At 44.7% G+C, this 72,089-nt stretch overlaps 1 protein-coding gene across 1 annotated transcript; it reads right to left on the bottom strand.

Annotated features, from left to right (window-relative positions):
• Positions 1-12,030: 12,030 nt before the first annotated feature.
• LOC139583865 (uncharacterized) lies at positions 12,031-70,213 on the bottom strand. The gene is made up of 3 exons (XM_071415412.1): positions 70,202-70,213; positions 68,760-68,850; positions 12,031-12,596 (listed from the first exon to the last, which is right to left on the bottom strand). Exons 1-3 carry the CDS (start codon positions 70,211-70,213, stop codon positions 12,031-12,033), a joined length of 669 nt encoding a protein of 222 aa, XP_071271513.1.
• Between the last annotated feature and the right edge of the window lie 1,876 nt (positions 70,214-72,089).

Below are 72,089 nucleotides of genomic sequence, written 5' to 3'. Positions count from 1 at the left end.
GATGTTGAGAACCATGACTTTTAACTGGTACCTACCGATGAGATGCTGAGTGATGTTGAGAACCATGACTTTTAACTGGTACCTACCGATGAGATGCTGAGTAATGTTGAGAACCATGACTTTAACTGGTACCTACCGATGAGATGCTGAGTAATGTTGAGAACCATGACTTTTAACTGGTACCTCCCGATGACATGCTGAGTGGTGTTGAGAACCATGACTTTAACTGGTACCTACCGATGAGATGCTGAGTGATGTTGAGAACCATGACTTTTAACTGGTACCTACCGATGAGATGCTGAGTGGTGTTGAGAACCATGCCTTTTAAATGGTACCTACCGATGAGATGCTGAGTGATGTTGAGAACCATGACTTTTAACTGGTACCTACCGATGAGATGCTGAGTGATGTTGAGAACCATGACTTTTAACTGGTACCTACCGATGAGATGCTGAGTGGTGTTGAGAACCATGCCTTTTAAATGGTACCTACCGATGAGATGCTGAGTGATGTTGAGAACCATGACTTTTAACTGGTACCTACCGATGAGATGCTGAGTGATGTTGAGAACCATGACTTTTAACTGGTACCTACCGATGAGATGCTGAGTGATGTTGAGAACCATGACTTTAACTGGTACCTACCGATGAGATGCTGAGTGATGTTGAGAACCATGACTTTTAACTGGTACCTACCGATGAGATGCTGAGTGGTGTTGAGAACCATGACTTTAACTGGTACCTACCGATGACATGCTGAGTGATGTTGAGAACCATGACTTTTAACTGGTACCTACCGACGACATGCTGAGTGGTGTTGAGAACCATGACTTTAACTGGTACCTACCGATGAGATGCTGAGTGATGTTGAGAACCATGACTTTTAACTGGTACCTCCCGATGACATGCTGAGTGGTGTTGAGAACCATGACTTTAACTGGTACCTACCGATGAGATGCTGAGTGATGTTGAGAACCATGACTTTAACTGGTACCTACCGATGAGATGCTGAGTGGTGTTGAGAACCATGACTTTTAACTGGTACCTCCCGATGACATGCTGAGTGGTGTTGAGAACCCTCCAATACTTTGAGCTCTCAGTGGAGGAGTTCATTGCTGTCTGATTTTCCAAATACTGTATGTGCAGTTTGGATAAATAATTTCAAGCACCGAGGACTGACTATGCTTTCCAAATATACTTTATTAATCTCTTCGGCAAATGTATGATTTATTGTTTTTCCCATGTAGAGAACATGGCGAGAAGCCACTTTCTCTCCCGACACATCCTCAATCTCTTTCTGAGGGTATCGTACTGTATTGATTTCTGACAAGGCCCTTGTATGTCGTCTCAATAGGCTGTAGTAGGAGCCACCTGAACTCCAGAAACTCTCATGTGGCTAACATTACTGGAGCTGCTGCTGCGATTTGGACAGCTTCCCCAAAAAATAAATTAGTTTCATCCAATCTCTCACTCTCTCTCTCTCGTCTGTTTCCTCTCTCTCCCCTCCTCTCTCTCTCCCTCTCTCTTTCCCTACTTTCTCTCTCCCTCCTTCTCTCTCTCTCTCTCTCTCTCTGTCTCAGGCTACAGTAGAGTATAATGAATCTTAATGGATGCAGTGACAGAGGACCTGCACGGAAGGGAAAATCTACTCATTGCCCGACACGTGTGGAGAGAGGCTGTTCTCACGTGAGGGCAGAAGGAAGAGGAGAGCCCAGATATACAGAAGTAAACAGGAGAATTCTTCCACCCACCTCCACCCCCCCCAGACCTGGGTTCAAATAGTATTTGAAATGCCTCAAATGCGTTGAACGTTTGAGTGAGCCTGCCTGAAGTGCCAGATAGAAAGGGTTTAGCACTTCGACTGGATTCCATTGGCTCAGTTGTCCCAGGCAAGCTCAATGAAGTGAAAATAAATGAGCGAACATTTTTCAAGTACTAGTTAAACCCAGGTCTAGGAGTGAGCCCGGAGTCTCCAACCCCCCATCCATCCCTACTGAATATTCCAGGATTCCCAACACATCAGAGAGAGATTCAGGGAATCTTCCAGGGTTCCCAACATGTCGGAGAGAGATTTAGGGAATCTTCCAGGGTTTCCAACACGTCAGAGAGAGATTTAGGGAATCTTCCAGGGTTCCCAACATGTCAGAGAGAGATTTAGGGAATCTTCCAGGGTTCCCAACAGGTCATAGAGATTTAGGGAATCTTCCAGGGTTCCCAACATGTCGGAGAGAGATTTAGGGAATCTTCCAGGGTTCCCAACACGTCAGAGAGAGATTTAGGGAATCTTCCAGGGTTCCCAACAGGTCAGAGAGAGATTTAGGGAATCTTCCAGGATTCCCAACAGGTCAGAGAGATATTTAGGGAATCTTCCAGGGTTCCCAACAGGTCAGAGAGATTTAGGGAATCTTCCAGGGTTTCCAACACGTCAGAGAGAGATTTAGGGAAAAACACTTTGAGCCAATTAGAGACAGGCTATTATTGTATGTGGAAAGGCTTTCAGAAATGGCAACATATTCCCTACAAAGTGCACTAGTTTTGATCAGAACTCTATAGGCCCTGGTCAAAAGTAGTGCACTATAAAGGGAATAGGGTGCCCTTTTCGGGACACAGCCAAAGTGTGACACCTAACAGACTAACAGTTTGATGGCTAACAGATGGTTTCTCTAGGAGAGGTTTGGGAGGATCTTTGGAATTTACTCAGAGAGATACCACAGAAAGGGGCCATTGTTAACCCTAAATGGGGGGGGGGGGGGAAGTTGGATTTAATTTAATTAAATATAATTGAAGGTTAGCCGCACGCCTGCAAAGATGGACACACTTATTATGTGGTTGGTGGGGAACTTAATCCATCTCGATGACCATGACAAGGAGGGAATGGTGTTTATAGTTGAATTCAATCTTGTCTCTTTAGTCATAAGGGTCTGACCATTGCAGAGCTATGGTCAGACCCCCCCCCATACAGTCCTAGCATGTTACAGATGATCAATTAGCTGGATAAATTCCATCCATCTCGTCCTTTCCGTACTCAAACCTTTCATCAAGCCAATACGTGTGTGTGTTTGACTGTGTGTGTGTGTGTGTGTGTGTGTGTTTTAGTAGTGGTAACGACTAACAACTGAACAGCATGTTTGCTCAAACTCACACGCATGTAATTGATTCTGCATCATCTAGCCTAAATTTAAACACAGGATGTTCGAGGCTAGACTTCCCTAATGTCAGCTACTCTGGCACAAACAACCCACCGTGCATATTGACCCTGACGGGGGGGCAAATAAAGTTGTAATACATTGAATTTGAACTCACCTCTCTAACATTCTTTGACGTCTGAATTTGAAGAAATGTTTTTCAGCAGAACGACCTTCCTCTAGACAATCAGCCCTGTCTTGTTTGGGACCCTTAATGCAACGTGGTTAAATTCACTCTCACGGACTCAGCAGTTAGTTTCATGCAGGAGCACAGGCCTCTTCTCACAGCCAAGGTATTTTGCTAACCTTCTGCAACTGTTTTAAGTAAACATTTATTTCCAGCTCTGTCCATATTGCAAAGATGATTTTTTTCCCTCTCCTTTTCACTCCCACAAAGACCTTCTCTGTGCTTATCAACTGGACACTAAATAAAACAACCAAGAATGTTCCAGACTTAGTAAGAATTTCACTCAGGTGGGTTTGGAGGCAATTAAAGTATACACATTCTGTCTGGAAAGGAGGTACAGTCGGAATAATGTAAGCAAAGTGGCTCCCTCCCAAACAGCTCCCTATTTCCTATACATTGCACTACTTTTGTTCAGGGCCTTATGGGTCCTGGTCTAAAGTAGTGCACTATACAGGACATTTCGGTGCCATTTGGGATGCTGACAGTGAGTCCTCAGGTAAAAGCATGTTGTGTATTTTAGATGGAGAGGAGAAGAGGGAGAGGAGAAGAGGGGGAGGAGAGGAGAGAGGAGGAGAAGAGAGAGGAGGAGAAGAGAAAGGAGGAGAGGAGGAGAGGGAGAGAGGAGGAGAGGGAGAGAGGAGGAGCGGAGAGGAGAGAGGAGGAGAGGGAGAGAAGAGGAGAGGAGGAGGGAGAGAGGAGGAGAGGGAGAGAGGAGGAGAGGGAGAGAGGAGGAGAGGAGAGGGAGAGAGGAGGAGAGTGAGAGAGGAGGAGAGGAGGAGAGGAGGAGAGGGAGAGGAGAGGAGGAGAGGAGAGGGAGAGAGGAGGAGAGGAGGAGAGGGAGAGAGGAGGAGAGGAGAGGGAAAGATGAGGAGAGGAGGAGAGGAGGAGAGGAAAGGAGGAGAGGAGGAGAGGAGGAGAGGAGGAGAGGAGGAAAGGAGGAGAGGAGAGGAGGAGATAGGAGAAGAGTAGAGTGGAGGAGAGAGGAAGAGAGGAGGAGAGGAGAGGGAGAGAGGAGAGGAGGAGAGAGGAGGAGAGGAGAGAGGAGTAGAGTATATTGGAGAAGAGAGGAGAGGAGGAGAGAGGAGTAGAGTAGATTAGAGAAGAGAGGAGGAGAGGAGAGGAGGAGAGTGAAGGAGAGGAGAGTGGAGGAGAGCGTAGGAGAGTAGGAGAAGAGGAGAGATAAGAAGAGTAGGAGAGGATCGGAGGAAAAAGGAGGATCGTAGGACAAGAGAGGAGAAGAGTGGGAGAGGAGGAGAGTAGGAGAGGAGGAGAGTGGAGTATGTGAACTTAAGTGATTTAAAACTTCATGGTAGCCAGCTGTGAAATCACACTGCTGTTGTGCTGCCACACGCTTTTAGCCAAACAGTACAGCCGTGGACCTGAGTAGAGAATACACACTGCCAGTGGGCCACCGTGAGGTATGATTATGCCACACATTTTTTATTCAGAACCACAGATTTTAATGACACTTCCATTGATCCAGCCAAATGTTTTAGGGCATCTCAAGAGCTAATGTTTCATTCCAACCCTTGTTGCAATACAATCCCAACAACCTCAAGTCTGAGAAGGAACAGCTGCTTTTGACATAAATGGCGTTAGGATACATATCTAGCCCCTAATGTGCCACGATTGTGTTCATAACCACAAATAGTATCACTGACAGCGCATTAGTGGTGTTTACTGGGAAAGCCCTGTGATACCAGACAGACACTGAAGACAGAAGACAGCATGTTCCCGAATATGATCCTCACATAAAAGAAGACACATTATTTCATTTTTTTAAATCCAGAAATGTGATAGGTGTCCCAGAAATGTGTTGGGAAAGCTAACGGGCACACGTTCACATCTCTGCCTTCTTCTGCATCTGATAGAAGCAATGTGTTGATTTAATTTGATCCAAGCCTTTAATCTTATCCCAGACGTACAGATTGTAGTCCCATCTGGGTATCTGAAACATCTAATTAATCTGTTCCAGATACAGACAATGTGTGAATTTTCTAACGCCAAGCGGCACATTTTCTAACAATGTCATCGCAGACTATTTCTTTTGTCATCTGGAGATTTGACCAGTTTAATGATCTCTTTAATTAATCTGTTTTTTATTAAGTAAAGCTAGCTAGCTAGAACACCACAGAAGAAGGGTGCAATCCGTAATACCCATAGGGCCCTGGTCAAAAGTAGTCCACTGTAGTATAGGGAATAGGGTGCCATTTGAGTTGTACACTTAGAACGAAGAACAACAAAGAATAGTTCTTGGAAGGAAGGTATTGGTGTATAGTGATGAGAACAACAAAGAATAGTTCTTGGAAGGAAGGTATTGGTGTATAGTGATGAGAACAACAAAGAATAGTTCTTGGAAGGAAGGTATTGGTGTATAGAATAGCATAGGGATGAGAACAACAAGAGGTTGTAAAATAGCAAATCCAGCATGTGATTCCAAAGCATAGGGAGAGAGGGACGAGAGGAGAGAGGGACGAGAGGAGAGAGGGACGAGAGGAGAGGGACGAGAGGAGAGAGGGACGAGAGAGGGATGGGACCGTTTAATCCGCCATGTGGAACCCATTCATCAGTTTCTTATTGATGGTGATTATGGCTGCAGGGAGAGAGTGATACAGAGAGACAGAACAATAGGATAACATCTATCACATGCAGCCATTAGTTCAGCCCTGCAGAAACCATAAGCTCTGCCAACAGTTGTTTTTCTACTTCAAAAATGTCTTCAGAAGTGTCTTTCCAATAAGATGTTGGTATTATTTTGATAGCCATAGCAAAGTTATGGACATTGTGTCGCCCCCCCCCCCCCCCCCCCCGCCATGGGTGAGTTAGATGGTATATTTAAGCAATAAGGCACGAGGGGGTGTGGTATATGGCCGATATACCACGGCTAAGGGAGGTTCTTGTTGCATTGTTCCTGGACACAGCCCTTAGCCGTGGTATATCGGACATATACCACCAACCGCCGAGGTGCCTTACTGCTATTATAAACTGGTTACCAACGTAATTAGAGCTGTAAAAAATAAATGTTTTGTCATACCCGTGGTATGCGGTCTGATATGCCATGGCTGTCAGCCAATCAACATTCAGGGCTCGAACCACCCAGTCTATAATCTGTTATATGTGGTTTAGTACGATATTTCACCCTGCAGAGATTGAGCAACACAGACTCTGGGTGCATCTGAAACGGGCACCCTACTTCCTGTAGCGGACTACTTCTCTCTCTCTGCCATGTCACAGTCAAAGGTCAGGGGTTGACATCATGATCGGATCATACTGTTTATGCTAACACAGGCAGGAAATGATGACCAGTTAACTACCCTGTAAGTACAGCACAGTACAGTAACCCCCCCACCGTACAGAGAAGGAACACAGACACCTCGTTAACTTGTCAGATGTGATATTAGCACACTGACGGTCTGATCTATGAGATTCAATCATATACTTACTGGCACAGACGGGAAACTAACTACCTTTAGTATCGCACAATGTAACAAAATCACAGCCTGGGAGGAGTTCATGGCGATTCGTAGCAGGTAGACGTTAAACGGTAACTCTCAAACCGCTAGGTACAGAACAGTACATCGCCCCACAGAGGCCAAAAACTGTCCTCTCTCTTTATCTCTCTTTTGGTTAGAGGTTAGAGGTGACATCAACATCTATGACAGTACTTATAGGGTGTTTAAGGTGAAAGGTCAATGAGAAAGCACAGCCTGGGAGCATGGAACCATAGAGGGTATTTTTTCCATTCTTAGTCACGCAGACAGTTTATGGTAACTCTCAAACTGCTATGGTACAACACCCCACAGAGACTGAACACGGAATCGCTCGCTTTATCTCCTGGTCAGAGGTTAGAGGTGATCAAGATGTATGTTTGCAGGGGATCTGAGATTGGATAGTATACGCTCAGTACACCAAACATTAGGAACACCTTCCTAATATTGAGTTGCACCTCCCCTTCTTGCCCTCAGAACAACCTCAATTCGTCGGGAGCATGGACTCTACAAGGTGTGGAAAGTGTTCCACATGGATGCTGGCCCATGTCGACTCCAATGCTTCCCTCAGTTGTGTCAAGTTGGTTGGATGTCCTTTGGGTGGTGGACCATTCTTGATAGTTATCCACACTGTTAGGTGAAAGGTCAAGGATGAAAAACAGCAGGAGTAAGTTACAGGGTTAACAGCAGGGAGAAGTTACAGGGTTAACAGCAGGAGTAAGTTACAGGGTTAACAGCAGGGGGAAGTTACAGGGTTAACAGCCGGGAGAAGTTATGGGGTTAACAGCCGGGAGAAGTTGCAGGGTTAACAGCAGGGGAAAGTTACAGGGTTAACAGCAGGGGGAAGTTACAGGGTTAACAGCCGGGAGAAGTTATGGGGTTAACAGCCGGGAGAAGTTACAGGGTTAACAGCCGGGAGAAGTTACAGGGTTAACAGCAGGGGGGAGTTACGGGGTTAACAGCAGGGAGAAGTTACAGGGTTAACAGCCGGGAGAAGTTACAGGGTTAACAGCCGGGAGAAGTTACAGGGTTAACAGCAGGGGGAAGTTACAGGGTTACTGGCAGGGGGAAGTTGCAGGGTTAACAGCAGGGGAAAGTTACAGGGTTAACAGCAGGGGAAAGTTACAGGGTTAACAGCAGGGGGAAGTTACAGGGTTAACAGCCGGGAGAAGTTACGGGGTTAACAGCCGGGAGAAGTTACAGGGTTAACAGCCGGGAGAAGTTACAGGGTTAACAGCAGGGGGAAGTTACGGGGTTAACAGCAGGGAGAAGTTACAGGGTTAACAGCCGGGAGAAGTTACAGGGTTAACAGCCGGGAGAAGTTACAGGGTTAACAGCAGGGGGAAGTTACAGGGTTACTGGCAGGGGGAAGTTGCAGGGTTAACAGCAGGGGAACGTTACAGGGTTAACAGCAGGGGGAAGTTACGGGGTTAACAGCAGGGAGAAGTTACGGGGTTAACAGCAGGGGGGAGTTACAGGGTTAACAGCAGGAGTAAGTTACGAGGTTAAAAGCAGGGGGAAGTTACGGGGTTAACAGCCGGGAGAAGTTACGGGGTTAACAGCAGGGGGGAGTTACAGGGTTAACAGCAGGAGTAAGTTACGAGGTTAACAGCAGGGGGAAGTTACGGGGTTAACAGCAGGGGGGAGTTACGGGGTTAACAGCCGGGAGAAGTTACGGGGTTAACAGCAGGGGGGAGTTACAGGGTTAACAGCAGGAGTAAGTTACGAGGTTAACAGCAGGGGGAAGTTACGGGGTTAACAGCAGGGGGGAGTTACGGGGTTAACAGCAGGAGTAAGTTACGAGGTTAACAGCAGGGGGAAGTTACGGGGTTAACAGCAGGAGTAAGTTACGAGGTTAACAGCAGGGGGAAGTTACGGGGTTAACAGCAGGGGGAAGTTGCAGGGTTAACAGCAGGGGGAAGTTACGGGGTTAACAGCAGGGGGGAGTTACAGGGTTAACAGCCGGGAGAAGTTACAGGGTTAACAGCAGGGGGAAGTTACAGGGTTACTGGCAGGGGGAAGTTGCAGGGTTAACAGCAGGGGAAAGTTACAGGGTTAACAGCAGGGGGAAGTTACAGGGTTAACAGCCGGGAGAAGTTACAGGGTTAACAGCAGGGGGAAGTTACAGGGTTACTGGCAGGGGGAAGTTGCAGGGTTACTGGCAGGGGGAAGTTGCAGGGTTAACAGCAGGGGAAAGTTACAGGGTTAACAGCAGGGGGAAGTTACAGGGTTAACAGCCGGGAGAAGTTATGGGGTTAACAGCCGGGAGAAGTTACAGGGTTAACAGCCGGGAGAAGTTACAGGGTTAACAGCAGGGGGGAGTTACGGGGTTAACAGCAGGGAGAAGTTACAGGGTTAACAGCCGGGAGAAGTTACAGGGTTAACAGCCGGGAGAAGTTACAGGGTTAACAGCAGGGGGAAGTTACAGGGTTACTGGCAGGGGGAAGTTACAGGGTTAACAGCAGGGAGAAGTTACGGGGTTAACAGCCGGGAGAAGTTACAGGGTTAACAGCCGGGAGAAGTTACAGGGTTAACAGCAGGGGGAAGTTACGGGGTTAACAGCAGGGAGAAGTTACAGGGTTAACAGCCGGGAGAAGTTACAGGGTTAACAGCCGGGAGAAGTTACAGGGTTAACAGCAGGGGGAAGTTACAGGGTTACTGGCAGGGGGAAGTTACAGGGTTACTGGCAGGGGGAAGTTGCAGGGTTAACAGCAGGGGAACGTTACAGGGTTAACAGCAGGGGGAAGTTACGGGGTTAACAGCAGGGAGAAGTTACGGGGTTAACAGCAGGGGGGAGTTACAGGGTTAACAGCAGGAGTAAGTTACGAGGTTAAAAGCAGGGGGGAGTTACGGGGTTAACAGCAGGGGGGAGTTACAGGGTTAACAGCAGGAGTAAGTTACGAGGTTAAAAGCAGGGGGAAGTTGCAGGGTTAACAGCAGGGGAACGTTACAGGGTTAACAGCAGGGGGAAGTTACGGTAACTCTCAAAGTAACCATGACTCACTGAATCCCTGAGAATCTACAGAATATGTATATGTGTCTAGCTGTGTGAACCTTCCCTTCCCTTCTCCTCACCCCCCCCCCCCCCAAAAAATATATTCTTCTCATCCTCTCTCACATGTCATAGTTCAAATATCGTCAGTCCTAAGGATCTACATGGCATGCATACCTGGTCTCAAACCGTATTCAAACAGTGTTCTTGCCTGTCTGGAGTAACAGAAGGACAGGGTTTGACCTTTTAGGACTATTCTATTGGTTCCATTGCACCTGCCAAGCTCAATCAAGCCCATCTAAAGCCTTTTAAATTAGTTCAAGTAGTACTTGAACCCAGGTCTGATGGCATCTGGTCTTTCTCTGCTATGTCATAAATGATGGCGCCGGAGCTTCTTTTGTCTTCATCCTAAAATAATAACATGGGATATAGGACCTCATAACGTATGGCCTGATCCCCAGTTATCCACCAGTCATCTTAATGGGAACCTGATGCACGTTCAGACACAAGCCTGCAGGGCCAGCCTGATGAATCCCTTATAGGATGAGATAGGACTTTAGGAAGAGAGGAGAGAGAGGGGTGAGATGAGAGAAGAGGAGAGGAGGGGAGAGAAGAGGGGGAGAAAGGGGGGAGAGGAGAGGAGGGGAGAGGAGAGGAGAGGAGAGGCGAGGCGAGGAGAGGAGAGGAGAGGAGAGGAGAGGAGAGGAGAGGAGAGGAGAGGAGAGGGGGAGAGAGAGGGGGGAGAGGAGAGGAGGGGAGAGGGGTAGGCAGTGGAGAGGGGGGAGAAGAGGAGAGGAGAGAGAGTGGTGAGAGGAGAGGTGAGCAGAGGGGTAGGCAGTGGAGAGGGGGAGAAAGGGGGGAGAGGAGAGGAGAGGTGAGGAGAGGGGTAGGCATTGGAGAGGGGGGAGAGGAGGAGGGGAGAGAGAGGAGGGAGAGAAGAGGGGGAGAGGAGAGGAGAGGAGGGGAGAGGAGAGGAGGGAGAGAGAGGGGAGGAGAGGAGAGGAGAGGAGGGGAGAGGAGAGGAGAGGAGAGGAGAGGAGAGGAGAGGAGAGGAGAGGAGAGGAGAGGAGAGGGGTAGGCAGTGGAGAGGGGGGAGAGGAGGGGAGAAGAGGGGGAGAAAGGGGGGAGAGGAGAGGAGAGGAGGGAGAGAAGAGGGGGAGAAAGGGGGGGAGGAGAGGGAAGGAGAGGAGAGGAGGAGGGGAGAGGAGAGGAGAGGAGAGGAGAGGAGAGGAGAGGAGATGAGAGGAGAGGAGAGGAGAGGAGAGGAGAGGAGGGGGAGAAAGGGGGGGAGGAGTGGAGAGGAGAGGGGTGGAGAGGAGAGGAGAGGAGAGGAGAGGAGAGGAGAGGAAAGGAGAGGAGAGGGGTGGTTAGTGGAGAGGAGAGAGAGGGGTGGGGAGGGGAGGGGAGAGGAGAGGAGAGGGGTGGAGAGGAGAGGAGAGGAGAGGAGAGAGAGGGGTGGGTAGTGGAGAGGAGAGAGAGGGGTGGGGAGGGGAGAGGAGAGAAAGGGGTGGGTAGTGGAGAGGAGAGGAGAGAGGTGTGCAAGGAGAGGAGGAGAGGAGAGAGGGGTGGGTAGTTGAGAGGAGAGGAGGGGAGGGGATAGGCGAAAGGAAACGAGGGTGAGGCCCCCTCATTTCACTCTCCCTGTCTAACTAACTAACCCACAGAGAAAAACAGGAATCCTCTTGTGAAGACCCCTCTTGAAGACTCCTCCTTCAAAGGGTGGCAAACTCCAACTGGCCTGTAGGTGACCTCTCCATCTGAGGGTGGAATAAGGTGTAGGGAAGTGGGAGGTGGACTGAGCACGCCAATGTCTCTTTATGACCTTCAGGCTAAGCTACAGGCTCTGTAATAAAGTTGTCCTCCAAAGAGGGTGGCTGAGGTTTGGCAACAAAAAAAAGCTACAGGATGTGATTTAAAAATAAGCTGAGAGAACTGAGGAGGTGAGACAGTGTTCTCTATGGGGTCAGTGTTCTCTATGGGGTCAGTGTTCTCTATGGGGTCAGTGTTCTCTATGGGGTCTGTGTTCTCTATGGGGTCAGTGTTCTCTATGGGGTCTGTGTTCTCTATGGGGTCAGTGTTCTCTATGGGGTCAGTGTTCTCTATGGGGTCAGTGTTCTCTATGGGGTCTGTGTTCTCTGTGGGGTCAGTGTTCTCTATGGGGTCTGTGTTCTCTATGGGGTCAGTGTTCTCTATGGGGTCTGTTCTCTATGGGGTCAGTATTCTCTATGGGGTCTGTGTTCTCTATGGGGTCAGTGTTCTCTATGGGGTCTGTGTTCTCTATGGGGTCAGTGTTCTCTATGGGGACTGTGTTCTCTATGGGGTCAGTGTTCTCTATGGGGTCAGTGTTCTCTATGGGGTCTGTGTTCTCTATTGGGTCTGTGTTCTCTATGGGGTCTGTGTTCTCTATGGGGTCTGTGTTCTCTATGGGGTCAGTGTTCTCTATGGGGTCAGTGTTCTCTATGGGGTCTGTGTTCTCTATGGGGTCAGTGTTCTCTATGGGGTCTGTGTTCTCTATGGGGTCAGTGTTCTCTATGGGGTCAGTGTTCTCTATGGGGTCAGTGTTCTCTATGGGGTCTGTGTTCTCTATGGGGTCAGTGTTCTCTATGGGGTCTGTGTTCTCTATGGGGTCAGTGTTCTCTATGGGGTCTGTGTTCTCTATGGGGTCTGTGTTCTCTATGGGGTCAGTGTTCTCTATGGGGTCTGTGTTCTCTATGGGGTCTGTGTTCTCTATGGGGTCTGTGTTCTCTATGGAGACAGTGTTCTTTATGGGTCATCGACATGAGGCTGAAAATATTGATGTGATGGCATCTCCACAGGCTCACGTTCACAAGCGAGAAAGTATTCACAGGAAACCAACAAGGTAGGCCATCAAATAGACACACACACACACACACACACACACACACACACACACACACACACACACACACACACACACACACACACACACACACACACACACACACACACACACACACACACACACACACACACACACACACACACACACACACACACACACACACACAGGGCTCAATAAAAATGTAGATGCTTTCTAAAATGTGATTGAAGATCCTAAGCAGCTTAATAATGTGGACTGTGTTTTCTCTGTCTGTGGGTCTGGTGGCATCCATTAAAACAGAGGAAATACCAACTACCGCAGGGCTTCAATGGCATCCAAGGAAATGCATGGCTCTAACAAGCTCCAAACATCAGTTCTACAGCAATGCTCACAATTCAGTCAACAACGAAAGACGATTTACAGTTTACGGTCACAAGTATAATTGTATAAAGTTCTTAAAGCATGTAGGATATCAGATACTGGCAGACAGTAATCTGATATGTGCTGTAGGATATCAGATACTGGCAGACAGTAGTATGATATGTGCTGTATGATATCAGATACTGGCAGACAGTAGTATGATACGTGCTGTAGGATATCAGATACTGGCAGACAGTAGTATGATACGTGCTGTAGGATATCAGATACTGGCAGACAGTAGTATGATACGTGCTGTATGATATCAGATACTGGCAGACAGTTGGCGCCCCCCCCTTGGCTTGTGCTGTGGTGGAGACCTTTGTGGGTTATACTCGGCCTTGTCTCAGGATTGTAATGTTGGTGGTTGAGGATTTCACTCTAGTGGTGCGGGGGCTGTGCTTTGGCAAAGTGGGTGGGGTTATATCCTTCCTGTTTGGCCCTGTCCGGGGGTTTCTTCGGATGGGGCCACAGTGTCTCCTGACCGCTCCTGTCTCAGCCTCCAGTATTTATGCTGCAGTAGTTTGTGTCGGGGGGCTAGGGTCAGTTGGTTACCTGGAGTACTTCTCCTGTCTTATCCAGTGTCCTGTGTGAATTTAAGTATGCTCTCTCTAATTCTCTCGTTCTCTCTTTCTCTCTGAGAACCTGAGCCCTAGGACCATATGTCAGGACTACCGGGCATGATGACACCTTGCTGTCCCCAGTCCGCCTGGCCTTGCTGCTATTCCAGTTTCAACTGTTCTGCCTGCGGTTATGGAACCCCTACCTGTCCCAGACCTGCTGTTTTCAACTCTTAATGATCGGCTATGAAAAGCCAACAGATTTATTCCTGATTATTATTTGACCATGCTTGTCATTTATGAACATTTTGAAAATCTTGGCTCTCTCTAATTTTCTCCTTCTCTCTTTCTTTCTCTCGGAGGACCTGGGCCCTAGGACCATGCGTCGGGACTGCCGCCCGTGGTGACTCCTTGCTGTCCCCAGTCCGCCTGGCCTTGCTGCTATTCCAGTTTCAGCTGTTCTGCCTGCGGTTATGGAACCGCCACCTGTCCCAGACCTGTTGTTTTTCAACTCTTGATGATCGGCTATGAAAAGCCAACTGAAAATTATTCATGATTATTATTTGACCATGCTTGTCACTTATGAACATTTTTGAACATCTTGGCATAGTTCTGTTATAATCTCCACCCGGCACAGCCAGAAGAGGACTGGCCACCCCTCATAGCCTGGTTCCTCTCTAGGTTTCTTCCTAGGTTTTGGCCTTTCTAGGGAGTTTTTCCTAGCCACCGTGCTTCTACACCTGCATTACTAGCTGTTTGGGGTTTTAGGCTGGGTGTCTGTACAGCACTTCGAGATATTAGCTGATGTACGAAGGGCTATATAAAATAAAATTGATTGATTGATTGATATGTGCTGTATGATATCAGATACTGGCAGACAGTAGTATGATACGTGCTGTATGATATCAGATACTGGCAGACAGTAGTATGATACGTGCTGTAGGATATCAGATACTGGCAGACAGTAGTATGATACGTGCTGTATGATATCAGATACTGTCAGACAGTAGTATGATACGTGCTGTAGGATATCAGATACTGGCAGCAGTAGTATGATACGTGCTGTAGGATATCAGATACTGGCAGCAGTAGTATGATACGTGCTGTAGGATATCAGATACTGGCAGACAGTAGTCTGATACGTGCTGTAGGATATCAGATACTGGCAGCAGTAGTATGATACCTGCTGTAGGATATCAGATACTGGCAGACAGTAGTCTGATACGTGCTGTAGGATATCAGATACTGTCAGCAGTAGTATGATATGTGCTGTAGGATATCAGATACTGGCAGACAGTAATCTGATACGTGCTGTATGATATCAGATACTGGCAGCAGTAGTATGATACTTGCTGTAGGATATCAGATACTGGCAGCAGTAGTATGATACGTGCTGTAGGATATCAGATACTGGCAGCAGTAGTCTGATACGTGCTGTAGGATATCAGATACTGGCAGCAGTAGTCTGATACGTGCTGTAGGATATCAGATACTGGCAGACAGTAGTCTGATACGTGCTGTAGGATATCAGGTACTGGCAGACAGTAGTATGATACGTGCTGTAGGATATCAGATACTGGCAGACAGTAGTCTTGATACTTGCTATATGATATCAGATACTGGCAGCAGTAGTATGATACGTGCTGTAGGATATCAGGTACTGGCAGACAGTAGTCTGATACGTGCTGTAGGATATCAGATACTGGCAGACAGTAGTCTGATACGTGCTGTAGGATATCAGGTACTGGCAGACAGTAGTATGATACGTGCTGTAGGATATCAGATACTGGCAGACAGTAGTCTTGATACTTGCTATATGATATCAGATACTGGCAGCAGTAGTATGCTACTTGCTGTAGGATATCAGATACTGGCAGCAGTAGTATGATACATGCTGTAGGATATCAGATACTGGCAGCAGTAGTATGATATGTGCTGTAGGATATCAGATACTGGCAGCAGTAGTTTGATACGTGCTGTAGGATATCAGATACTGGCAGCAGTAGTATGATACTTGCTGTAGGATATCAGATACTGTCAGCAGTAATTTATGTAAATCATGAGGCAACAAAACAGAGATCAAATTAAGATCCTACATCTTTTGAAGCATGTCTCCACAGGTTAGCCACCATTTTAAATCCTGATTGAAGTCCACACTAAATCACCATTCAGTTCCAGCTATAGCAGCGGGCTCTCGGAGGGGGTGGGTGGGGGGGTTAAAGTCTTTACTGCTAATAAAAACCAACATGGAGCTCATATAGACTCTGGTTCCTGGAATGTACCTAGAGTAGAGTAGAGTTGAGGGACCTACAGGGAAGAAGCTATAGACAGGCTCAGTGATGTGATATCCACAGGGAGACTGTAAATAGCAGAGACAGACAGATGCGGTGTACGGGCAGACCAGACCGGATCCAACATCACGTGGCGCTCCAAAGGGTATAAGGATCAGGCTTAACTACTGTTACAGATGACGTATCACCTACTACTGTGTGACTGTGTGTGTGTGTCCGTTATACTGTTACAGGTGAAGCGGATCATCTACAGGACTGTACTGTCCTTCAGTATACCAGGAGAAGACTTTGACTACCGTTTCATCATTACAAAACCTACGGATCATGTCCTTTAGTACATTATAAAAGCAAACTAGGTCCAACATCACGTGGGAGTGACTACCGTAACAGTTTGTCCACAGCCTGAGGGGATAAGAGTTTGACTACCGTAACATATGGCAGTTTGACTACCATAACATATGGGAGTTTGACTACCGTAACATATGGGAGTTTGACTACTGTAACATATGGGAGTTTGACTACTGTAACATATGGGAGTTTGACTACCTTAACATATGGGAGTTTGACTACTGTAACATATGGGAGTTTGACTACCTTAACATATGGGAGTTTGACTACTGTAACATATGGGAGTTTGACTACCTTAACATATGGGAGTTTGACTACCGTAACATATGGGAGTTTGACTACCGTAACATATGGGAGTTTGACTACCTTAACTTATGGGAGTTTGACTACCTTAACTTATGGGAGTTTGACTACCGTAACATATGGCAGTTTGACTACTGTAACATATGGGAGTTTGACTACTGTAACATATGGCAGTTTGACTACCGTAACATATGGGAGTTTGACTACCTTAACATATGGCAGTTTGACTACTGTAACATATGGCAGTTTGACTACTGTAACATATGGGAGTTTGACTACCGTAACATATGGCAGTTTGACTACCGTAACATATGGGAGTTTGACTACCGTAACATATGGGAGTTTGACTACTGTAACATATGGGAGTTTGACTACCGTAACATATGGGAGTTTGACTACCGTAACATATGGGAGTTTGACTACCGTAACATATGGGAGTTTGACTACCGTAACATATGGGAGTTTGACTACTGTAACATATGGGAGTTTGACTACCGTAACATATGGGAGTTTGACTACCGTAACATATGGGAGTTTGACTACCGTAACATATGGGAGTTTGACTACTGTAACATATGGGAGTTTGACTACCGTAACATATGGGAGTTTGACTACTGTAACATATGGGAGTTTGACAACCGTAACATATGGGAGTTTGACTACCGTAACATATGGGAGTTTGACTACCGTAACATATGGGAGTTTGACTACCGTAACATATGGGAGTTTGACTACCGTAACATATCGGAGTTTGACTACCGTAACATATCGGAGTTTGACTACCTTAACATATGGGAGTTTGACTACTGTAACATATGGGAGTTTGACTACCGTAACATATGGGAGTTTGACTACTGTAACATATGGGAGTTTGACTACCGTAACATATGGGAGTTTGACTACCGTAACATATGGGAGTTTGACTACCGTAACATATGGGAGTTTGACTACCGTAACATATGGGAGTTTGACTACTGTAACATATGGGAGTTTGACTACCTTAACATATGGGAGTTTGACTACTGTAACATATGGGAGTTTGACTACCGTAACATATGGGAGTTTGACTACCGTAACATATGGGAGTTTGACTACCTTAACATATGGGAGTTTGACTACTGTAACATATGGGAGTTTGACTACCGTAACATATGGGAGTTTGACTACCGTAACATATGGGAGTTTGACTACCGTAACATATGGGAGTTTGACTACCTTAACATATGGGAGTTTGACTACTGTAACATATGGGAGTTTGACTACCATAACATATGGGAGTTTGACTACCTTAACATATGGGAGTTTGACTACTGTAACATATGGGAGTTTGACTACCGTAACATATGGGAGTTTGACTACCGTAACATATGGGAGTTTGACTACCGTAACATATGGGAGTTTGACTACCGTAACATATGGGAGTTTGACTACCTTAACATATGGGAGTTTGACTACTGTAACATATGGGAGTTTGACTACCGTAACATATGGGAGTTTGACTACCTTAACATATGGGAGTTTGACTACCGTAACATATGGGAGTTTGACTACCTTAACATATGGGAGTTTGACTACCTTAACATATGGGAGTTTGACTACCTTAACATATGGGAGTTTGACTACCTTAACTTATGGGAGTTTGACTACCTTAACTTATGGGAGTTTGACTACCTTAACTTATGGGAGTTTGACTACTGTAACATATGGGAGTTTGACTACCGTAACATATGGGAGTTTGACTACCGTAACATATGGGAGTTTGACTACCTTAACATATGGGAGTTTGACTACTGTAACATATGGGAGTTTGACTACCGTAACATATGGGAGTTTGACTACCTTAACATATGGGAGTTTGACTACCGTAACATATGGGAGTTTGACTACCTTAACATATGGGAGTTTGACTACCTTAACATATGGGAGTTTGACTACCTTAACTTATGGGAGTTTGACTACCTTAACTTATGGGAGTTTGACTACTGTAACATATGGGAGTTTGACTACCGTAACATATGGGAGTTTGACTACCTTAACTTATGGGAGTTTGACTACCTTAACATATGGGAGTTTGACTACCGTAACATATGGGAGTTTGACTACCTTAACTTATGGGAGTTTGACTGCCTTAACTTATGGGAGTTTGACAACTGTAACATATGGGAGTTTGACTACCGTAACATATGGGAGTTTGACTACCGTAACATATGGGAGTTTGACTACCGTAACATATGGGAGTTTGACTACCATAACATATGGGAGTTTGACTACCATAATACCATAACATATGGGAGTTTGACTACCTTAACATATGGGAGTTTGACTACCATAACATATGGGATTTTGACTACCTTAACATATGGCAGTTTGACTACCGTAACATATGGGAGTTTGACTACCATAACATATGGGATTTTGACTACCTTAACATATGGCAGTTTGACTACCGTAACATATGGGAGTTTGACTACCGTAACATATGGCAGTTTGACTACCGTAACATATGGGAGTTTGACTACCGTAACATATGGGAGTTTGACTACCGTAACATATGGCAGTTTGACTACCGTAACATATGGGAGTTTGACTACCTTAACATATGGCAGTTTGACTACCTTAACATATGGGAGTTTGACTACCGTAACATATGGCAGTTTGACTACCGTAACATATGGGAGTTTGACTACCGTAACATATGGCAGTTTGACTACCGTAACATATGGGAGTTTGACTACCTTAACATATGGGAGTTTGACTACCTTAACATATGGGAGTTTGACTACTGTAACATATGGGAGTTTGACTACTGTAACATATGGGAGTTTGACTACTGTAACATATGGGAGTTTGACTACTGTAACATATGGCAGTTTGACTACCGTAACATATGGGAGTTTGACTACTGTAACATATGGGAGTTTGACTACCGTAACATATGGGAGTTTGACTACCTTAACATATGGGAGTTTGACTACTGTAACATATGGGAGTTTGACTACCTTAACATATGGGAGTTTGACTACTGTAACATATGGGAGTTTGACTACTGTAACATATGGGAGTTTGACTACTGTAACATATGGGAGTTTGACTACCGTAACATATGGGAGTTTGACTACCTTAACATATGGGAGTTTGACAACCGTAACATATGGGAGTTTGACTACCGTAACATATGGGAGTTTGACAACCGTAACATATGTGAGTTTGACTACTGTAACATATGGGAGTTTGACTACCGTAACAGATGGGAGTTTGACTACCGTAACATATGGGAGTTTGACTACTGTAACATATGGGAGTTTGACTACTGTAACATATGGGAGTTTGACTACCGTAACAGATGGGAGTTTGACTACCGTAACATATGGGAGTTTGACTACCTTAACAGATGGGAGTTTGACAACCGTAACATATGGGAGTTTGACTACCGTAACATATGGGAGTTTGACTACCGTAACATATGGGAGTTTGACTACTGTAACATATGGGAGTTTGACTACCGTAACAGATGGGAGTTTGACTACCGTAACATATGGGAGTTTGACTACCGTAACATATGGGAGTTTGACTACCTTAACATATGGGAGTTTGACTACCGTAACAGATGGGAGTTTGACTACCTTAACATATGGGAGTTTGACTACCGTAACATATGGCAGTTTGACTACCGTAACATATGGGAGTTTGACTACCGTAACATATGGGAGTTTGACTACCGTAACATATGGGAGTTTGACTACTGTAACATATGGGAGTTTGACTACCGTAACATATGGGAGTTTGACTACCGTAACATATGGGAGTTTGACTACCGTAACATATGGGAGTTTGACTACCGTAACATATGGGAGTTTGACTACCGTAACATATGGGAGTTTGACTACCGTAACATATGGCAGTTTGACTACCGTAACATATGGCAGTTTGACTACCGTAACATATGGGAGTTTGACTACTGTAACATATGGCAGTTTGACTACCGTAACATATGGGAGTTTGACTACTGTAACATATGGGAGTTTGACTACCGTAACATATGGGAGTTTGACTACTGTAACATATGGGAGTTTGACTACCGTAACATATGGGAGTTTGACTACCGTAACATATGGGAGTTTGACTACTGTAACATATGGGAGTTTGACTACCGTAACATATGGGAGTTTGACTACCGTAACATATGGGAGTTTGACTACCGTAACATATGGCAGTTTGACTACCGTAACATATGTGAGTTTGACTACCGTAACATATGGGAGTTTGACTACTGTAACATATGGCAGTTTGACTACCGTAACATATGGGAGTTTGACTACCGTAACATATGGCAGTTTGACTACTGTAACATATGGCAGTTTGACTACCGTAACATATGGGAGTTTGACTACCGTAACATATGGCAGTTTGACTACCGTAACATATGGGAGTTTGACTACCGTAACATATGGGAGTTTGACTACCGTAACATATGGGAGTTTGACTACCGTAACATATGGGAGTTTGACTACCTTACCATATGGGAGTTTGACTACCTTAACATATGGGAGTTTGACTACCGTAACATATGGCAGTTTGACTACCGTAACATATGGGAGTTTGACTACCGTAACATATGGGAGTTTGACTACTGTAACATATGGGAGTTTGACTACCGTAACATATGGCAGTTTGACTACCGTAACATATGGGAGTTTGACTACCTTAACATATGGCAGTTTGACTACCGTAACATATGGGAGTTTGACTACCGTAACATATGGGAGTTTGACTACCGTAACATATGGCAGTTTGACTACCGTAACATATGGGAGTTTGACTACCGTAACATATGGCAGTTTGACTACCGTAACATATGGGAGTTTGACTACCGTAACATATGGGAGTTTGACTACCGTAACATATGGGAGTTTGACTACCTTACCATATGGGAGTTTGACTACCTTAACATATGGGAGTTTGACTACCGTAACATATGGCAGTTTGACTACCGTAACATATGGGAGTTTGACTACCGTAACATATGGGAGTTTGACTACCGTAACATATGGCAGTTTGACTACCGTAACATATGGGAGTTTGACTACCGTAACATATGGCAGTTTGACTACCGTAACATATGGGAGTTTGACTACCGTAACATATGGGAGTTTGACTACTGTAACATATGGGAGTTTGACTACCGTAACATATGGGAGTTTGACTACCGTAACATATGGGAGTTTGACTACCGTAACATATGGGAGTTTGACTACCGTAACATATGGGAGTTTGACTACCGTAACATATGGGAGTTTGACTACTGTAACATATGGGAGTTTGACTACCGTAACATATGGGAGTTTGACTACCGTAACATATGGGAGTTTGACTACTGTAACATATGGGAGTTTGACAACCGTAACATATGGGAGTTTGACTACCGTAACATATGGGAGTTTGACTACCGTAACATATGGGAGTTTGACTACTGTAACATATGGGAGTTTGACTACCGTAACATATGGGAGTTTGACTACCGTAACATATGGGAGTTTGACTACTGTAACATATGCAGCAGATCGCTTACTGTCTGTTAAGAAATTATACATGTATTGTGAATCATTCAAATACTCTCCAACTTTCAGACAATAGAGGAAGGAGAGGAAGAGTTCAGAGGACACTGTGTCCATGTTAGGACAGTGTCACTCTGACTCTAAAGGACACAACTTCCTTGGAAATACGACTCTGTCCTAATATGGACAACGTAGAGATGGGATTCTATCATGACATCAGGGCTTATTGGTAACTCATATATCTAAATCATCTGTTCACACAACTGCTTTAGGAGGGACAATTCTAGGTAAAGTGTATTTCTTATTGACCTATTCAGGTATGTCGGTCTATACGAGCTACGTATGGATTGGAGAGATAGACCACTGAGCCCTGTCCTTGAAGTGATAGTCCGTTGGTCTAACTCCCACTGAAATATGATGAGTCACATTTCTGTTTTAAAAGAGCACAGAGGTCAGACAGTTCAAGACCATTTTTCCCAATCCATTCCTTGAGTTCCCGACGGGCTTAATGATTAGTGAATTAGTTGAATCATGTGTGCTAACTCTGGACTAGAGCAAAACATTACATTCCTGGAGGTACTCAAGGAAGGGATTGGGAAACACCGGTTTAGCCCCATGTTTGCTCAAATGGTGGGTCAAGAATGACCAACTATTGGGTTGTGGCCGATCCTTTTTTGGTCGTATACTAAGACCCGGGTCCACGTGTAGAAAATAGCCTACTGGTTTGGTTTACTTGGTGGGTCACGGAACATTTTTTCCCAAGAGGCTCTAGAAGGTCATTACACCAACACGCCTGGGAACCTCCGGTCTAGCTGGAGATCCTTCATTCACTGTATATCTCTAAGAGGCTGAGTCATCAGTCCGGATTGTAAAAGCCCCCTGCGAAACAGAACCAGTCACAGACAGCTAAATATGATGCGTTTAGGGGGGCATCTGTGACACGCTTTGGAATTTCTGTTATGCGTTGGCAACAAACGTTAAACATGATTAAAAGTTTTCCACATAAGTTAAACGCCATTGAATTGTGGATACATCCTTAGTTCCATACATGGCAATTAAGTCTGTTGACTATGGAGCAACATGTATTCACATCATTTTGAGGTAACCGCTGTAAAGACGTGATCTATGACGCCTGGATCTGACTGCCAGCAGTACAGAGTGCGCTTGACTGATGTTCAAGACATGCACAGTAGTAAATAAAGTGACATATCCTTAAAGGTGACTGGAGGGTATCCGTTTCAATAAAGAAAGCACAGAGGGGCTGAGTCAGAGAGAGAGAGAGATAGAGAGATAGGGAGACAGAGAGATAGGGAGGTAGAGAGATAAAGAGATAGGGAAGGGGAGAAGAGGATGCATAGGGAGAGAAGGAGGGGAAAGGGGTGAGGGGTTACTAACTGACTCATGGTGAAAGACAGAAGGAAAGGAAAGGAGGGAGGGTAAAAGAAGAGGAGAGGAAAGGAAGGAAGGTAAAAGAGGAGAAGGAGAGGGAAGGAGGGAGGGTAAAAGAGGAGTTGGAGAGGAAAGGAGGGAAGGTAAAAGAGGAGAAGGAGAGGAAAGGAGGGATGGTAAAAGAGGAGAAGGAGAGAGAAGGAGGGAAGGTGAAAGAGGAGAAGGAGAGAGAAGGAGGGAAGGTGAAAGAGGAGGAGAGGGAAGGAGGGAGGGTAAAAGAGGAGAAGAAGAGGGAAGGAGGGAGGGTAAAAGAGGAGAAGGAGAGGGAAGGAGGGAAGGTTAAAGAAGAGAAGGAGAGGGAAGGAGGGAGGGTAAAAGAGGAGAAGGAGAGAGAAGGAGGGAAGGTAAAAGAGGAGAAGGAGAGGGATGGAGGGAGGGTGAAATAGGAGAAGGAGAGGGAAGGAGGGAAGGTTAAAGAGGAGGAGAGGGAAGGAGGGAGGGGTTACTAGCTGACTCATGGTGAAAGACAGAAGAAGAGGGTTATAGGGAGGTGGGATTGATGGATGGATAGAAGAATAGAGGAAGAAACTAGGAAAGTCTACTGTAGTCTGGTTGAGTTCTTCAATAAACAACTGCAGGATGCCAGCACTGACAGACAGATAAATGACCTCAGAAGCCCAGGAGTCCAGAAGGCCCCTCCCAGGGACTGTACTGTACTGGATGTGAACAGACAGACAACAAGGTTTGTTCCAGATCCTTTGGGTACAACGCCGTCTCCGCTCTGCGACTTCCCGTTTGGAGCAGCTAGCATAAGCATTCTGTTGGATCTGAAGGAGTGTAGGGAGGGAGATAGGGCGGGAGGAAGAGAGGGAGGGAGAGAGGGAGAGAGAGAGAGGGAGATGTAGAGGGAGAGAGGGAGGGAAGGGAGAGAGGGAGGGAGGGATCAATTACATAACAAGGCTTGGCAGAGATAGCCACACTAGGGGGCAGGGAGTGTGTGTGTCTGTGTTTGTCTGTGTGTGTTTGTGTGCTTGTGCGGGTCTTTGTGCCTGTGTGTGTACATGTAAGACTCTGTTGTGTCAGCTAATGGTCCACGGAATGCCCGGAATGCCTCAGAGAGTGGAGGTCCAGGAGGTCGCCATAGGAACAGAACACACTGGGGTCTGTCTGGTTGGTGGAAGGTTCTGAGCTCTAACAAAGTGGCCATTGTTTCCCCTGTCAGTGGTCCTTACATCCTTCCTCAATACAACATACACACGTTTGCTTTTAGGAACAAATTGTTTTTGTTTTGGGGTCAGAGGCTTGTGCCAGCAGATCATCCCTGAGGGCAGCCAGCCATAGAGTGATAGGTCTAATGATATCATATTAGTGATAGGTCTAATGATATCATATTAGTGATAGGTCTAATGATATCATATTAGTGATAGGTCTAATGATATCATATTAGTGATAGGTCTAATGATATCATATTAGTGATAGGTCTAATGATATCATATTAGTGATAGGTCTAATGATATCATATTAGTGATAGGTCTAATGATATCATATTAGTGATAGGTCTAATGATATCATATTAGTGATAGGTCTAATGATATCATATTAGTGATAGGTCTAATGATATCATATTAGTGATAGGTCTAATGATATCATATTAGTGATAGGTCTAATGATATCATATTAGTGATAGGTCTAATGATATCATATTAGTGATAGGTCTAATGATATCATATTAGTGATCATCAGGAACACAGGAAAAACACCAGGAGATATATTGCGTGACTTCAAAACAGTGTGCGTGTGTGTGTGTGTGTGTGCGTGTGTGCGTGTGTGTGTGTGTGTGCGTGCGTGTGTGTGTGTGTGCGTGCGTGTGTGTGCGTGTGTGTGCGTGTGTGCGTGCGTGTGTGTGTGTGCGTGCGTGTGTGTGTGTGTGCGTGCGTGCGTGCGTGCGTGTGCGTGTGCGTGCGTGTGTGTGAAACTAGACGATCTGTGAGATATTAGTGCATGAAAAATCATGCAGGAAAAATTGATTAATTGATTAATTGTTCCAAGCTGTTGGTTTCTTTCTCCCACAGTTTTAATCTGTCACAGTTTGTATTAATACTGATGGAGTGTCTTAAATATGGCTACTCAATATGATTTAGAGAGAGAATGAGAGAGAGAGAGAGAATAGAGCGAGAGAGAGAGAAAGAGAGAGAGAGAGAGAGAGAGAGAGAGAGAGAGAGAGAGAGAGAGAGAGAGAGAGAGAGAGAGAGAGAGAGAGGTATAAAAAGACAAAGAAACAATATTTTCTACCAGTTCTGCACAAAGTAATAATTGACCATTTATCCCATGTAAAGGGTGGCAGGCAGCCTGGTGGTTAAGAGCGTTGTGTGATAGTATCAGAAATGTCGCTGGTTCAACTCCCTGAGCTGACTAGGTGAAAAATCTGTCAATGTGCCCTCAATTGCTGCTATAAATTGTTCTGGATAAGGGCATCGACTGAAATGGAAACGGTTGGCATGAGATTAACCACAACCGTCTGTATTGACAAAAGCTTTAGTGCAAACTGAGTACACTGGCATTGTCCCAAATTGCGCCCTTACTGCCCACATAATACATGGGCCCTGGTCAAAGTAGCTTACCGCATAGGACAAACCACTGTATGGGTGGCGGACTTGTCTACTGCTAAGAACCCAACAAATAGAGAACTGAATGTTTTGTGCAGTTAATCAAAATGGTGTGTCTAACTAATGGAAAATCCTTGACGTCCGTGCAACTGACATTTCTGGCTTGCGTGCTAATTCCTCGGACGCACGTCACACCTCTCCTCAGCTCCTCATCTGTAAGCAGTTAGAGCCTGTCTCTCTGTGTGGTGGATTACAGCCTGTCTCTCTGTGTGGTGGATTACAGCCTGTCTCTCTGTGTGGCGGATTACAGCCTGTCTCTCTGTGTGGTGGATTACAGCCTGTCTCTCTGTGTGGTGGATTAGAGCCTCTCTCTGTGTGGTGGATTACAGCCTGTCTCTCTGTGTGGTGGATTAGAGCCTGTCTCTCTGTGTGGTGGATTAGAGCCTGTCTCTCTGTGTGGTGGATTAGAGCCTGTCTCTCTGTGTGGTGGATTAGAGCCTGTCTCTCTGTGTGGTGGATTACAGCCTGTCTCTCTGTGTGGTGGATTACAGCCTGTCTCTCTGTGTGGTGGATTACAGCCTGTCTCTCTGTGTGGTGGATTACAGCCTGTCTCTCTGTGTGGTGGATTACAGCCTGTCTCTCTGTGTGGTGGATTACAGCCTGTCTCTCTGTGTGGTGGATTAGAGCCTGTCTCTCTGTGTGGTGGATTAGAGCCTGTCTCTCTGTGTGGTGGATTAGAGCCTGTCTCTCTGTGTGGTGGATTACAGCCTGTTTCTCTGTGTGGTGGATTAGAGCCTGTCTCTCTGTGTGGTGGATTAGAGCCTGTCTCTCTGTGTGGTGGATTAGAGCCTGTCTCTCTGTGTGGTGGATTAGAGCCTGTCTCTCTGTGTGGTGGATTAGAGCCTGTCTCTCTGTGTGGTGGATTGGAGCCTGTCTCTCTGTGTGGTGGATTAGAGCCTCTCTCTGTGTGGTGGATTAGAGCCTGTCTCTGTGTGGTGGATTAGAGCCTCTCTCTGTGTGGTGGATTAGAGCCTGTCTCTCTGTGTGGTGGATTAGAACCTGTCTCTCTGTGTGGTGGATTAGAGCCTGTCTCTCTGTGTGGTGGATTACAGCCTGTCTCTCTGTGTGGTGGATTAGAGCCTGTCTCTCTGTGTGGTGGATTAGAGCCTGTCTCTCTGTGTGGTGGATTAGAGCCTGTCTCTCTGTGTGGTGGATTAGAGCCTGTCTCTCTGTGTGGTGGATTAGAGCCTGTCTCTCTGTGTGGTGGATTAGAGCCTGTCTCTCTGTGTGGTGGATTAGAGCCTGTCTCTCTGTGTGGTGGATTAGAGCCTGTCTCTGTGTGGTGGATTAGAGCCTCTCTCTGTGTGGTGGATTAGAGCCTGTCTCTCTGTGTGGTGGATTAGAACCTGTCTCTCTGTGTGGTGGATTAGAGCCTGTCTCTCTGTGTGGTGGATTACAGCCTGTCTCTCTGTGTGGTGGATTAGAGCCTGTCTCTCTGTGTGGTGGATTAGAGCCTGTCTCTCTGTGTGGTGGATTACAGCCTGTCTCTCTGTGTGGTGGATTAGAGCCTGTCTCTCTGTGTGGTGGATTAGAGCCTGTCTCTCTGTGTGGTGGATTAGAGCCTGTCTCTCTGTGTGGTGGAGGGGAATTAAAACTACACTTTCCTGCTGATGTTGGTGCATATTGATTTGATTGAAGGACTTTTTGTGTTGGTGGAATGAACTGTCTTTGGATTGGTTGACTACTGATTCTGGTCTAAATTGGTGTTATTGGTGATCTAGTCTGGTTCTAACCCGGCTGTCTGGCAGCTGACATAAAGGCAAAGAGGAAACCAAGAGTGTACCACAGAGATGTGTGGGCTATGAACATTTAACCAAACCATAGGCCTTGAGACGGGTTATTGGGAAACTGTAGGGCGACAGGTAGCCTAGAGGTTAAGAGCTTTGGTCCAGTAACTGAAAGGTTTTGCATCCCCGAGCCGACTAGGTGAAAAATATGTCGACGTGCCCTTGAGCAAGGCACTTAACCCTAATAGCTCTCAGGTCGCTGTCAGTAATGGCTGATCCCTGGTGGTGACTCCACTCTCTGAGGGTGCAAAAAAAATAGTTTCCAATGCATATAATATACTTTGACATGTGTGAAACAGGACAAATGTAAGCACCCACCTGATTAATATAATTTACACTTAATACTGTCTGGTTTAAGTGAAGCGTATGACTCAGTAGACGTATTTAACAGGCCTGTCATCCATAAAACCTGTTCCTTCAGCTCGGCGGTGCTGCTGTGGTTCCTATGGAGTAATGTCCCAGACCGACTCCCCGTCATCCATGACAAGCTTCCTGGTAATTTATTTGACACATGTTCCATCCACCCGAAAAGATCTACAGATGCACCATTGAGAGCATCCTGACTGGTTGCATCACCGCTTGTTATGGCAACTGCTCGGCATCCGACCGCAAGGCGCTACAGAGGGTAATGCATTAGGGCCCAGTACGACACTGGGGCCAAGCTTCCTGCCATCCAGGACCTCTATATCAGGTGGTGTCAGAGGAAGGCCCTAAAAATTGTCAAAGACTCCTGCCACCCTAGTCGTAGACTGTTCTCTCTGCCTCAGCACGGCAAGTGGTATCGATGCACCACTTCTGGAACCAAAGGATTCCTTAGCAGTTAGTCAAATGGCTACCTGGAATATTTGCACTGACCCCTTATTTTAATTTGTATTTATTTAAAAATGTTCCCACTGACTCTCTTGGTAGGATGGCCCCCTAAACATACTGTATCTACCTCCATCACTCCACTATCCCTGTACATTGTTAATATGGTACTGACCCTGTATATAGTCACCTTACCCCTATACATATCTACCTCCATCACTCCAGTATCCCTGTACATTGTTAATATGGTACTGGAACTGACCCTGTATATAGTCACCTTACCCCTATACATATCTACCTCCACCACTCCAGTATCCCTGTACATTGTTAATATGGTACTGACCCTGTATATAGTATGATTACCCCGATACATATCTACCTCCATCACTCCACTATCCCTGTACATTGTTAATATGGTACTGACCCTGTATATAGTATGATTACCCCTATACATATCTACCTCCATCACTCCAGTATCCCTGTACATTGTTAATATGGTACTGACCCTGTATATAGTATGATTACCCCTATACATATCTACCTCCATCACTCCAGTATCCCTGTACATTGTTAATATGGTACTGGAACTGACCCTGTATATAGTCACCTTACCCCTATACATATCTACCTCCATCACTCCAGTATCCCTGTACATTGTTAATATGGTACTGGAACTGACCCTGTATATAGTCACCTTACCCCTATACATATCTACCTCCATCACTCCAGTATCCCTGTACATTGTTAATATGGTACTGACCCTGTATATAGTCACCTTACCCCTATACATATCTACCTCCATCACTCCAGTATCCCTGTACATTGTTAATATGGTACTGGAACTGACCCTGTATATAGTCACCTTACCCCTATACATATCTACCTCCATCACTCCAGTATCCCTGCACATTGTTAATATGGTACTGACCCTGTATATAGTCACCTTACCCCTATACATATCTACCTCCATCACTCCAGTATCCCTGTACATTGTTAATATGGTACTGACCCTGTATATAGTCACCTTACCCCTATACATATCTACCTCCATCACTCCAGTATCCCTGTACATTGTTAATATGGTACTGGAACTGACCCTGTATATAGTCACCTTACCCCTATACATATCTACCTCCATCACTCCAGTATCCCTGTACATTGTTAATATGGTACTGACCCTGTATATAGTCACCTTACCCCTATACATATCTACCTCCATCACTCCAGTATCCCTGTACATTGTTAATATGGTACTGACCCTGTATATAGTATGATTACCCCTATACATATCTACCTCCATCACTCCAGTATCCCTGTACATTGTTAATATGGTACTGACCCTGTATATAATATGATTACCCCTATACATATCTACCTCCATCACTCCAGTATCCCTGTACATTGTTAATATGGTACTGGAACTGACCCTGTATATAGTCACGCTTACCCCTATACATATCTACCTCCATCACTCCAGTATCCCTGTACATTGTTAATATGGTACTGGAACTGACCCTGTATATAGTCACCTTACCCCTATACATATCTACCTCCATCACTCCAGTATCCCTGTACATTGTTAATATGGTACTGGAACTGACCCTGTATATAGTCACCTTACCCCTATACATATCTACCTCCATCACTCCAGTATCCCTGTACATTGTTAATATGGTACTGACCCTGTATATAGTATGATTACCCCTATACATATCTACCTCCATCACTCCAGTATCCCTGTACATTGTTAATATGGTACTGACCCTGTATATAGTATGATTACCCCTATACATATCTACCTCCATCACTCCAGTATCCCTGTACATTGTTAATATGGTACTGACCCTGTATATAATATGATTACCCCTATACATATCTACCTCCATCACTCCAGTATCCCTGTACATTGTTAATATGGTACTGGAACTGACCCTGTATATAGTCACCTTACCCCTATACATATCTACCTCCATCACTCCAGTATCCCTGTACATTGTTAATATGGTACTGACCCTGTATATAGTCACCTTACCCCTATACATATCTACCTCCATCACTCCAGTATCCCTGTACATTGTTAATATGGTACTGACCCTGTATATAGTCACCTTACCCCTATACATATCTACCTCCATCACTCCAGTATCCCTGTACATTGTTAATATGGTACTGACCCTGTATATTCTCTGCTTACTTACTTACTGTGTTCTTCATATTTCTTCTTATTTATTATTACTTATTTTTTGTTCTTCTTCTGATATTACATTGTTATTGATTATTGCGTTGTTGGGTTTGCAAGAAAAGCAGCATGTCACTGTACTTGTGCTTGCAAAGGTTCGACTCACTGGACTAACCCCCCCCCCCCCCCCCCCCCCCACACACACACACACACACACACACACACACACACACACACACACACACACACACACACACACACACACACACACACACACACACACACACTCCTTCATACTCTTCCCATATGCTGCTGCTATATTCTCTGTGTATGATACATAGTAACTTTACCTACAATTACCTCGTCTACCTCACACCCCCGGCACATTGACTCGGTACCGGTACTCCTTGTACGTAGCCTCGCTAATGTTATTTTTATTGTGTTACTATTTTTCCTTTCGTTAATTTAGCAAATATTTCTTACTTACTTTTTTTTTTACATTTTTTATCTCTGCATTGTTGGTTAAGAGCTTGTAAGTAAGAATTTTCATGGTAAGGTTTACACCTGCTGTATTTTTGCACATGTGACAAATCAAATTTGATTTGATTTAATCTCCACCTCTCTCCCCTGGCAGGTCTACACCATAGAAATACAATTACTATGTAATGTACAGTATTTCATATAGCACGATTACATATAGTATTATTGCATTTAAGAGTAATTCTATGTCTTTGTTCGTCACCCCCCCCCCCCCTCACCTCCTCACCACCTCCACGGACATTGAATTGGATAAATCAGCACAATGTTAACTCAACACGATGAATATTGCACTTTAAAAAAGGGGCCTGTGTTACACTGTGACAAAATGTGTACTTGATTGTGTTCTAATAGCAGCACTTGTAAGCATGCCGATCTACAGACTTGGTGTTTTGCCCAATTATCAAACTGTTCTGTTTGTTCCACTGTAATAGAAAACAAGAGTTGACCTGATAGAGTTTCAGTCCTTATTAACCCTGCACCTTTAAGAGTTGGTTTTCGATGGGATGAATTCAGAATTACACTGCCTATACACAGTCTACACCCATTGGAACAATTTTTTTTCACATTTTGCTGCTTTAAAATTAAACATAAAATGGGATCAAATTAGATTGTTTTCTAGATTTCTACACAACTTCCTCCACATTTTCAAAGTGAAAGAAAACATATTCTAGCTAATTTTCCAAATTAAGAATAAATGAAATATTTGCTGTATTTTTAAGTGTTGTGGTGGCAGCATCATGTTATGGGTATGCTTGTCATCGGCAGGGGAGAACCCACCTCAGTTTTCTGAAAACCTACAGTAACCCATGGACCCATGGAGACAAATGGGCAAATGTTTTATGCCAAAGACACACCAGAATGGCTTTCTAAGAGGCGTTGAGTGTTCCTGAGTGGTCTAGTCTCAGTCCTGACTTAAATGTGATTGAAAATCAGAGACAAGGTTTGAATAGTGCTGTCCATCAATGATTCCCAACCAAATTCAAATTTGTAATTTTTGACAAATCCAATGGATATATATATATTTTTTATTTCACCTTTATTTAACCAGGTAGGCTAGTTGAGAACAAGTTCTCATTTGCAACTGCGACCTGGCCAAGATAAAGCATAGCAATTCGACACAGAGTTACACATGGAATAAACAAAACATACAGTCAATAATACAGTAGAAAAATAAGTCTATATACAATGTGAGCAAATGAGGTGAGATAAGGGAGGTAAAGGCAAAAAAAGGCCATGGTGGCGAGGTAAATACAATATAGCAAGTAAAACACTGGAATCGTAGATTTGCAGTGGAAGAATGTGCAAAGTAGAAATAGAAATAATGGGGTGCAAAGGAGCAAAATAAAAATAAAATAAAAATAAAGAAGGGGAAGAGGTAGTTGTTTGGGCTAAATTATAGATGGGCTATATACAGGTGCAGTAATCTGTGAGCTGCTCTGACAGCTGGTGCTTAAAGCTAGTGAGGGAGATAAGTGTTTATATACAGTGCCTTCGGAAAGTATTCAGAACCGGTCAGGATTTGGCCAGGATTGTTCAGGTTTTGGTCACTAGATGCCCCCATTGCGCCTTTTGAACCTTTTGTTTTTCCCCTTGTTCTAGTAATTATTTGCACCTGTGCCTCATTTCCTTGTAGGTATTTAAACCCTTAGTGTTCCTTAGTTCTTTGCTCTGTGTTTGTATGTTAGCACCCAGCCCCAGCCATGCGGTGAACATATATTTCTCTAGTTGGATTTTCCTGAGGTACTCTGGTTTTGTTCTTTGTTTATTTTTGATTATTCTTTTGAGGTTTGTTTTTCCCTGCTGTTCTTACCACTTTGTGAATTTTCATTGTATCTTGGAGGATAATAATTTTTTCTCTTGGCATTACTTTTGACGTTGTGGATTTATATTTTTTGCCTGAAGATCTTTTACCTTGATTAAACCACCGTCTCTAGTACTGCTGTGTCTGCCTCATCTTCTGGGTTCTGCCGACTATTAGTGACTGTTTCTCACACCGGGTCCTGTCAGAACCCTTGACTTTATTGTTACATTTTGTTACGTTACAGCCGAGTCTTCTAGGCAGAGTTGCAAAGAAAAATATATTTATCTCACACTGGCCAATAAAAATAAAAGATTAAGGTGGGCAAAAGAACAGAGACACTGGACAGAGGAACTCTGCCTAGAAGGCCAGCTTCCCGGAGTCGCCTCCTCACTCTTGACGTTGAGACTGGTGTCTTGTACTATTTAATGAAACTGCCAGTTGAGAACTTGTGGGGTGACTGTTTCTCAACCTAGACACTTTAATGTACTTGTCCTCTTGCTCAGTTGTGCACCAGGGCCTCCCACTTCTATTTCTATTCTGGTTAGAGCCAGTTTGCGCTGTTCTGTGAAGGGAGTAGTACACAGCGTTGGACGAGATCTTCAGTTTCTTGGCAATTTCTCTCATGGAATAACCTTAATTTCTCAGAACAAGGATAGACTGACGAGTTTCGGGAAGGAAGTTCTTTGTTTCTGGCCATTTTGAGCCTGTAATCGAACCCACAAATGCTGATGCTCTAGATACTCAACTAGTCTAAAGAAGGCCCGTTTTATTGCTTCTTCAATCAGAAAAACAGTTTTCAGCTGTGCTAACAAAATTGCAAAATGGTTTTCTAATGATCAATTAGCATTTTAAAATGATAAACTTGGATTAGCTAACACAACGTGCCATTGTAACGCAGGAGTGATGGTTGCTGATAATGGGCCTCTGTATGCCTATGTAGATATTCCATTAAAGAATCAGCCGTTTCCAGCTACAATAGTCATATACAACATTAACAATGTCTACACTGTATTTCTGATCAATTTTATGTTATTTTAATGGACTGGGAGACTAGTCAGGATCGAGGCAAAGATGAACAGAGCAAAGTACAAAGAGATCCTTGATGAAAACCTGCTCCAGTGCTCAGGACCTCAAACTGGGGCGAAGGATCACCTTCCAACAGGACAATGACCCTAAGCACACAGCCAAGACAACGCAGGAGTGGCTTCAGGACAAGTCTCTGAATGTCCTTGAGTGGCCCAGCCAGAGCCCGGACTTGAACCCGATCGAACATCTCTGGAGAGACCTGAAAATAGCTGTGAAGCAACGCTCCCCATCCAACCTGACAGAGCTTGAGAGGATCTGCAGAGAAGAATGGGAGAAACTCCCCAAATACAGGTGTGCCAAGCTTGTAGAGTCATACCCAAGAAGACTTGAGGCTGTAATCGCCAAAGGTGCTTCAACAAAGTACTAAGTAAAGGGTCTGAATGCTTATGTAAAGGTGATATTTCAGTTAATTATTTTTTTTATCCTGTTTTTGCTTTGTCGTTATGGGCTATTTTGTGTAGATTGATGAGAAAAAGCAACAACAATTTAATACATTTTAGAATAAGGCTGGAACCTAACAAAATGTGGAAAAAGTCAAAGGGGTCTGAATACTTTCCAAAGGCACTCTATGTTGTCCTAAGAGTTGTACAAAGATAGTAGAATCTTATTCAAAATGATTCACTGCTGTAATGGCTGCCAAAGGTGCTTCCACCAGCAATTAACTCTGGGGGGCGAAGACACACGCAATCGAGATACCTTAGTTGTTGTTTTATGTGGAGTAGGTTGTGTAGATATGTAGGGATTTTTTTATTTAATCCATTTTTAGATTTAATTTTTAAGATAGCAAAATGTTTTTAAAAAGTTAACTTTTTATAGGCACTGTAAGTCATGTTAATACTGGGTCATGATTACGGTTATTGATAGGAATTTATACTGTCATTGTCATTGTCATCTATGAAGTTATGGAAAAAAATATTTTTCACTCACTTTTATGAAAGCATCTCTCTTGGCTCTAGGCTTTCCACAACAGTCTAGGCCAGTCGGTCGTCCCACACCACCATCTGTTAGAGAGACTAAAAGGGGGAAGGAGGGAGGAAAAAACACAACAATGAAAGAGGAAATTATTCCCAGAATGCTGGCACAGAATGATTTATATGATTCTGACGTTCCATAAAAGAATGCCATTCATCAGTGGTGATATTGATTCACGTTATGGTTCTCCAGAATCATTCCAAATTGCTAACTTATCGGTCTGATACATATAAGTAAATACATGGAAATGTGATGTTAGGGGAAAATACATTCAGAGTTCTATCGTTACTGAATTCTGGAAATGACAGCGTATGTGTCACGTTCCTGACCTGTTTTCTGTTGTTTTGTATGTGTGTGTGGGTCAGGGCGTGAGTTTTGGGTGGGCAGTCTATGTTTGCTGTTTCTATGTTGGTTTTGGGTTGCCTGGTATGGCTCTTAATTAGAGGCAGGTGTTTTGCGTTTTCCTCTAATTGAGAGTCATATTAAGGTAGGTTGTTCTCACTGTTTGTTTGTGGGTGATTGTCTCCTGTGTCAGTGTCTGTATGTTACGCCACACGGGACTGTTCCGGTTTTTGTTAGTTCGTTCGTTTTATGTAGTCTGTTTTCCTGGTTCATGCGTTCTTCACGTTGTATGTAAGTTCGTGTCCAGGTCTGTCTACATTCGTTTATTTGTTTTGTAATTATTCAAGTGTTTGTCGTGTTTTTCCGTTTTGTCTATTAAATCAATATGTATTCACAACCCGCTGCATTTTGGTCAAATCCCTGCTACTCCTCTTCGGATGAGGAGAAGGAGGAAGCCCGTTACAGAACCACCCACCAAACCCGGACCAAGCAGCGTGGCAACAGGCAACGGCGGCAGCAGCAGCAGCAGCGGGAGCTAGCAAGGCAGAGTGGCTGGAAGCCCGAGAGGCTCCCCCAAAAAATTATTGGGGGGGGGCACACGGGGAGTATGGCTGGGTCAAGTGGGAGATTTGAGCCAGTTCCCCGTGCTTACCAGAAGGAGCAGTGGGCTAAATTGAGGTACGAGTCGGAGAATGTGGAGGAGTTATTGGACAGATTGGAGGAAAGTGAAAGGATGGGAGATTATGAGACATTTGATGAGTTGTTGGTGATATTGGGGGAGAGCGAAGAGAGAGAGATGTTGGTTTGGCGTAGCATACACGGTACTCGCCCTGAGGTGTGTGATTACCGTGGAGAGCGGGAGTACGGGCAGACACCGTGTTATGCGGAAGAACGCACGGTGTCCCCAGTACGCGTGCTTAGCCCAGTGCGGGCTATTCCACCTTGCCGCACTGGGAGGGCTAGGTTGGGCATCGAGCCGAGTGCCATGAAGCCGGCCCAACGTATCTGGTCTCCAGTACGTCTCCTCGGGCCGGCGTACATGGCACCAGCCTTACAGGTGGTGTCCCCGGTTCGCCTGCATAGCCCAGTGCGGGCTATTCCACCTCGCCGCACTGGCAGGGCTACGGGGACCATTCAACCTGGTAAGGTTGGGGAGGCTCGGTGCTCAAGAGCACGTGTCCTCCTTTACGGTCCGGTATATCCGGCGCCACCTTCCCGCCCCAGCCTAGTACCACCAGTGCCGACACCACGCACCAGGCTTCCAGTGCATCTCCAGAGCCCTGTTCCTCCTCCACGCACTCTCCCTATGGTGCGTGTCTCCAGCCCAGTGCCTCCAGTTCCGGTACCGCGCACCAGGCTGTCTCTCCGTCTCCTCCCTACAGAACTGCCCGTCTGCCCAGCGGCGCCTGAACTGCCCGTCTGCCCAGCGGCGCCTGAACTGCCCGTCTGCCCAGCGGCACCTGAACTGCCCGTCTGCCCAGCGGCGCCTGAACTGCCCGTCTGCCCAGCGGCGCCTGAACTGCCCGTCTGCCCAGCGGCGCCTGAACTGCCCGTCTGCCCAACGGCGCCTGAACTGCCCGTCTGCCATGAGCCTGCAAAGCTGCCCGTCTGCCATGAGCCTGCAAAGCCGCCCGTCTGCCAAGAGCCTACAGAGCCTTCCGCCAGACCGGATCAGCCAGAGCCTTCCGCCAGACCGGATCAGCCAGAGCCTTCCGCCAGACCGGATCAGCCAGAGCCTTCCGCCAGACCGGATCAGCCAGAGCCTTCCGCCAGACCGGATCAGCCAGAGCCTTCCAGCCAGGACCAGCCAGAGCCGTCCAGCCAGGACCAGCCAGAGCCGTCCAGCCAGGACCTGCCAGAGCCGTCCAGCCAGGACCTGCCAGAGCCGTCCAGCCAGGACCTGCCAGAGCCGTCCAGCCAGGACCTGCCAGAGCCGTCCAGCCAGGACCTGCCAGAGCCGTCCAGCCAGGACCTGCCAGAGTCCCTCAGCCAGGACCTGCCGGAGTCCCTCAGCCAGGACCTGCCGGAGTCCCTCAGCCAGGACCTGCCGGAGTCCCTCAGAGTCCCTCAGCCAGGACCTGCCGGAGTCCCTCAGCCAGGACCTGCCAGAGTCCCTCAGCCAGGACCTGCCAGAGTCCCTCAGCCAGGACCTGCCAGAGTCCCTCAGCCAGGACCTGCCAGAGTCCCTCAGCCCGGTGCTGCCCCTTATCCCGGTGCTGCCCCTTATCCCGGTGCTGCCCCTTCATTTAGGTGGGTTTAGTTGGAGGGTGGTCATTGGGAGGGGGATACAGAAACGGGGAGTGACTATGGTGGTGTGGGGACAGCGTCCGGAGCCTGAGCCACCACCGTGGTCAGATGCCCACCCAGACCCTCCCCTGGACTTTGTGCTGGTGCGCCCGGCGTTCGCACCTTGAGGGGGGGGTTCTGTCACGTTCCTGACCTGTTTTCTGTTGTTTTGTATGTGTGTGTGGGTCAGGGCGTGAGTTTTGGGTGGGCAGTCTATGTTTGCTGTTTCTATGTTGGTTTTGGGTTGCCTGGTATGGCTCTTAATTAGAGGCAGGTGTTTTGCGTTTTCCTCTAATTGAGAGTCATATTAAGGTAGGTTGTTCTCACTGTTTGTTTGTGGGTGATTGTCTCCTGTGTCAGTGTCTGTATGTTACGCCACACGGGACTGTTCCGGTTTTTGTTAGTTCGTTCGTTTTATGTAGTCTGTTTTCCTGGTTCATGCGTTCTTCACGTTGTATGTAAGTTCGTGTCCAGGTCTGTCTACATTCGTTTATTTGTTTTGTAATTATTCAAGTGTTTGTCGTGTTTTTCCGTTTTGTCTATTAAATCAATATGTATTCAAAACCCGCTGCATTTTGGTCAAATCCCTGCTAATCCTCTTCGGATGAGGAGAAGGAGGAAGCCCGTTACAGTATGAATGCATCCAGCAGGACTTGACCTCAGTCAGATAACGAGAAATGAATGTCAAAGAAGCCCCTAAAAGGAAATTGAACGCTCACAAATGACTTCAAAATTGGACTGAAATCAAAGTAAATATGTTAATTATGGCAATCACTGTCATCCAACCAACACTCACAAGCATGATCTAAAATAGCAAAGTTGTCTAATATGGTATGTCTGTTTTGTTTTTGAATTAACAGCTAATTACTCACTAATTGCTAGCATTTGTCATTGCTAGAACCTGATTAACTATGTTTAGCCTACACTTAACGATAGTAACAGTGTATCACAAGTCATTGATATGGTTCTATGCGGAAGCTGGGGAAGCTGGGGAACCTGTGGGGAACCCATAAGTGCTTCAGCAGCTAACACTAATTGACATTTTATGAACTATCACTGACGTCATAGTATGAAATACAGCGCCGTGATCCCAATCGCACAAAAACTCGTTGGCAGTTTGTATTTTATTACAAGGATGTTTGAGTCCCATTTTCTTAATGTGGATTTTAGTTGTTGATGGGGGGGGGTTGGGTTCTTCTTCAGCATGGATGATGTCACCCCAAAGCAAAACGATGACATGTAGACCAGGCCAGATCCCAGAGATTATGAATAGATAGATACCTGCACATCGTTGAAGGCTCCAGCAGTTTTATTGAGCAGCGTTTCAAATCTAAGGTCTCTGTCAGGCACAGAATTATAAAATTAAATTAGAATAGTCTGCGGCTGGATAGTAAATGGCAACCTATTCTCCATATAGTGTGCATATGTTAAACCTTTACTTAATACCCATCCCGGATCCGGGAGCATCCTCATCAAAAAAGCTGACTAGCATAGCCTAGCCTAACGGGACAGGGATATCATATAATATAATTTTCATGAAATCACAAGTCCAATACAGCAAATGAAAGATAAACATCTTGTGAATCCAGCCATCATTTCCGATTTTTTTAATGTTTTACAGCGAAAACACAATATGTATTTCTATTAGCTAACCACAATAGCCAAAGACTCAACCGCATATTTTCACCATGTTTGTACCGCATAGGTAGCTATCACAAAACCGACCAAATAGAGATATAATTAGTATAATTAAAAATCGGAAACATTGGCTGGATTCACAAGATGTTTATTTTTCATTTGCTGTACACCATGTATTTTTCATAAATGTTTTATGATGAGTATTTAGGTATTTCACGTTGCTCTCTGTAATTATTCTGGCTGCTTTGGTGATATTTTTGATGGTAGCTGCAATGTAAAACTATGATTTATACCTCAAATATGCACATTTTCGAACAAAACATACATTTATTGTATAACATGTTATAAGACTGTCATCTGATGAAGTTGTTTCTTGGTTAGTGACTAATTATATCTCTATTTGGTCGGTTTTGTGATAGCTACCTATGCGGTACAAACATGGTGAAAATATGCGGTTGAGTCTTTGGCTATTGTGGTTAGCTAATAGAAATACATATTGTGTTTTCGCTGTAAAACATTTTAAAAATCGGAAATGATGGCTGGATTCACAAGATGTTTATCTTTCATTTGCTGTATTGGACTTGTGATTTCATGATATTTATATGCTATTATTTACTTGTGGCGCTATGCTAGGCTATGCTAGTCAGCTTTTACTGATGAGGATGCTCCCGGATCCGGGATGGGTGTTAAGTAAAGGTTAATAATCGATCAAATTGAAGACGGGTCTATCTGTTTTCAATACAGGAGGTCAACAAACTAACGCTACTTTTCTAGTCTTGCACAACTCTCAAACAGTACACATAACGTTACTCTGATTCAAGATGGCCGTACTTCTTCATTGCACAAAGGAATAACCTCAACCAATTTTCAAAGACTGGTGACATCCAGTGGAAGCGGTAGGAACTGCAAACAAGTCCCTTAGAAATCTAGTATCCCAATGAAACCTCATTGAACAGACAGTGACCTAAAAAAAAAAAAAATCTGACTGGTTAGTCCTCTGGGTTTTGCCTGCTACACAAGTTCTGTTATACTCACAGACATGATTCAAACAGTTTTAGAAACTTCAGAGTGTTTTCTATCCAAATCTACTAATAATATGCATATCATTCTGGGGATGAGTAGAAGGAAGTTGAAATTGGGCACGCTATTTATCCAAAAGTGAAAATGCTGCCCCCTAACCCGAAAAGGTTTTAAAGTAAAAAATAGATAAGTAAAACAATTATAATAATAATTAAAGAGCAGCAAAAAAATAACAGTAGCGAGGCTATATACAGAGGGAATAGTCTTCCATTTAGGTGACTCCCTGAATAATCTGCTACCCCCGAGGGTCCTGAAGAGTCTGTTACTCCCCGAGGGCTCTGAATAATCTGTTACTCCCCGATGGTTCTGAATAATCTGTTACTCCCCGAGGGTTCTGAATAATCTGTTACTCCCTGAGGGTTCTGAATAATCTATTACTCCCCGAGGGTTCTGAATAATCTGTTACTCCCTGAGGGTTCTGAATAATCTATTACTCCCTGAGGGTTCTGAATAATCTGTTACTCCCTGAGGGTTCTGAATAATCTGTTACTCCCTGAGGGTTCTGAATAATCTATTACTCCCCGAGGGTTCTGAATAATATATTACTCCCCGAGGGTTCTGAATAATCTATTACTCCCCGAGGGTTCTGAATAATCTATTACTCCCCGAGGGTTCTGAATATTCTATTACTCCCCGAGGGTTTTGGATAATCTATTACTCCCCAAGGGTTCTGAATAATCTATTACTCCCCGAGGGTTCTGAATAATCTATTAATCCCCGAGGGTTCTGAATAATCTATTACTCCCCGAGGGTTCTGAATATTCTATTACTCCCCGAGGGTTCTGAATAATCTATTACTCCCCGAGGGTTCTGAATATTCTATTACTCCCCGAGGGTTCTGAATAATCTATTACTCCCCGAGGGTTCTGAATATTCTATTACTCCCCGAGGGTTCTGAATAATATATTAGTCCCCGAGGGTTTTGGATAATCTATTACTCCCTGAGGGTTTTGGATAATCTATTACTCCCCGAGGGTTCTGAATAATCTATTACTCCCCGAGTGTTCTGAATAATCTGTTACTCCCTGAGGGTTCTGAATAATCTATTACTCCCTGAGGGTTCTGAATAATCTGTTACTCCCCGAGTGTTCTGAATAATCTATTACTCCCCGAGGGTTCTGAATAATCTATTACTCCCCGAGGGTTCTGAATAATCTATTACTCCCCGAGGGTTCTGAATATTCTATTACTCCCCGAGGGTTCTGAATAATCTATTACTCCCCAAGGGTTCTAAATAATCTATTACTCCCTGAGGGTTCTGAATAATCTATTACTCCCCGAGGGTTCTGAATAATCTATTACTCCCCAAGGGTTCTGAATAATCTATTACTCCCCGAGGGTTCTGAATAATCTATTACTCCCCGAGGGTTCTGAATAATCTATTACTCCCCGAGGGTTCTGAATAATCTATTACTCCTCGAGGGTCCTGAGCGTACATCACTACCTAGCTAGACTTCTGACTGCCAGACTACTAGAATTACACCATGAACAGTGTGTGTGTGTGTGTGTGTGTGTGTGTGTGTGTGTGTGTGTGTGTGTGTGTGTGTGTGTGTGTGTGTGTGTGTGTGTGTGTGTGTGTGTGTGTGTGTGTGTGTGTGTGTGTGTGTGTGTGTGTGTGTGTGTGTGTGTGTGTGTGTGTGTGTGTGTGTGTGTGTCTGAAGCAGACTGGTATCTGGAAGGGAGATGAGTAGGATAGTATCTCTTGTTGCATGATAGGAAGTTATGGAGCTGTTGAGGAAATGAGAGATTGGCTCTTTCTCCTACCGTCTCTTCCAGTGTGTTTTGAGATGGAAGCAAGGAGGGCATTAGTATGGAGTTGGTCCCCCTTTGCTGCTATAAGAGCCTCCACTCTTCTGGGAAGACTTTCCATTAGATGTTGGAACATTGCCTCGGGGACTCAGCCACAAGAGCATTAGTGAGGTTAGGCACTGATGTTGGGCGATTAGGCCTGGCTCGCAGTCGGCTTTCCAATTCATCCCAAAGGTGTTTGATGGGGTTGAGGTCAGGGCTCTGTGCAGGCCAGTCAAGTTCTTCCACACCAATCTCGACAAATGCACTTTTTCTCAATTGAATTTCCTGGGGGAAAAAAACAACAAGAAAAAAAAGACAAAAAATGCACAAAGCGAGGTCCAGACCTCACACCAAAACACATCAATATACAATACCAATCAATACCAATCAATACCAATCAATACAAATCAATACCAACAATCAATACCAATCACCATGACATTTCCCATGATGTTTACCAGAGGAGAAACATACAAATGTTTCCTGGGTTACAGCAAATGTGTTTATTAATGTGTACACGTACACATCATATCAGTCTGGAAGTGGAGACAACTGAGTTCAGTATGTTTACTCCCTTCAGGGAATGTTTGTGATTTGTCAAGATGAAACCACTAAATGTGTAACGCCTAAACACTTTCAAACATCCACCTAACAAACACCCGTCTGTGTGACCTTTCATATGAAAGAACATTCCTCCAACTGTCTCAAAACAACACCGGTCCCTACATGCCTTGCTACCAAAAACAGTGCATTCTGTGGCGGAGATTTTACAAAGGTTGCCACGGCAACATGAGTTTATTCAGATGACGGAGGGGTTACCAAATCTAATCGCCCCTCGCTGAGATAAAACTCTCTCTTTACTCTTCAGCCTACATGGGAGTCAGACTTTCTCTCTCCCCCTCTGTCTCCCTCTCTCTCTCTCTCTGTCTCCCTCTCTCTTTCCCTCTCTCTCCCTCTGTCTCCCTCTCTCTTTCCCTCTCCCCCTTTGTCTCCCTCTGTCTCACTCTCTCTTTCCCTCTCCCCCTGTGTCTCCCTCTGTCTCCCTCTCTCTTTCCCTCTCTCTCCCTCTAACTCCCTCTCTCTGTCCATCTCCCCCTGTCTTTCTCTCTTTCCCTCTCTCCCCCTCTGTCTCCCTCTCTCTGTCCCTCTCCCCCTGTGTCTCCCTCTCTCTTTCCCTCTCTCCCCCTCTGTCTAACTCTCTCTTCATGTGTCTCCCTGTGTCTCCCTCTCTCTCTCTTTCTTTGATCTATCTATCCTCTGTGGGGAGAAGGAGACTGTTTGGTATCAGCAGCCAGAGAGCCAAAGGCCAGGACCGGGCCTGCCGGAAGAAGACAGTCCCTCTATATACAGTTGAAGTCGGAAGTTTACATACACTTAGGTTGGAATCATTAAAACTAATTTTTCAACCACTCTACAAAATTCTTGTTGACAAATTATAGTGTTGGCAAGTCGGTTCGGACATCTACTTTGTGCATGACACAAGTAGTTTTTCCAACAATTGTTTACAGACAGATTATTTCACTTATAATTCACTGTATCACAATTCCAGTGGGTCAGAAGTTTACATTCACTAAGTTGACTGTGCCGTTAAACAGCTTGGAAAATCCCAGATAATGATGTCATGGCTTTAGAAGCTTCTGATAGGCTAATTTACATGATTTGAGTCAATTGGAGGTGTACCTGTGGATGTATTTCAAGGCCTACCTTCAAACTCAGTGCCTCTTTGTTTGACATCACGGGAAAATCTTTTTTTTTTTTTTTCAAAAGACAGACAGGTTCCCAGGCCTGGAGGCTCAGTCACTGGACTTAGACACGGACCAAACCAGGCCAAGAGGGCCTTCACTATACTGGACAGAGGAGATGTGTTTAAGACCTGCTAGGAACCGGGACCAGGCCAGGAGGGCCTTCACTATACTGGACAGAGGAGATGTGTTTAAGACCTGCTAGAGACTGGTACCAGGCCAAGAGGGGTTAGACGATGTTGAACAGAGGAGAGTATTTTGAGGCCTGTTGGAGACCGGGACCAGGCCAAGAGGGGTTAGACGATGTTGAACAGAGGAGAGTATTTTGAGGCCTGTTGGAGACCGGGACCAGGCCAAGAGGGGTTAGACTATGTTGAACAGAGGAGAGTATTTTGAGGCCTGTTGGAGACCGGGACCAGGCCAGGAGGGGTTAGACTATGTTGAACAGAGGAGAGTATTTTGAGGCCAGTTGGAGACTGGGACCAGGCCAAGAGGGTTTAGACGATGTTGAACAGAGGAGAGTATTTTGAGGCCTGTTGGAGACTGGGACCAGGCCAAGAGGGGTTAGATGAGGGATTGAGGCCCGGAGGTCTCTTAATGCTGGACTCAGACCCCCAGACGCTGCCAGGCTACTGGGTGATCAACTGCGTTCTCAGGCGTAAACTACAGAGGCTTATCTCCTGCCCTGCTATGCTTGGCACAGACACAGCCCTGATCCTCTCTCTTGGTTCACTTCACACAGACCTGACTCTGCTGTGACCTGCTCCCTGCTCAGGCCACCCACGACACACAGAGGAACAACACCCAGTCAGTCAACTAGAACCAGGTGTTAACACCCAGTCAGTCAGTTAGAACCAGGTGTCAACACCCAGTCAGTCAGCTAGAACCAGGTGTTAACACCCAGTCAGTCAGCTAGAACCAGGTGTTAACACCCAGTCAGTCAGTTAGAACCAGGTGTTAACACCCAGTCAGTCAACTAGAACCAGGTGTTAACACCCAGTCAGTCAGTTAGAACCAGGTGTCAACACCCAGTCAGTCAGCTAGAACCAGGTGTTAACACCCAGTCAGTCAGCTAGAACCAGATGTTAACACCCAGTCAGTCAGTTAGAACCAGGTGTTAACACCCAGTCAGTCAGCTAGAACCAGGTGTTAACACCCAGTCAGTCAGCTAGAACCAGGTGTCAACACCCAGTCAGTCAGCTAGAACCAGGTGTCAACACCCAGTCAGTCAGCTAGAACCAGGTGTTAACACCCAGTCAGTCAGCTAGAACCAGGTGTTAACACCAAGTCAGTCAGCTAGAACCAGGTGTTAACACCCAGTCAGTCAGCTAGAACCAGGTGTTAACACCCAGTCAGTCAGCTAGAACCAGGTGTTAACACCCAGTCAGTCAGCTAGAACCAGGTGTTAACACCCAGTCAGTCAGTTAGAACCAGGTGTTAACACCCAGTCAGTCAGCTAGAACCAGGTGTTAACACCCAGTCAGTCAGTTAGAACCAGGTGTTAACACCCAGTCAGTCAGTTAGAACCAGGTGTTAACACCCAGTCAGTCAGCTAGAACCAGGTGTTAACACCCAGTCAGTCAGCTAGAACCAGGTGTTAACACCCAGTCAGTCTTACACATTGCTCTCTATCAGTCCTTCAAATACTTTCAGGCTGCCTGCCTGTCTGTCTGCCTGTCTGTCTGTCTGTCTGTCTGTCTGTCTGTCTGTCTGTCTGTCTGTCTGTCTGTCTGTCTGTCTGTCTGTCTGTCTGTCTGTCTGTCTGTCTGTCTGTCTGTCTGCTTGTCTGTCTGCCTGTCTGCCTGCCTGCCTGTCTGTCTGTCTGCCTGCCTGCCTGTCTGTCTGTCTGTCTGTCTGTCTGTCTGTCTGTCTGTCTGTCTGTCTGTCTGTCTGTCTGTCTGTCTGTCTGTCTGTCTGTATGTCTGTCTGCCTGTAGTCCCAGATATTCAGGGTTATATTGTGGGATCTATTCCTTTGGTTCCACTGCGCCAGACAAGCTCAGAAAACAAATGTTATTTGACCCCAGGTCTGTACTTCACATCAGTCTTGTATTATCTAGTTTTTACACTGGTGCCTGCAGATCAGTACAAACTGGTAGCTCTTGTATCTTCACCGTAAGGACATAGTGTACCAGAGATGCATTATCTCACTGTAACGTAGACAGTAATAAATCATGACAAGCAACACTTCTGAGAAGGTAGCCAGGGAAAAGGGAAAGAGGGAGGTAAGTAGGGATCAAGGGAGGGATGGATGGACGTAAAGGATTAATGGTGGGATGGAGTATGACACAGAGAAACATAGTTGTGGGTTGTGCAACTTGAAGCTGAATGTCCCGTTAATGTCCACCTGAGAAAGCATGACCGTGCGTTTTGTGAATATAGCCTGAAATTGTGAATCTAGTGTTCCCAACTCAGTTAGGTACTTCCTGTGTGACAGGGTAGGGACACAGTTGAGTCCCATTGGAGATGATAGCAGGTGTTTTAAATAATACCTGATTGTAGAGGGAGGGCACAGAGAGAGAGATGAATCTAACTGGCTACCAGCAGACTCTTAAGCCTTGTTTACACTGCAGGCCTTAATGCTCCAATCAGTTTTGTTTTTCAAATCTGTTTTGGAACACTGACTGACCAAACAGGAAGTTACGAAATGGGATGTGTGTGTGTTTCAGTGGAGGCTGCTGAGGGAAGGACAGCTCGTAATAATGTTTGAAACTGTGAAAATGGAATTGCATCAAAAACACATGGAAACCATTTCCTCCGCTCCAGCCATTACAAGTCCGTTCTCCCCCAATTTAGTTGCCACCAACCTGCTGTGGTGTGTTCAGACAGAAGTCATTTGCTGACATAGCTACGCTTCTTGTTAAGGTAACGACGGGTGTGTGTGCAGTACTGTTGGCTGATTGGTGGTGGTGCTCGTTGTTCCTATCACTCAGAAGTTACGTGGCAAGCTAAGGTGACAACAATGCCTGCCACGAACGTTTCCCGGTTCTGCGTGTTCAGAGTCGTAGCGTAAGAACACTTTTAAAGCCCCCAAAGGAAAATATGATCCAGCTTTCAAAACAACATGAAATGTCAGATTCTTTATGCTTTTTATGGCTGTTCAGACTGCGGGAACAATAACAGATTCTAATAGAATATGACCCCCCCCAAAAAATGATTTGAGTCACTTCAAACTGCCAATGTGAACAAGGCTTCAGGGTTAGGGTTAGGTTGGGGCTTTACCATAACATGGGATGTGCCCTGTGCCCAAACAACCAACAAAGAGGCATTTGGAAAACAAAAAGCAAAAGTATCACACGGTATTTGGCTCTGTTTCAAAGATAAAAAAAGATCAGTCCACCATCCCAGGAATGTTTTTTACATCCTTGAAAAGGAACACATTGTGGGTGACAGCTGTGTTTTGGTAACGAGAAATGTAAATAAAACCCACACAAAAACTTTTTTTTTTTTTTGCAGCATCAGAGACGGATTATTGATCGCTTGTGAAAACAAAACAACAACCAAAGAGAAAGTCTTCAGAAATGTTTTAACATTTCTCTCTATTTTCTGATATTTAATTAACACTGAGAATAATAGGTAAACATAGAACTCTATTTCACAGGATCTTATTTTATTTCACCAAACCTTCTTCTAAACTACTCTCGGGTTTTAATAATTTATTATGGCTTCCTGATCAGTGTTGGTTATAAAACATAGATTGCCCTCTCATAGATTGCCCTCTCCCTCAGTAGTTAACTAAGGTTTTACCCAGAACCGTATAAGTCTGACTTATAGTTCATAAACAGTATTAACACAATAAGTCTGATTTATAGTTCATAAACAGTATCAACATTACAGAGTTCAGTGGCTAATATAGTCACGTGAAAAAGGAAAACCTCATCATAGCAACACTCCAACTGTTGAACATGTGAAGAAAACAAGTTGATAATTAGAAAATGTGCCAGAAATAAGTTTCCATGTGGAAAAATTATGTAACAGGTCATTTTCTGTGTTTCTTTTCTGTTTTTCTTTTTTTGCAGTAGAATGGATTGAGGTCGGTGTCAGTCCAACGGTCCATATGTCACAGTCTGCTCTGATACATGACTAATAGAACTCTCTGACTTGAGAGTAGATAGGTGTTCTAATTCTAGAGATCTCTCGCTCTCGCTCTCGCTCTCGCTCTCGCTCTCGCTCTCGCTCTCTCTCTCTCTCTCTCTCTCTCTCTCTCTCTCTCTCTCTCTCTCTCTCTCTCTCTCTCTCTCTCTCTCTATCTCTCTCTCTCTCTCTCTCTCTCTCTCTACTCCTTCTCCCTCTCCCTCTTTCTCTCCCTACCTCTCTAGGTCTACTCCCTCTACTCCCTCTTACTCTCCTTACCTCTCTAGCTCTACTTCCTCTCTCTCTTCTCCCTCTTCCTCTCTCTCCCCTCTCTACTCCCTCTCCTCCCCCTTCTCTACCTACCTCTCACGCTCTACTCCCTCTCTCTCTCTCTCTACTCCCTCTTTCTCTCCCTCTCGCTACTCCCTCTTCCTCTCTCTCTACCCCCTCTTTCTCTCCCTCTCGCTACTCCCTCTTCCTCTATCTCGCCCCTCTCTCCCTCTCTCTACTCCCTCTCTCTTTCTCTACTCCCTCTTCCTCTCACGCTCTACTCCCTCTCCCTCTCTCACAAATCTTACTGCTGTGATGGCACACCGTGGTATTTCACCCAGTAGATATGGGAGTTTATCAAAATCCGGTTTGTTTTCGAATTCTTTGTAGATCTGTGTAATTTGAGGGAAATGTGTCTCTAATATGGTCATACATTTGGCAGGAGGTTAGGAAGTGCAGCTCAGTTTCCTCCTCATTTTGTGGGCAGTGTGCACATAGCCTGTCTTCTCTTGAGGGCCAGGTCTGCCTTCGGTGGCCTTTCTCAATAGCAAGGCTATGCTCACTGAGTCTGGACATAGTCAAAGATTTCTTTAATTTTGGGTCAGTCACAGTAGTCAGGTATTCTGCCACTGTGGATTTGTTTTTCAATATTAGGCGCCTTCTGAATATACTGTACTCCCCAGCATCGGGGGACCCGGAGGTGGTGGTCTCACTTGATGCGGAAAAAGCTTTTGACCGCGTTGAGTGGGATTACCTAACAGCTGCCCTTTATAGATTTGGCTTTGGCCCCAAATTCATTGCATGGATAAAGATTCTTTATTTTTCTCCCATGGCTTCGGTACGGACTAACAACTTGTCCTCTGACAATTTTGCACCGTGGATCCAGACAGGGTTGTCCACTCTCCCTCTTGTTGTTTGCTTTGGCAATCGAGCCTCTCGCCATTGCATTACGCTCTAATGATGCCATTCAAGGTATAATCAAGACGGGCAGAAAGTCTCGCTATATGCTGACGACCTCCTTTTGTTTATCTCCAACCCTGATACCTCCTTACCACATGCCTTATCTATTCTTAAAAAGTTTGGATCAATCTCTGGGTAAAAGCTGAATCTAGGCAGGCAAGAGTGAGCTTTTTCCTGTAAATAAGGCTGCTTTAAAGTGCTCTTTTACAAGTTTTCAGTTTAGGATTGTTTGGGATCAATTCACCTACTTGGGAGTTAAAGTGACAAGGAAAACTTCAAATTTGTTTCAGAAAAACTTTCTTGCTCTAGCAGACAGTTTGAAACGATCTTTTACATTTTGGAATTCACTACCTCCTCTTATTGGAAGGATTAATGTCATTCAAATGAATGTGATGCCCAATTTTTTATTTTTATTTCGATGTTTACCCATTTTTATTCCAAAATCTTTTTTTTATTCACTGGATCAAACATTCATGTATTTTATTTGGGATGGCAAGGTACCACGGATTGGTAGAAAACATTTACAGAAGCCTAAGGCATTAGGTGGTTTAGCTCTACCAAATTTTCAGACATACTATTGGGCCGCAAATTTCAGAGCCCTTTTGTACTGGGTGCAGACTGATCCTGCTGGCCCTAGACCACTCTGGGTCCAGATGGAGTCTGAATCATGTAAACCTGCTGCACTCTCTTCTGTGTTGTGCTCGTCTCTCCCAGTGTCCCTAGGCAAAAGGTGTGTCAACCCAATTGTAAAACAGTCTCTTAAAATTTGGAATCAGTTCCGTTTAGCCTTTAGCCTCCGAGGCTTTTCTGTATCAGGTCCAATCAATCAAAACATTTTAGGTCCAATCAATCAAATCACTTTGAATGATGGGGCTTTTGCCATCTGGCACTCACTAGGCCTCTCCTCACTAGCCCAATTATTATTTGATGATACATTTGCCTCTTTTGCTCAGCTAGAGGAAAAGTTCAACCTCCCCAATCCCACTTTTTCCAGACTATGAACTTTGTTAGAGCTAACACACCTGGACTTCCCCATAGGCCTGCGAATACAGCTATAGAGAGCATCTTTGAGCTGAACAAGCTTCCTAGGGGAGCAATTTCAGATGTATATGCAATCATTCATGACTCGATGGGGAAACGATTTGGGGGAGGAACTTGGGGAAGACACCCGGGAATCTGTACTGCACAGGGTGCATTCGTCCTCTTTTAGCACCAGACACAGCCTCATTCAATTCAAGGTGGTTCACCGTATCCACTGATCCGGGGCCAAACTTGGAAGAATATTCTCTGATTTTGATCTAACCTGTGTCAGATGTTAAACGGAACCAGCCACACCGTTGCATATGTTCTGGGGCTGTCGTAAACTGTCAGGTTTCTGGGAATTAATAATTAAATGTTTCTCTGATATATATGACACTGTTATAGATCAGTCTCCCCTTACAGCCCTTTTTGGAGTACTGCCCATAGGTGTCCCCCTGTCAAGAATCCAGTCGGACACTGTTGCTTATACAACTCTTTTAGCTTGACGGCTAATACTACATCTTATAAATATTGGTTGGGAGATGTGCTGTGCTCTCTGAAACTAGAACATTTTTAATTCAATACACGTGGGAACCCCAAACTGTTGTATGAGGCTTGGGCTCCATTCCGGTCTTACTTTAAACAGTCCATCCTCTGATGGCATTCCTATTAAAACAAAAATAAGTCTGTATTTGACTCCCCTGTGACTTAAGGGATGGATGAGCTTTTTTTTGTTTTTTTTGGGAGGGGGGGGAAGGGGGGGCATTAAGGTTGATGATGTGCCTATTGATTGTGACCTGCGGATGCTTTGTTCATCTTGCCCGGTCAGAGACTAAAATGTGAGTTTGTTTTGCCCTGTTTTTTAAATAGATTTTGTTCACGCTTACATAAAATTATTATATATATTTTTTTCTTTTAAAGCATTGTAAACTTTATTTTTGGTCCAGTGGATGGACCAAAAATATACTAGTTGAGTATATTATTTATTTATTTACTGAATAAACAGAGTTTTCAATAGATTTACTGTCAGGGCCCAGGTCTGGCTGAATCTGTGCAGAAGATCTAAGTGCTGCTGTAGGCTCTCCTTGGTTAGGGACAGAAGCACCAGATCATCAGCAAACAGTAGACATTTGACTTTAGATTCTAGACAGGTGAGGCCGGGTGCTGCAGACTGTTCTAGTGCCCTCGCCAATTCGTTGATAAATATGTTGAATAGGGTGAGGTTAAAGATGCATCCCTGTCTCACTCCACGGCCCTGTGGGACGAAATGTGTGTTTTTTGTTTTTGCCTATTTTTACCGCACAGTTGTTGTTTGCGTACATGGATGTTATAATGTCGTATGTTTTTCCCCCAACACCACTTACCATCAATTTGTATAGCAGACCCTCATGCCAAATTGAGTCGAAGGCTTTTTTGAAATCAGCAAAGCATGAGAAGACTTTGCCTTTGTTTTGGTTTGTTTGTTTGTCTATTAGGGTGTGCAGGGTGAATACGTGGTCTGTCTTACGATAATTTGGTAAAAAGCCAATTTGACATTTGCTCAGTACATTGTTTTCACTGAGAGTAAGAGTCTGCTGTAAATGATGATGTAGAGGATTTTCCCAAGGTTGCCCAAGGTTAACCACAATAAATGGACGTTATTGGGGTCAAATTGGTCTCCACTTTTGTGGATTGGGGTGATCAGTCCTTGGTTCCAAATATTGGGGAAGATGCCAGAGCTAAGGATGATGTTAAAGAGTTTTAGTATAGCCAATTGGAATTTGTTGTCTGTATATTTTGCAATTTCATTTAGGATACCATCAACATCACAGGCCTTTTTGGGTTGGAGGGTTTGTGTTTTGTCCTTTAGTTCATTCAAAGTAATTGGAGAATCCAGTGGGTTCTGGTAGTCTTTAATAGTTGATTCTAATATTTGTATTTGATCATGTATTTGCTGTTTGTCCTTTGTTGTAGGGCCAAAAAGATTGGAGAAGTGGTTCATCCATACATCTCCATTTTGGATAGATAATGATTTGTGTTGTTGTTTGTTTTGTGTTTTCCAATTTTCCCAAAAGTGGTTAGAATCTATGGATTCTTCAATTACTCCAGAGTGGTGCTGAGGTCTAAGGCACTGCATTTTAGTGCTTGAGGCATCACTACAGACACCCTGGTTCGATTCCAGGCTGTATCACAACCGGATGTGGTTGAGAGTCCCATAGGGGGGCTCACAATTGGCCCAGCGTCATCTGGGTTCGGCCAGTGTAGGCCGTTATTGTAAATAAGAATTTGTTTTTAAAACTTCTCTAGGGTACGTGAGACGGTAGCGTCCCACCTCTTCAACAGACAGTGAAACTGCTGGGCGCCTAATTCAAATACAGAAATATTCATTATAAAAATTCAGAAAACAAAACATATTTTACATAGGTTTAAAGATTAACTTCTTGTGAATCCAACCACGGTGTCAGATTTAAAAAATGCTTTACGGCGAAAGCATACCTTGCGATTATTTGAGAACATAGCCCACTAGACAAATCATTACAAACAGTAACCAGCCAAGTAGAAGAGTTACACAAGTCAGAAATAGAGATAAAATTAATCCCTTACCTTTGATGATCTTCATATGGTTGCACTCAGCAGACATTAATTTACTCAATAAATGTTCCTTTTGTTCGATAAAGTCTCTTTATATCCAAAAACCTCTGTTTTGTTCGCTCGTTTTCTTCAGTAATCCACAGGCTTAAACACAGTCAAAACAGGCAGACAAAAAATCAAAATTGTATCCGTAAAGTTCATAGAAACATTTCAAACGATGTTTATATTCAATCCTCAGGTTGTTTTTAGCCTAAATAATTGATAATATTTCAACCGGACAATAACGTCGTCAATATAAAAGGTAAACAAGAAAGGCACTCTCTCAGTCTCGCGCATGAAAAAGCTCTGTGACACTTTAGGGTCCACTCATTCAGACTGCTCTTACTTCCTCATTTTTCAGAATACAAGCCTGAAACAATTTCTAAAGACTGTTGACATCTAGTGGAAGGCATAGGAACTGCAATTTGAGTCCTAAGTCAATGGATACTGTAATGGCATTGAATATAAAACTACAAAACTCCCCCAACAAATACTTCCTGAATGGATTTTTCTCAGGTTTTCACCTGCCAAATCAGTTCTGTTATACTCACAGACACTATTTTAACAGTTTTGGAATGTTAGAGTGTTTTCTATCCAAATCTACCAGTTATATGCATATATATCTTCTGGGCCCGAGTAGCAGGTAGTTTAATTTGGGCATGCTTTTCATCCAAAATTCCGAATGCTGCCCCCTACCCTAGAGAAGTTAGTTACATAATTTCAGACTTGGCTTTCCTTCTTGTTCTGTAGAGTATTTCTGCATTGTTTTAGTGATTCACCATAGTCAAGGTGTAGGCTCAGGTTTTCTAGGTCTCTATGTTTTTGGTTGGACAGGTTTCTCTATTTCTTTCATGGGTTTTTGCATTTTCCATTTGTTATTGTTTTTAATTTTCTTAGGTTTCCTGCTTGAAATGTTTAGATTAGATAGGGAAGCTGAGGTCAAATATACTGTTTAGGTTTTCTACTGCCAAGTTTGTCCAGGAAGTTGTCTAAAAGGGATTGAATTTGTTGTTGCCTAATTGTTTTTTGGTATGTTTCCACATTACTTTCCTCCCATCTATAGCATTTCTTAACATTTTTCAGGTCCTTTGGCTTTGATGCACTCTCTCTCTCGCTCTCTCGCTCTCTCGCTCTCTCTCTCTCTCTCTCTCTCTCTCTCTCTCTCTCTCTCTCTCTCTCTCTCTCTCTCTCTCTCTCTCTCTCTCTCTCTCTCTCTCTCTCTCTCTCGCTCTCTCTCTCTCGCTCTCTCGCTCTCTCGCTCTCTCGCTCTCTCGCTCTCTCGCTCTCTCGCTCTCTCTCTCACTCTCTCGCTCTCTCTGTGTGTGTGTGGCACGGGAGTTGTGACCTCTGCTGTCAGCCTCAGCGGAAGCATCAGACAGAGGTGTCTGCATGTCACGTTCCTCTGCGTGGGGCGATGTCTAATGATGTGGCACATAAAGGATCAAGTAGGAATGTTGTATGGTGATGGAAGTTTGAGTTGTAGGTTGGGAGGTTGGAGGCTTGAGGTAGATACGCTCTGAGCTGACATGCTTTCTGCCTTTGTCTGTCAGACTGCTGCTTCAAAGACTTACTGTGCAGACACCGATGGCAGACACACGCATATACTTGCAAATACGCATGCAAGCAAGAACGCATTCACGCACAACACATACAACACACACACACACACACACACATGACACTTCCAGTTGGTCTGTCTGTAAACCATTAGGAACAGTGTTTTAGAAAGTGTGCTACTGTATCAGCCTGTCACAACTAGTGGGAATATAAGCACTATCACAACAGTCTTTTTAAACTGACGTACTACAAAGGGAGTCTTACTGGATATCCTGTCTAAAACATTGACCCCTAGTGGTCTGAATATTGACTTTGATCTCAGGCCCTTCTTATGAACAATTCTCTCTTTTATGAACAAGTCTTACAAATGGATATATTCTTTCTACAGTTTTATCAGCGTACACCCAATGTGTTCTCCCTGTTTATGATGCTTACTATGCATTATGGTTGAACCAAAAGATTACATGTAACAAAATGTTTTTAATGAAACATGTGAAACAATTAAATATGTGAAATTGAAATAAACAAAATGTATGTTGGTGCTAATATTATGTACAATATTCAATTATGTTTCCATATGATAACAATAGCCTAATATATTCAATATGCCATAAACTATTGTTTTTTAACAGTTTCACTCAATTCATTCTAATTAACTTAATAATTATGACACACCCCTCAACATTGTCATTGGTTGCACTAATTGCACTGTTTGTCTACATAAGCTGGTTCAAGCATTCATGACATTACCCTGAAGAAGGCACAGTGATGCCCAGAAGTGATGGCGCCGATAGAGAGGGCCTTCTTGCTTCTAGTCCTTAGGAAACTTTGCAGTATTTAGTTTTTTATGTCTTATTTTTTACATTGTTGGCCCAGAAAATATTAAATGTTATTACATACAGCCGGGATTAACTGTTTGATATCAGAGCAACATCAACTTACCAGCACTACGACTAGGAATACAACTTTCCCGAAGTGGATCCTTTGTCCGAACCACCCAGGGCATTTGAAATGATTCCAGAGGCTGACCCAAAATAACGTCGCTGCAGAAGAGGAAGATGGAGCGAACTCCTGGTCAGACTTCGGAGGTGCACACACCACCCACCGCTTCCGAGTATATTATTCGCTAATGTCCAGTCTCTAGATAACAAGGATAACAAAGAAATTAGGGCAAGGGTTGCTTTCCAGAGTGACATCAGGGATTGTAACATACTCTGTTTCACGGAAACATGGCTCTCTCGGGATATGCTGTCAGAGTCGATATAGCCACCGAGATTCTTTGTGCGTCGCACCAACAGAAAGAAACATCTCTCAGGGAAGAAGAAGAAGGGGGTGTATGTTTCATGATTAATGACATATGGTGTAATTGTAACAACATACAGGAACTCATGTACTTTTGTTCACCTGACCTAGAATTCCTCACAATCAAATGCCGACCGTATTATCTCCCAAGAGAATTCTCGTCGGTTATTGTCACAGCCGTGTATATACCCCTCAAGTCGATACCACGACGGCCCTCAAGGAGCTTATATATCCTGAGGCAGCATTTATTGTGGCTGGGGATTTTATCAAAGCAAATTTGAGAACAAGGCTACCTAAATTCTATCAGCATATTGATGGCATCACTCGCACTGACAAAACACTGGATCACTGCTGCTATAACTTCCGTGATGCATACCAGGCCCTCCCCGGCCCTCCTTCGGCAAATCTGACAACGTCTACATTTTACTCTTTCGTTCCCATAGGCAGAAACTCAAACAGGATGTACACGTGATAAGGACTATTCAATGCTGATCTGACCAATCGGAATCCACGCTTCAAGATTGTTTTGATCACGCGGACTAGGAAATGTTCCGGGTAACCTAAGAGAATAATTTTGATTTATACGTTGATTCGGTGAGTGAGTTTAAAAGGAAGTGCATAGGAGATGTTGTACCCACTGTGACTATTAAAACCTACCCTAACCAGCAACAGAAAACTGAAAGCGCAAACCATCACATTTAACCATGGCAAGGTGACTGGGAATATGGCCGAATACAACAGTGTAGTTATTCCCTCCGCAAGGCGAAATGTCAGTATAGAGACAGCAGACGTATGTGGCAGTGAGTACAGACTCGGACTACAAAAAGAAAACCAGCCACGTCACGGACACTGACGTCTTGCTTCCAGACAAACTAAACACCTTCCTTGCCCACTTTGAGGATAATACAGTGCCACCAACGCGGCAGTTACCAAGGACTGTGGGCTCTCCTTCTCCGTGGCCGACGTAAGACATTTAAAAGCGTTAACCCTCGCAAGGCTGCCGGCCCAGACGGCATACTTAGCCACGTCTTCAGACCATGCGCAGACCAACTGGCTGGTGTGTTTACGGACATATTCAATCTCTCCCTATCCCAGTCTGCTGTCCCCACATGCTTCAAAATGGCCACCATTGTTCCTGTACCCAAGAAGGCAAAGGTAACTGAACTATCCGTTTGTGGGTTTTTAACTATCCGTTTGTGGGTTTTTAACCATTCACTGGGTTTTTAACTTCTTCTGGATCGGTTGAGCTAACGTAGGCTAATGCGATTAGCATGAGTTTGTAAGTAACAAGATAATTTCCCAGGACATGGACATATCTGATATTGGCAGAGAGCTTAAATTCTTGTTATTAATCTAACTGCACTGTCCAATTTACAGTATTGATTACAGTGAAGGAATACCACGCTATTGCTTGAGGAGAGTGCACAGTTTTGAACATGGAAAGTTATTAATAAACAAATTAGGCACATTTTGGGCAGTCTTGATACAACATTTTGAACAGAAATGCAATGGTTCATTGGATCAGTCTAAAACGTTGCACATGCACTGCTGCCATCTAGTGGCCAAAATCTAACTTGCACCTGGGCAGGAATAATACATTATTGCCTTTCTCTTGCATTTCAAAATTGATGGTACAAGAAATACAAAAGAACAGTTTGTTTTTCTTTATATTATCTTTTACCAGATCTATTGTGTTATATTCTCCTACATGCCTTTCACATTTCCACAAACTTCAAAGTGTTTCCTTTCAAATGGTACCAAGAATATGCATATCCTTGCTTCAGGGCCTGAGCTACAGGCAGTTAGATTTGGGTAAGTCATTTTAGGCGAAAATTGGAAAAAAGGGGTGGATACTTAAGTGGTTTTAAGATGGAAGCACTCTCTCCCTTCATAATGGTCTGACTACAGAGTGAGGTAGATAACAGCCCAGTCAGTGTGTCCATATCAGATCCAGTCAAATTGCACGGAGGGTTTATTAGTGTCTGAACAATAACTGCTGCATCAGGGGACACGAGTTGTAATGGAACTAGACTGCTCTGCACCACTCATTAGATCTGGTTGTGTCATAATCTGTGCCTGGAACAACTGGCTAATGTCCTCAGGCAGCTTAGATTAAATGTTCTTAGCTTGGCCTAGATTCCTAGGGTTTTGCATCTGCTAGAATTGGGTTATGGTATGTGGGTTGTGTAAACCAGGGTTTCCCAAACTCGGTCCTAGGGCCACTGCAGAGTGCACGTTTTGGTTTTTGCCATAGCACTACACAGCTGATTCAAATAATCTAGGCTTGATGATGAGTTGGTTATTTTAATCACCTGTGCAGTGCTAAAACACCAAAACGTGCACCCGGGGGGCCCAGGTCCTAGTATACACCATACAGGTAGTTAGGTTTGGGTATGTGAGAACTGTAAAATCACCATAAACCAGAAGCACCAGAATGTTACTTAGTGTATCCCAGATATACTGTAGGTTTTTCCAACAGGGTTTCCTCCTGAGTCTGATTTTCAAGCAGAACATTTTCAAATCCTCCTAGGCCTACTTTGAGTCTGCTAAAGATGGCAAAAAACAATGTGGCTTCACCTAGAAAATTTGTAGATGTTTAGGGAATCAGGGTTTAACGTAAATAACGTGACTTCAGATTGGGCGAGAGTAAAACAGAGTTAAGCATTGTGGTCTAAACTCTCGTTGATACATATGTGGTCTGTAATATTTCAGAGGAATGGGACTGTATTACTGTTCAGAGTGGAACAAGTATTAATTTGGTCCAAGGAGAACTGCCTCTTAGAAGAATGTAGAATGAATCACCAGGAACATTCAGCACTTTTCCTGACATTTTAAAACACTTAGAGGGATATTTCGATTTCCATTTACTTTGAGACTGTTTTGAGACAATTATATAATGCTATCTCCCTCTATTAGTGTCTTTAAAGGGGAAATCTGCAGTTGAAACAATAACAAAGAGGGCACTCCGCCTCTGTTTTGGTAAAAAGTTGAGGGATGGGCCTGGATAAATGTAACCAAGTCTAGTTTTAAGCATGTTTTGACGTTATGCAGTGTTTGTTTACATTTACAAACATACTGTAGAAGTAAAACAAGCTTATATTTTGGGTTCTGTTGGGGTACAATGTCAGGCATTTAGAAGTTAAATATGTAGTCTGGTCAAACTAAGTGGATGTTCTGTTCCTTTCAAAACTTCACTTATGAATACACAAACGGAACATTTATTAATTAGATTTTACAGTAACACACATACCCTTACAGATGTTTTACTTTCACCACGTGCCCCATTTGCCCAATGCACTGTATGGTACAGATGCAGGATTTTAATTTGAGCCAGTTTGTTACAGCAGGAAAATAATCCTGCAGCAATAGGAAATGTGAATAATTATGTGGATTATAATTAATGAACAATTTTTTGAAGGGGTTAATACATCTTTCGTTAGGGAAAATCAAGTCAGAAATGTCAAAAGTTGAAATTACTGAAATTTTTCAACCTTGATTACACTACATGTAAGCATATCCTGCTACAACAGCAGGATGATCAAATTAAGATACGACATCTGTGTGAATTCAAAATAATGAATAAAAACTGCTGTAATCCGTTCCATCCTCTCCGTCCCACACGTGGCGCGGAGATTCTGGCCTGAATGTCAGGGTCACCATGGTGAAGCTCTTTGCCTGGCATCTCTTTGGCTGTGTGACATCCATCTTCCTGACGTGTGCGTGCGTGTGCGTGCGTGCGTGTGTTTGTGCGTGTGCATGTGTGTGCGTGCGTGTGTGCGTGTGTGTGTGGCGGTGGGAAAAGTACCCAACAGTCATACTTGAGTAAAAGTAAAGATAGCTTAACAGAAAATGACTCAAGTAAAAGTGAAAGTCACCCAATAAAGTCCTACTTGAGTAAAAATCTAAAAGCATTTAGTTTAAAATATTCTTAAGTATCAAAAGTAAAAGTATAAATCATTTCAAATTGCTTATAATAAGCAAACCAGATGGCACATTGTTCTTCTTATCAGGGATGTTATTTTCTTTAGAAATGTAAAAGTAGTCAGAAAAAAATAATAAAGTAAATTACAGATAACCAAAAAATGACTTAAGTAGTACTTTAAAGTATTTTTACTAAAGTACTTTACACGACTGTGTGTGTGGATCTTCTAGATAGACAGGGATGGGATGCAGCCATGGCACAGGGGCCAGGAAGTCATGTCTGTGGAAACACAACCCCATCAAAACATTCCAATTACACAGCTTATACAATATGATAGCTAGGCTGAGCAGCCAACATCTGTTTGGAGAGAAAGACAGACAGAGATAAGTTTCCCATGCCAATAAAGCCCATTCCAATGTCAATGAAGCCACTTTGAATTGAATTGAGAGAGAGAATCACAAAGCAAAAATATGAATATGTCACCTATTGGAAAGACAACACAAAAAAGTTAACTTCAATGCAATTTGGCTTCTAACAGACAGTACATGGTGGCAGATTATCTAACTATCAGACTATCTATGTGTTTTTTCATAGTTTTGATGTCTTCACTACTATTCTACAATGTAGAAAATAGTAAAAAAAATGAAGAAAAACACTTGAATGAGTAGGTGTTTTAAAACCTTTGACTGGTAGTGTACACAGTTATCATTCACTGTGGTTAGACAGTCTGGCAGACAGGATGTGCTCACTCTGCCCTCAGAAAGACGTCCAGACAGAGCTGAACAGCTCCTATACTGGAAGAACTATACAGACGTATGGGCAATTGTCTACCCCAAAATGTAAAACAAATACAAAGATTTTAAAAAACAAAACTGAAAGAGAGAGAATCTAATATCTATTGGGGGGAAACTACATATTTTCCTGCAGAATAGGTTGTTTCCTGCCACACCTGTAGAGACAGCCAGTAGAACAACCAACCAGAACATTACTACCTGTGTGTTTCACCTGTAGAGACAGTCAGTAGAACAACCAACCAGAACATTACTACCTGTGTGTTTCACCTGTAGAGACAGTCAGTAGAACAACCAATCAGAACATTACTACCTGTGTGTTTCACCTGTAGAGACAGCCAGTAGAACAACCAACCAGAACATTACTACCTGTGTGTTTCACCTGTAGAGACAGCCAGTAGAACAACCAACCAGAACATTACTACCTGTGTGTTTCACCTGTAGAGACAGCCAGTAGAACAACCAACCAGAACATTACTACCTGTGTGTTTCAACTGTAGAGACAGCCAGTAGAACAACCAACCAGAACATTACTACCTGTGTGTTTCACCTGTAGAGACAGCCAGTAGAACAACCAACCAGAACATTACTACCTGTGTGTTTCACCTGTAGAGACAACCAGTAGAACAACCAACCAGAACATTACTACCTGTGTGTTTCACCTGTAGAGACAGCCAGTAGAACAACCAACCAGAACATTACTACCTGTGTGTTTCACCTGTAGAGACAGTCAGTAGAACAACCAACCAGAACATTACTACCTGTGTGTTTCACCTGTAGAGACAACCAGTAGAACAACCAACCAGAACATTACTACCTGTGTGTTTCACCTGTAGAGACAGTCAGTAGAACAACCAATCAGAACATTACTACCTGTGTGTTTCACCTGTAGAGACAGCCAGTAGAACAACCAACCAGAACATTACTACCTGTGTGTTTCACCTGTAGAGACAGCCAGTAGAACAACCAACCAGAACATTACTACCTGTGTGTTTCACCTGTAGAGACAGCCAGTAGAACAACCAACCAGAACATTACTACCTGTGTGTTTCACCTGTAGAGACAGCCAGTAGAACAACCAACCAGAACATTACTACCTGTGTGTTTCACCTGTAGAGACAGCCAGTAGAACAACCAACCAGAACATTACTACCTGTGTGTTTCACCTGTAGAGACAGCCAGTAGAACAACCAACCAGAACATTACTACCTGTGTGTTTCACCTGTAGAGACAGCCAGTAGAACAACCAACCAGAACATTACTACCTGTGTGTTTCAACTGTAGAGACAGCCAGTAGAACAACCAACCAGAACATTACTACCTGTGTGTTTCACCTGTAGAGACAGCCAGTAGAACAACCAACCAGAACATTACTACCTGTGTGTTTCACCTGTAGAGACAGCCAGTAGAACAACCAATCAGAACACTGACATTACTACCTGTAATGTCAGAGAGAGAGAGAGAGAGAGAGAGAGAATAATAATTAGCCTCTCACCTGAAGGTTTATGTCTAGCCTGGGAAAGGCAAGCGTCTGACTTGAATCTTCACATTAATAATCACACATTCACGCTCTGGATAAGAGCGTCTGCTAAATGACTTAAATGTAAATGTAATTCATATAAAAAATGTATTAATTTAAGTTACAAAAGCAGACAACAAAATTGTAATAAATGACAATACGAATTGTGACGGACCGTGGCTAGAGGCTAAAGTGAAGTATTGATAGGTGGGACATACCAAGTGTCTTGATAGGTGGGACATACCAAGTGTCTTGATAGGTGGGACAAACCAAGTGTCTTGATAGGTGGGACATACCAAGTGTCTTGATAGATGGGACATACCAAGTGGCTTGATAGATGGGACATACCAAGTGGCTTGATAGATGGAACACACCAAGTGGCTTGATAGATGGGGCATACCAAGTGGCTTGATAGATGGGACATACCAAGTGGCTTGATAGATGGGACATACCAAGTGGCTTGATAGGTGGGACATACCAAGTGGCTTGATAGGTGGGACATACCAAGTGTCTTGATAGATGGGACATACCAAGTGTCTTGGTAGATGGGACATACAAAGTGTATTGATAGGTGGGACATACCAAGTGTCTTGATAGATGGGACATACAAAGTGTATTGATAGATGGGACATACCAAGTGTCTTGGTAGATGGGACATACAAAGTGTATTGATAGATGGGACATACCAAGTGTCTTGGTAGATGGGACATACAAAGTGTATTGATAGGTGGGACATACAAAGTGTATTGATAGGTGGGACATACCAAGTGTCTTGATAGGTGGGACATACCAAGTGTATTGATAGGTGGGACATACCAAGTGTCTTGATAGGTGGGACATAACAAGTGTCTTGATAGATGGGACATACCAAGTGTTTAAATTGGTATTAAGGTCGACCTGCCCTTCGCCGGTAGGCTGGATATCTGCTGTATCTCAACTACCTAGACCTTGGCTGCATCCCAAGAAGCACCCTACTGTGGGGGAAGGGTTTTGCTTATGAAATAGAATTGAACATGGCACTGAATGTATCTGAGACCTGCTCTAGTCTGGGATCTAGTCTTGGACCTGTCATAGTGTAGGACCAGCTCTAGTCATGGTCCAGCTCTAGTCTAGGGCCGACTCTAATCTGGGACCAGCTCTAATCTGGGACCAGCTCTATTCTAGGACCAGCTCTAGTCTAGGACCGACTCTAGTCTTGGACCAGCTCTAGTCTTGGACCTGTCATAGTGTAGGACCAGCTCTATTCTAGGACCAGCTCTAGTCTTGACCGACTCTAGTCTTGGACCAGCTCTAGTCTTGGACCAGCTCTAGTCTTGGACCGACTCTAGTCTTGGACCAGCTCTAGTCTTGGACCGACTCTAGTCTTGGACCAGCTCTAGTCTTGGACCAGCTCTAGTCTTGGACCGACTCTAGTCTTGGACCAGCTCTAGTCTTGGACCAGCTCTAGTCTTGGACCGACTCTAGTCTTGGACCAGCTCTAGTCTTGGACCGACTCTAGTCTTGGACCAGCTCTAGTCTTGGACCGACTCTAGTCTTGGACCAGCTCTAGTCTTGGACCAGCTCTAGTCTAGGACCGACTCTAGTCTTGGACCGACTCTAGTCTTGGACCGACTCTAATCTGGGACCAGCTCTAGTCTTGGACCGACTCTAGTCTTGGACCAGCTCTAGTCTTGGACCGACTCTAGTCTTGGACCAGCTCTAGTCTTGGACCGACTCTAGTCTTGGACCAGCTCTAGTCTTGGACCGACTCTAGTCTTGGACCAGCTCTAGTCTTGGACCAGCTCTAGTCTAGGACCGACTCTAGTCTTGGACCGACTCTAGTCTTGGACCAGCTCTAGTCTTGGACCAGCTCTAGTCTAGGACCGACTCTAGTCTTGGACCGACTCTAGTCTTGGACCAGCTCTAATCTGGGACCAGCTCTAGTCTAGGACCGACTCTAATCTGGGTCCAGCTCTAGTCTAGGACCGACTCTAATCTGGGACCAGCTCTAGTCTTGGACCTGTCATAGTGTAGGACCAGCTCTAATCTGGGACCAGCTCTAATCTGGGACCAGCTCTAATCTGGGAGCAGCTCTAGTCTAGGACCAGCTCTATTCTGGGACCAGCTCTAGTCTTGGACCAGCTCTAGTCTTGGACCGACCCTAATCTGGGACCAGCTCTAGTCTAGGACCGACCCTAATCTGGGACCAGCTCTAGTCTAGGACCGACCCTAATCTAGCTCTAGTCTAGGACCGACCCTATTCTGAGACCAGCTCCAATCTGGGACCAGCTCTAGTCTAGGACCGACTCTAATCTGGGACCAGCTCTAATCTGGGACCAGCTCTAGTCTTGGACCGACTCTAATCTGGGACCAGCTCTAGTCTAGGACCGACCCTAATCTGGGACCAGCTCTAATCTGGGACCAGCTCTAGTCTTGGACCGACTCTAATCTGGGACCAGCTCTAGTCTAGGACCGACTCTAATCTGGGACCAGCTCTAATCTGGGACCAGCTCTAGTCTTGGACCGACTCTAATCTGGGACCAGCTCTAGTCTAGGACCGACCCTAATCTGGGACCAGCTCTAGTCTAGGACCGACCCTATTCTGAGACCAGCTCCAATCTGGGACCAGCTCTAGTCTAGGACCGACTCTAATCTGGGACCAGCTCTAGTCTTGGACCGAGTCTAATCTGGGACCAGCTGTAGTCTAGGACCAGCTCTAGTCTTGGACCAGCTCTAATCTGGGACCAGCTCTAGTCTAGGACCAGCTCTAGTCTTGGACCAGCTCTAGTCTAGAACCAGCTCTAATCTGGGACCAGCTCTAATCTGGGACCAGCTCTAATCTGGGACCAGCTCTAATCTGGGACCAGCTCTAATCTGGGACCAGCTCTAGTCTAGGACCAGCTCTAGTCTGGGACCAGCTCTAGTCTAGAACCAGCTCTAATCTGGGACCAGCTCTAATCTGGGACCAGCTCTAATCTGGGACCAGCTCTAATCTGGGACCAGCTCTAATCTGGGACCAGCTCTAATCTGGGACCAGCTCTCCCCCATTCAACCAACTACCTACCCCATCCCCATATTTGTTTTTGTGTTTCTGCTCTTTTGCAGACCAGTATTTCTACTTGCACATCCTCATCTGCATATATATCACTCATGTAAATTGCTAAATTGTAATTACTTCGCCACTATTGGTCTATTTATCGCCTTACCTCCTTACTTCATTTGCACGTACTGTATATAGATTTTTCTATTGTGTTATTGACTGTACGTTTGTTTATCCAATGTGTAACTCTGTGTTCTTTTTGTTGCACTGCTTTGCTTTACCTTGGCCAGGTTGCAGTTGTAAATGAGAACTTGTTCTCAACTGGCCTACCTGGTTAAATAAAGGTGAAATAAAAAAATTAAAAGAAATAGGACCGACTCTAATCTGGGACCAGCTCTAATCTGGGACCAGCTCTAATCTGGGACCAGCTCTAGTCTGGGACCGACTCTAATCTGGGACCAGCTCTAGTCTGGGACCAGCTCTAATCTGGGACCAGCTCTAATCTGGGACCAGCTCTAATCTGGGACCAGCTCTAATCTGGGAGCAGCTCTAGTCTGGGACCAGCTCTAATCTGGGACCAGCTCTAATCTGGGACCAGCTTTAGTCTGGGAGCAGCTCTAATCTGGGAGCAGCTCTAATCTGGGACCAGCTTTAGTCTGGGAGCAGCTCTAATCTGGGAGCAGCTCTAATCTGGGACCAGCTCTAATCTGGGACCAGCTTTAGTCTGGGAGCAGCTCTAATCTGGGAGCAGCTCTAATCTGGGACCAGCTCTAATCTGGGACCAGCTCTAGTCTGGGACCAGCTTTAGTCTGGGAGCAGCTCTAATCTGGGAGCAGCTCTAATCTGGGACCAGCTCTAATCTGGGACCAGCTCTAGTCTGGGACCAGCTCTAATCTGGGACCAGCTCTAATCTGGGACCAGCTCTAATCTGGGACCAGCTTTAGTCTGGGAGCAGCTCTAATCTGGGAGCAGCTCTAATCTGGGACCAGCTCTAATCTGGGACCAGCTCTAATCTGGGACCAGCTCTAGTCTGGGACCAGCTTTAGTCTGGGAGCAGCTCTAATCTGGGAGCAGCTCTAATCTGGGACCAGCTCTAATCTGGGAGCAGCTCTAATCTGGGACCAGCTCTAGTCTGGGAGCAGCTCTAATCTGGGACCAGCTCTAATCTGGGACCAGCTCTAATCTGGGACCAGCTCTAATCTGGGACCAGCTCTAGTCTGGGACCAGCTTTAGTCTGGGAGCAGCTCTAATCTGGGAGCAGCTCTAATCTGGGACCAGCTCTAATCTGGGACCAGCTCTCGTCTAGGAGCAGCTCTAATCTGGGACCAGCTCTAATCTGGGACCAGCTCTAATCTGGGACCAGCTCTAGTCTGGGACCAGCTCTAGTCTGGGACCAGCTTTAGTCTGGGAGCAGCTCTAATCTGGGAGCAGCTCTAATCTGGGACCAGCTCTAATCTGGGACCAGCTCTAATCTGGGACCAGCTCTCGTCTAGGAGCAGCTCTAATCTGGGACCAGCTCTAGTCTTGGCAGCTGGGACTGAAGTGAACCAAATATAAACCTGCCATCACTCTTTCCATTTTATCTGTCTGAAGAAAGAAAACCCTTATCCTAACTCTTTAATCATGTCACAGAGGGAATTGACATCTTATGCCATTGTGATTGTCTTTAGTTTATTAATGTCACCATGGGAGAGAGAGAGAGAGAGAGAGAGAGGAAGAGAGAGCGAGAATTAGAGCGAGCGAGAGAGTCAGACAGACTGGATTCAAAAGGACCGATCAGGCCCCCTAAGCATATCCTTAATTCAAGCAATGTGTGATAAATTGTGTGGCTGCCACACAAACCATGATAAATGAGGATGTTGTTTAAGGAGTACATTAAACGCCACATTCTCTGCAAGGTTGTGCATGTTCAAAGAAGCGAAGCTGTGATCCTCTTCCAAAGGAGTGCAACCAACCTCCAGATGAAAACGTGTCGAAGCCACAACTTTGCAGGTGAGGTTGGCTTGAGGATTTGAGCAATGCTTTGCAGATGTACTCTCCCATCTCCACTCAGAATGTATTGTGCCTTCAGACCCATACATCTCATATGGTATGTCTATGTGTCCATGTTTGCCTGACTAAACTGCGTCATCTCTCTGGAGCACACACAAAGGACATGCTTTCACTGAAATGCCAAAGGAGAGGAGTAGAGTAGAGAGAACAGAAGAGGAGAGGAGAGGAGATGAGAGAGGAGAGAAGATGAGAGAGGAGAGGAGAGGCGAGGACAGAAGAGTAGAACAGAGGAGAGAGAAGAGAAGATGAGAGAGGAGAGGAGAGGAGAGGAGAGGAGAGGAGAGGAGAGGAGAGGAGAGGAGAGGAGAGGAGAGGAGAAGATGGGAGAGGTGAGAAGATGAGAGAGGTGAGGAGAGGACAGAATTGGAGAAAAGAGGAGAGAAAGGGAGAGGAGAGGAGAAAGAAGAGAAGATGAGAGAGGAGAGGAGAAAAGAGGAGAGGAGAGGAGAGGAGAGGAGAGAAGAAGAGAGGAGAGGAGAGAAGATGAGAGAGGAGAGAAGGTAGGAGAGAAGAGGAGAGGAGAGGAGAGGAGAGGAGAGGAGAGGAGAGGAGAGGAGAGGAGAGGAGAGGAGAGGGAAGATGAGAGGAGAAAAGAGAGGAGAGGAGATGAGAGGAGAAGAGAGGAGAGGAGAGAAGATGAGAGAGGAGAGAAGGTGAGAGAGGAGAGGAGAAAAGAGGAGAAAAGAGGAGAGGAGAGGAGATGAGAGGAGAGGAGAGGAGAAGAAGAGAAGAGGAGAGGACGAGGTGAGAGGAGAGGAGAGGAGAGAAGAGGAGAGGAGATGAGAGAGAAGAAGAGAGGAGAGGAGAGAAGATGAGAGAGGAGAGAAGAGGAGAGGAGAGGAGAGGAGAGGAGAGGAGAGGAGAGGGAGGAGAGGAGAGGAGAGGAGAGGAGAGGAGAGGAGAGGAGATGAGAGAGGAGAGAAGGTGAGAGAGGAGAGGAGAAAAGAGGAGAGGAGAAAAGAGGAGAGGAGAGGAGATGAGAGGAGAGGAGAGGAGAGGAGATGAGAGAAGAGGAGAGGAGAGGAGAGGAGAGAAGGTGAGAGAGGAGAGGAGAAAAGAGGAGAAAAGAGGAGAGGAGAGGAGATGAGAGGAGAGGAGATGAGAGATGAGGAGAGGAGAGGAGAGAAGATGAGAGAGGAGAGAAGGTGAGAGAGGAGAGGAGAAAAGAGGAGAAAAGAGGAGAGGAGAGGAGAGGAGAGGAGAGGAGAGGAGAGGAGAGGAGAGAAGATGAGAGAGAAGATGAGAGAAGATGAGAGAGGAGAGAAGGTGAGAGAGGAGAGGAGAAAAGAGGAGAGGAGAGAGGATGAGAGGAGAGGAGAGGACAGAAGAGAGAAGAGGAACTTCAGTGATGACCTGGTTTGACTTCTGGTCCGTCAGCCTCACAAACAAACCTGTCATGATCTCAGGCAATGCGGACTGAACTGTGAGAACTGGCAACACCACAACCGTCCTGGCTCCATCTGCTCTGTGGCCCTGGATCCACTGCACAGGGAATGAGGGAAGAAGAGAAAGGAGGAGAAGAGGAAGGAGGGAGGGAGGGGAAGAGAGAGGAAACCCAAAAACACAGCACAATCCGGGCCAGCCAAATTACAAATCACTTAATTGTAACCAGATAGGATGGATGGACGAAGTCCTAGACACACTGCTGCCTCGCTGCTTTTCCACTCTTCAATGGAGAGAAGTTTAGTTCCACTTCAAAAAATATATAGTGAAATCACAGTGGTGGATGAAAGTGGCGTCAAAACGACACTGCCTAGGGGTGGAAAATCCTATGGAACAGAAGTGATTTCACACACATTTCCACTATCTGTGACCCCTGTTATTATGCTTTCAACATTGTCCTCGACGGTGAGACGATTTTAGACTGACACCAGATCTGTTATAATTAGAGCTATTGTAGCGACGGACCAGTAATTACTAGATTACCTAGTTTGAAAGGACAGCCTGTCATGTCAGCAGCATTTCCATCAAGTTCATCAAACTGTGTTTTTATAAACTGGGTGGTTCGATCCCTGAATTCTGATTGGCTGACAGCCGTGGTATATCAGACCGTATACCACGGGTATGACAAAACATGGATTTTTACAGCTCTAATTACGTTGGTAAACCAGTTTATAATAGCAATAAGGCACCTTAGGGTTTTGTGGTATATAGCCAATATACCACGGCTAAGGGCTGTGTCCAGGCACTCCGCGTTGTGCATATTGCTTAAGTAATCAGTGAGTAGTGGTCAGGGGTTTCAGGAAAGTAAGGGGTTAGATTAGGTTTAGTAGTTACATTAATGGTAAGAAAGTGGCAGTCACCTGTCCTTTCTAGCATGGCCAAAGAGTGACAGCAGAGATAGAATGTTCCCATGCAGGTGAAGTCTGGCTAGGATCACTGACAACCGGACTACTGCACAATAGGTACGCCTGGATGAAAGCAATGGATGTTTGTGTGTCTGTGTCTGAGTGTGCGTGTTTGTGTGTGTGTGTGTGCGTGTCTGTGTGTGTGTGTGTGTGTGTGTGTGTGTGTGTAAACAGTGACTCACCTGGACAATAACACAACAGCACCAGTCTGTCTGAACGGCAGGACAGGGCCATTCCCTCTCATCTGGTCCCCATAAGAGATTCCTATGGGTATCAGACTAAGAGATTCCTATGGGTATCAGACTAAGAGATTCCTATGGGTATCAGACTAAGAGATTCCTATGGGTATCAGACTAAGAGATTCCTATGGGTATCAGACTAAGAGATTCCTATGGGTGTCAGACTAAGAGATTCCTATGGGTGTCAGACTCGCACAGTCAACACGTCAGACACGGTCGGGAAATCAGACAGACTTGGACACATACCTGAAGGTACATCCACATAAACCTTTAAATATGCAGCAAACTGTCAAAAACACATATCTACACTATCAACAGGTGTATCTGTTATTGTAGTAGGACGGTGAGGCATGGGACTGTAGACTATCTAGACAGTTTAGTGATGGACAGGAAGAGATGCCAGAGAGAACAGCTGGTGGCTGCCTCCACCCAGTACTCCTGTGGTTTGTTGTATCTCATATAAGACAGCCGCATGATAACATCACATTTAGGCCAGATCACATTCGTGTACGGACAGAGGGGAGGTGAGGGAGACTGTGAGGTGTAAGATCCATCCTGTCCTTTTCCTAAATTAAGAACATTAGTGTCAGAATATCAGTCCATGGCTTGGAGTGTAGAAGAATGTCAAAACATGAATGAACCCAGTCACGCTATGTGGGGTACATTCCTCAATAGATATTGGAAATGCACATTGTCCACTAAGCAAAATTGTGATTTCCTAAATGGAGGGAATCCGAAGGCTACATAACGCACCAGTTTTTTTCCATATTTAATTGACCTATTTTAAAAGCTGCCCATTCGTGGGCCACATTTTCCTAGTTGTTGGAAATGTACAGGAAGTGCCAAGGACATTGTATTGATAAAACAGGCTGGTTTTACAGTGTGATCTCTACTCTCTACCCTCCAGCTCCAGGAGAGGTAAAGGAGGATTTAGGTTTCTCCAACACGTTCAACGAGTGTGTGTGTGTGTGTGTGTGTGTGTGTGTGTGTGTGTGTGTGTGTGTGTGTGTGTGTGTGTGTGTGTGCGTGTGTGCGTGCGTGCGTGCGTGCGTGCGTGCGTGCGTGCGTGCGTGCGTGCGTGCGTGCGTGCGTGCGTGCGTGCGTGCGTGTTCACTCCTGTAGAAGCTGCTCTGACAGAGACAGAAAGGAGGTCAAAGAGGCGACAGACAGACAGCTGCTTTAACGTCTCGCTGTCTCGCCCTCCGATGATGGGTAATGATGGGTAATGATGGGTAATGATGAGTAATGATGGGTAATGATGGGTAATGATGGGTAATGATGGGTGATGATGGGTAATGATGGGTAATGATGGGTAATGATGGGTAATGATGGGTGATGCTGGGTGATGATGGGTAATGATGGGTGCTGATGGGTAATGATGGGTAATGATGGGTGATGATGGGTAATGATGGGTAATGATGGGTGATGCTGGGTAATGATGGGTAATGATGGGTAATGATGGGTGATGATGGGTAATGATGGGTAATGATGGGTAATGATGGGTGATGATGGGTAATGATGGGTAATGATGGGTGATGATGGGTGATGATGGGTAATGATGGGTAATGATGGGTGATGATGGGTGATGATGGGTAATGATGGGTAATGCTGGGTGATGATGGGTAATGATGGGTAATGATGGGTAATGATGGGTAATGATGGGTGATGATGGGTGATGCTGGGTAATGATGGGTAATGATGGGTGATGCTGGGTGATGATGGGTGCTGATGGGTAATGATGGGTAATGATGGGTGATGATGGGTAATGATGGGTAATGATGGGTGATGCTGGGTGATGATGGGTAATGATGGGTGATGATGGGTAATGATGGGAGATCATCTATAGAATCTGCACCTTTTCACCAGAGTGTCGTGTTCACGAATGTCATTTTATAATGTATCTCCCATTATGGCAATGCCTTAATGAACTGACACGTTTCCTGCATTGAATACAATGTCACTATTGACATCTCCTCTGAGATAATTTTCTCTTCACAATATCACGGTCAAGTTATTGACAGGATGCAGTAGCATGGAATAGGCTATACAGCATTATAAAACATGATGTCAGACAACTACACAGCTGCATCACACCTGGTTATGAGCCTCAAATCTAATTACTGAAACGATGAAA

Source organism: Salvelinus alpinus, chromosome 8 (genome assembly GCF_045679555.1).
Source record: "Salvelinus alpinus chromosome 8, SLU_Salpinus.1, whole genome shotgun sequence".
NCBI lineage: Eukaryota > Metazoa > Chordata > Actinopteri > Salmoniformes > Salmonidae > Salvelinus > Salvelinus alpinus.
The sequence above is the reverse complement of the archived record's forward strand: the minus strand, read 5'-3'. Positions and strand labels throughout refer to the sequence as shown.

What these genes read in the sequence shown, in the direction of transcription:
- LOC139583865 (XM_071415412.1), bottom strand. An exon ending in ATTGCCTGAGATCATGACAG is followed by an intron (nt 12,597 to 68,759) that starts GTTTGTTTGTGA and finishes CTGTCTCCATAG; the next exon opens with AGAACACAGACCCCATAGAG.